The sequence below is a fragment of the Mya arenaria genome, chromosome 6 (assembly GCF_026914265.1).
Source record: "Mya arenaria isolate MELC-2E11 chromosome 6, ASM2691426v1".
In the NCBI taxonomy this organism is placed as follows: Eukaryota; Metazoa; Mollusca; class Bivalvia; order Myida; family Myidae; genus Mya; species Mya arenaria.
In genome coordinates this window covers 82,587,574-82,659,662 of record NC_069127.1, presented here as the reverse complement: position 1 = coordinate 82,659,662, position 72,089 = coordinate 82,587,574, and the positions used below count along the sequence as shown (strand labels likewise).

The following is a 72,089-nucleotide window of genomic DNA, read 5'->3' as shown; positions in this document are numbered from 1 at the left end:
AATAATTTTGAGGTATACGTGATAAAAAGTTATTTACCTTTTAATATTTAATTGTCAATTTCGGTTTTCTTTACCTAAAGTACGGTATATGAAAAGTTAACGCACTAATGTCCCCCTTGGCACATACTGCTGTATCTTTACGATATCTGAATGATGTTTGTAAACAAGTTGTTAGAGTGGTAATTTTTAATGTTAAATGTCGTCTCCACCCTATCCTGATGTTTTTCGTGAATCGTCTGCTCCTCTGTCATGCCAAGAAAAGCTATCTTTGTTAGAAGAGCGATGGGATGCTCAAGAACAAAGTTTCCAACTAGGTTTGTATTTGATTTCGCCCAGTAATAAAGCTGCCCAAACCTGAATACACCACACATACAACAGATACACAATTTTAAAATTGCTCGAAAGGTAGTCTCTATATTGAAGTAATGTGCATGCAGATGCAATTAAAATATTTGAGTCTCATATAAAACAATGTGTCATCCATCTTTATCCGTTTATTTAGTAGGACTACGCTTATCCCTCATTTAAGTGACTTCTTAATGTTGTGCACATAATTTATTCATGTCTAGAGTATTCAGTATATCTTCTTTTTTATGAAATTGGGAACAAATACAAATTTCAGAACTGTGGTGACATCGCTTGAGCATCTTGCTGACGACGGGGATACAAAGGCATCTGGTCATAAAACATCAGTCATGCAATTCAGCTTTATTGTGTCACTGGCAGCAGCAGAACACGTACTTTCTACCCTTGTTCCATTGTCGAGGCTTCTACAGGTACATCGTGTTTTAGGGGAGGTAGCGGTTTTAACCCCCAATCAGCCTACTCAGATTTCTGGTACATTTGTTACACTTTGCGGTCTGTGATTAAAAAAGTATTTGGTAATTCACCATGGAATTTTAAAAAAAATTTTTTTTAAGTGCTTCTGACTATTTTCTAGTATCATTAATTAAAAGCTACATATTAAGTAGGTAAGGGCATATATATATATATATTGTGTTTATTATATATAACTAAATTTGTGGTCCAATTTATTTGTCCACATGCCTTGTAATCTATTGAACAAGCTATGTCATATTTTCAATTGTTTTATCACAGGTGCAGAGAACAAATTTACCCGTTGAACAGTGCAGGGAATTTTTCGGAGGGGGTTCGATCAAGTTTGGACGTTGACGAGGCAACTTTTCTAAGGGAATGTGCAAGGTGGCGAACTTGGTGGACAGGCGCAACATTTGCAGATGGCTGCCCAGATGCTCCAGAGAAATTGTCTGATAGCCTCCATCTGGCTAGGCAAGAGTCATACCCAAGCATCAGAGTGTGCATGATGCTTCTAAGTGTGATGCCAGTGTCCATAGCAACCGCAGAGAGGTCATTCTCTACCATGCGTCGTGTAAATACACTATATCTGAGGAGCACCATGGGAACTGACTGTCTTAGTGGTCTCGGGTTAATAAATATATACCAGGAGAAAGAGATCAATGTCGAAGAAGTTGTTCATACATTGCAAATAGAAAGAGTCGCAGGCATTGGTTTTTAAAGTGTAGAGAGAAAATGACAAGGATTTTTTTCACCATGCTATCATGTATTTTCTTTTTTCACGAAAAGATAATTAATGTTTTAACTGTAATTTCTTTACTGTCTTGTTTTCATTATAAAGATCACTCAAAGTGGCTCTTCGAGCACCCCTAATTACAATTTTTTCCCCGTACCCCCACTGGCAGAAAGGGGAAACCCACTCCTCCAACCTCCCCCATATATGCATATATACCTCAAAATAGCCCAGGGATGCCTCTGCTTATGGCCCTTGAATTGTCATAACTTTGAACAAATTCGCCTTTCCTTTGTTCCCTTTACACATTAGATCCACAGAAATCAGCTATTTCTACAGACAAATACATCCCTGGATGTGCCCATCATATTTTTCACTTTTTTTTGCATTTACTTCCTTTCAAAATGGAAACATCATTCTGTGTAAACCAAGTCCCAGTGTATAGGCATTCATGATTGAAGAACAACTGAGCAAACAACTTTCAATCCTTCTTCTTAAATGAATTTTGAAAGAAATAGAACATTTGGCTGTTGTTGGGGGGGGGGGGGGTGAAATTTGAAAATAACGTTTGTGTTCCCTCAAAAGGAACCAGGGATTACCTGTCCTTCAAGTAATGATGGCGCCATGAACAAAACCTTGTGCAGACAATAACATTAAGTATTTATTAACCAAGCATGAACTTGGCGTCAGTTTTGGTGGGTATCGTGTTTTGATTGTGAGATCAATCGCATCCCTATTACTATAGATTTGCGAATTACATTAACAATATAGAAGTTGGAAGTCTTGTTTAGACAATAACTATTTATTATCCAACCATTTTGAAACTTGGTAACAGTGTTTGTGGGTATTATGTCTTATGTCAAGTTTGATTATAGGGTTAATCAGAAGAATAGCTGGTTTAATGTTTTGTGCATAACCAGATTTCTTTACAAATCTTAATGAAACTTTTTGAAACTGTTTGGGCTTCATGCTTCTGTAAAGTTTGACCTTGGGGTGAATTGCATTTTAAACTCCAGAGTTAAGCCGCTATTTAATTAAAACTAGACGCTGTCCAACTCATCGAAAAGGCCTTTGACACAGACACAATGCTCTTCCATGCATTTTCAGCACAAATAGCATGGAGGTGAACAATAAACAGATAATTATTATATTAATTATGACAAAGCATTTGGGTAAGGTTCTACTTGGTATTAAATATAAAATAGAGGTGCACCTCTACATTTATAATATAACGGTACTGAATTTATCAATGTATCAACAGTACTCTTTCAACTTTTGACCTTTAAATGTGACCTTGATCTCAGAGGTACTGACCTGGGTCTTGTGCACGACATGACGCCTCAACATGATGAAATTTCATGGCAAGTTTTCTTTTTTTAAATATTATAATGGATGGTCATGAAACAGCCTGGACAAGGTTGAGTCCAGACTCACAGATTTGCGAGTCCAGACGGACAGATTTGCAACACAATGACACACACGGAACCACCATTGTGACAACTATAGTAATTTATGTCTTCAGGAGTTCTTAAGTTCACAATTAGTCCTGATATTAGGATAGAGAGCTAATAATTTCAGACATTTGTGCAATAAGTAATAATAATGATTGCTTTTTGCTAAGATATTTGCATCAAAAACAGTAGAAAGTACCTTGAAATCAGGAATATGAATGACTCTGGAAACAGTTTTAAATGGGGTCTTAGCCTCCAAGCCCTGCTTTGGACATGGATATGTCATTCTCAACCACTCCAGCCATCAGTATTTTGCAGGATTGACAATATGATTGGTGAGAGCCCCTGGACATGACTTGTGCAGACAATAACATTCTAATTATTTATTATCCAATCATGATGAAATTTGGTGATAGTCTTTGTGGACCGGTCAAATTTGATTGTCGGGTAAATCACACCAGTACCTCCAGAGTAATGTCATTTTTTATGTTAAATGATATTTCGTTTATGCATAATGCAGACAATAATCAGCATTTATAAACTAATTAGGATGAAACTTATAGACAGTGTTTTAACTGTTTGTTGGCTTAATTCCTCAGTCAAGTTCAATCTTTGCACAAATTATTTCAGTAAATCTCTAGTAATTCCCTTTTTAAATCTAAAAATAGTAAGTTTATTTCTAGTACAGATAACTTCCCAGAAAGTATATGTTATCAAATTATGATGAAATGAATGATGGGCATAATGTCTTGGTCACTTTTCGTTGTGGAGCTAATTAACTTTGTAACTCCAAGAGTTATGCCTCTTTTACACTAAAAATTAGATTTGTACATTGTGGAGACAATCATAATGAAACTTGGTGACAGTGTATTTAGGCATATCTCCATGACCTTTACCTTTGACCCCAAAACTATGGAACTTATCATTGGTCAACAAAAACAAATATTTCCAAACAATATCAAACATCATGACCCTGACCTTTGACTCGGAAAACAATTGGATAGTCTAATGGTCAAGTGCATCATACCACTGAAGATTCATGGTCCTAGATTAAATGCATGCCTGTTTATTGTGTAAACACAATTTTCAAAACGCTGTTGGATATGACCTTCTAAATCAAACCAATACAGGGCATCTGTTGGTCAAGGCAACTTGCTAGTTATAAAAATCCATCCAACATCAAACCATACATTGATGTGTATCTGATTAAATTATTGTGCAGTCAAGTTAATAGTCTAAGGGCCATTCATTTGTCCCTCTTTAATGTGAACGTAAACTCTTGATAGAAGTCAGCAAAAGATATTTATATAGCTATGTTTAATCAAAGCTTAATAAAAAACAGATATAGACTGCTGACACACAGTCATTTCACTACTAACTTACATTACAACTTTATTTATATTTTCATTCAATAAGGTAGCTTTATAAAAAGGCTTGAAGTAAATCCATCTGAAGCAGCCACTATCCATCCAATGATGCTTGAAATTCACTCCATCATTTATTCATATACTAATAATAACAGTTCATTGCTTTCACTATATAACAGTTCCATGTTCTAATATTGGACTTTGTTAGGTTTATCTAGGGTTGAAACTTCTCCCCTTCGGTAACTAGCCTCTCGATTTTTCTGAAAAAGATCAGAATATTCCATGTCAAGACATAATTCAAGCACAATACAGACACCCTCACCACATAACATAAGAACGTATAATCAAATAACCTACATCACAAACATGATAACATAACATACAGCACAAACATGATAAAAAAACACATATCACAAACATGATAACATAACATACAACATAAACATGATCACATAACACATAGCACAAACATAATCACACCACAGACATGATACCACCACACATATCACAGACATGATATCACCACACACATCTCAGACATGATCACATCACAGACATGATAACACCACACACATCACAAACATGATCACATCACAGACATGATACTATCACAGACATGATACCATCACGGACATGATACCATCACGGACATGAGACCATCACGGACATGATACCATCACGGACATGATACCATCACGGACATGATACCATCACAGACATGATACCATCACATACATGATACCATCACATACATGATACCATCACAGACATGATACCATCACAGACATGATACCATCACAGACATGATACCATCACAGACATGATACTATCACAGACATGATACCATCACAGACATGATACTATCACAGACATGATACCATCACAGACACGATACTATCACAGACACGATACCATCACAGACATGATACTATCACCGACACGATACTATCACAGACATGATACTATCACCGACACGATACCATCACAGACATGATACCATCACCGACATGATACCATCACCGACATGATACCATCACAGACATGATACTATCACAGACATGATACCATCACATACATGATACCATCACGGATATGATACTATCACCGACATGATACCATCACAGATATGATACCATCACCGACATGATACCATCACAGATATGATACTATCACAGACATGATACCATCACAGACATGATACCATCACCGACATGATACCATCACAGACATGATACCATCACAGACATGATACTATCACAGACATGATACTATCACAGACATGATAAACTTTATAATTTCATGTACAGCATGGACATGATCACATAACACATAGCACAAACATGATAAAATCACATGTATACAGCATGGACATGATCAAATTACATACAGTATTTTACCTTAATATGATATATATATAAGTTGAAGCTAACACCTGGGCAACGGACAATAATTCTAAAACTGCCAAAGACAAAGTTTCAATAGAATCCCACCAGTAGTTTTACAGTTTATTCTCTTTACTGGAGTATGTGTTAGCACCCATAATAAAATATATGGTAAAGGGGAGACAATTTGGTAAGAATGGAAAAATATACCGGGGTATCAACAGTTATATTTGAAAAAAACACACATCATGTTAAATAAAATAACTATCTGAGCTGAAACAAGTACTGGTTCGATGCAGAAACCCTGATGACTGTATTTTCCATTAGTTACGAAATTGGGTTTAATGATAGGGCTAATTATAACGTAATAGAATGCATTTTTTACATTTCCAAGCCTGTTCCTCAATTATGGGAAAGCAGAAATGGTATACTTGACACACCTTCATCATACTGCTCTATGATTATGTTAAGTTTTATTGAAAACTTAATAAAAGCAACCAAGTTGAGGATGAGTAGGGATGCAAACGAATATTTGAATATTTGATCGAACGTTTGATATTCGAATGTCAAAATCGGTATTCGCAGTCTTTGTCGTAACTGGGTTCCCCGAAGCCCGGGACAAGTGAATACTGTTTCGGGCAAGTCAAAATTCCCAGGTGGTTGCCCGAATGGGCAAGTGCATTTTTCCGAAATTTAGATCCCTCTGTTCTCATAATTTCTTTAGCAACAATTCACAAATCCTGACTGATTGTTATTATTATATTGGAGTATTGGCTTTCGTACATTCACGCATGAATTGGTTATTTTGGGCAAGTAAAACTGTTTTTGGGCAAGTGGTTTTCTTCAATTACTTGCCCGAAAGGACAAGGGCTGAAAAAAATTAAGGCAAAGACTGTATTCGAATATTTGATGCTTTTTTGTTTGAAAAAATAACTTTTGCCTACAACTGTGTTGTTGTATATATTCGCTTGTCTTGTTTTTACAACAATTTATCCGTAATGACAGAGGCTTGAATGTCAGTGATGACACTATACACGCGTCACATGTTAATAAGGGACATATTGTGGGGACTATAAACAGTACCCTTAATTTTACGAAACCTGACTAATAGACAAGTGACATCAAACAAGTTTCAATTATTTTTGGTAAATCTTAATGACCATGCCAATAATTTATAAAGGATATACGGAATCAGCTACCAAAGTGGTCTCATGACTGCCAATTAAGCTGTGCAGTATAACTCGAATCGCAGTTATGATATGAATGACATTTGCTGGTTATGTGCTCTAAACTGTTTTCCGTGTTTTAATATTTATAACGCTCATGCTTTGAAATGTAACTGTATAGAATAGCGTTTTAGGACATTGTTGTACAATAGATGAGTCAAAATTCAGGTTTTTTTCCATATTTATATTCAGTAGAGATCAATCCCTTAACGAGGCTGCTTGACATACAGAACTACCTGTTACATCACGACATTCAACCGGGAATTTACGATCACAGCCTTGTTTACAAATAGGAATGCTGTTAAATTGAAATTAATTTGGGGTTTTGTTTGTTCAGAATATTTTGCCTTTTGTTGGATTTATTTTCTGTAAATGGGGAATTACAGAGGCTAATTTTGGGAAAAATCAGTGTCCGTCGCATAAACCGGTTATGAAAAAAGCCCGTGCTATATCTGTAGCGAATAATAATAGCATGGGTGAAAGTTTGAATTTTTCAAAATACTGAAAATAGGGTGTTTGCATAGGGAAATGCCATTTTTACAATACATTATATAGGATATTTATTTTCCAAAATACTGAATTCAGTATTAATACTGAAAACTTTCACCCATGTAATAGTTCTTTACTACATTTCTTAAATATTCATTTTGGTAATCAAATATTCAATCAAAAGAATTACCGAATATTCTAATATCAATTTTGCCATTCATTTCCATTCCTTTGTTAAGAGTTAACTGATGGACTAACAGACTAACAATGTGATTATTATAAAAAGATAACTATTATGTCTCCCTTCTTGGGCATAAAAAACAAATTATATACAAGTATGAAGTTTATATATACAACCAATGTGTTATAGTAAGAGAGACAGCAGCAGTTACCTACCCTTTGGTTGTGTACAAGATATGTGAGGAGGGTTACAGGTAGAATCAGGGTGAAGAACAGGTACTTTGTGCTCCTTATATTTGGTTTGAAGTTTTCCCCAATGGTGTGACGTGCCGAGAACCATCTCTGCAGAGCAGGGTCAAACTGAAAAGTTTACAAAAGTTAGGATTTATAGAGGGTGTTTTTTTTATAAATAAATTGTGAATGATTGTAAATTACAAATTTAAAGGCCGGATGCATGAACCCAAATATCTTACCGGACAGCCATTAAGCCTATTTGGCAGAGGAGGCGTGGTTAATCGAGTTTATGAGGTCTGCTCAGGTCAGCAGTTTTGAGTTGTAAACATTCACATGGCTTGTGGTGTTATATGATTCTGATAGCGGTAAGAAGAATTTGTTCATTGGTTTCTCATTTGAGAATTGATAAATTAGTTTCATATACCATGACAAATACTTCCGCCAATAATTGTGTTATAATAAGCCATTTGATAGTATATATCAGCCCAGTTAATGGATGTTTCCCCAGCATATGTCCATTAAAACCTCATGCTATGATAGTAAACCTATAGTAAACAGGAATCGGTAGTGATATTCGGTTGGCTGTTAGAGGGTCATGAACTTTCAAGATCTGTGAGTCAACATTGCTAGGAAATTTTAATTTGTTTGACAGTTATAAAAAAATAATATTTGAAACTAGTCTTTATAACTGTTTGAAACACTTGAAATTCACAAGATATGTTTATAATACATTAAATGAAAGATGTGAGAACTTTTAGCAATTCACATTTTGGTAATTATTTGTATATTTAAAAAAATGCACTGGCAGTCTGTATTGCAGACAGCTCTGCGAGGTAAAGTGAAATGGCCATTTTTCTGACTGTCTGCCTTTTATACTATTACACCAGCCTTTAACATCTATAGGTCTGTTTGTCATAACTGGAATATAGTTCAAACCTTCAAAAGTGTGTTTCATTGTTACTGTATATTAAAATTGTCAATAATCAAGTTTTAAAAAACTAGAAAACCTAAGTGAACTCGATTGAGTACAAAGCAAGGCTAACTGCAACATTCTTTCAGATGGAACTTTCAAGTTTATAGATCAAAATTCTTATTTTGACTGAATATTTGAGACAGAGTGAAGAATCATAGGTAATAAACACCTTTGAATATTTATTTTAGTTTCATTATTGTAACTTTTAACAATTTCCGAGTTACGACCAACTTACAAGCTCATGTAATTGATGGCCAAGATGATGAGGATGACACCAAGACTCCCGACACCAGTAGGTACTTTGTGGATGAATTTACATTGAAAGCATCCTCAAGTCAAAATGTTTATGGTTTGGTCAAAATGTCCCCATGTTGTTGTTTTTTAAATATTGTATTGTATTTGTTGTTTTCACTTTTGGACATAAGTAACTACTTGTGAGTTGGTGAGAAGCAGCCACTCAGTTTATATCTCAGTGAAAGAACGATTGATTTAAAGTCAGCAAGGCAAGAAACAATAAACATGAAATAAATGTAAACTCACAGATCTTTATAACCAACAATATTTTTAACAAAATGTATAGTTATAAAACATGTTTATAATGTTCAGCAACAAATCATAAAGACATATATATCATAAACAAGGATCATAAGCATAATAGAGAAGACGAAGACAGATATAATACATTCACATTTAACAAATAATACATGGTGACAGGTGATAAAATGATAACTTGCTAGGAAATGCTCCACCGCACTTCACGGAGCCCTGAAATCAATCTGAAGCACCTTCCAGTGGGGAACTTATTCAACCTGCTGGACAACAGGAATTTACCTGACCCCTAAATACAAAAGGATATTTGTGTAGTATTTAAAATATAACCAAACAAGGACGGAAATGATTCCCAAACGAACTTTTGTAACAAGATACCAGGCTACACCATGCTGGGTAGGAAAGAAATCAAATCTATTGACGCCTGACCTTGCCATCCTCATTCCTTACCATTCCATGACAGCATTATATTTTCAAACTGAGCAAAATTTACGCATATAAGTTTTATATTATGATCTGGGATTGAGTTCTATAGCACTGCTGGTCTGACTGACTGACACTTTCTCGCTCAGTTGCAATATTTCCTATGGTTCACGAAACCGAGTGACTTTATGTCAAAGGTAAACACTGTTTTCTTTGACATATATGCGTTTGGACAAAATATGATATAGAGTTTAATAAAAATGTTTTTTTACAATTCTTGATTTATAGTGTAGTGTGTGTGGGTAACTACCAGACGGCTGGTCAGGTTAGAGGCCTTACTTATGACCCACCAGTCATGGGTTTGAGCCCCACACTTGGCACAATTTTCGTCTAAAGGTTTACTTTAGTATCGTCCAAAAACAAATTTTAAAAATAATTCCTAGAATGCAAAACAATTCTCAGTGTACGGACGATGACAGTATCTGACTATGGCTGAAATTTGTAGAAATTAATCAGTATAGTACCGATACCGTGTAGCGGTGTCGAATTACGGAGGTTTCGTCAACTCTCCAGTTCGTCACACTTGTTCTATATAGTAAATTGCCAAGATGTTTCGTCACACCTATTAGCGGTTTCGTCAACTTAATTGTTTAGAACTATTTCACACATTTATGCAAAACCAATTAGATTAAACAGTTGATGACCCAATTAACCGCACGTGTCAGCGTGTGTGTGGGTTTTAATGTGATAGTGCTAATGAGACATCGGCGTGTGTTTGTACGTTTCTATCAGTTTGCCATCTTAGTGATGGATGTCAATAAGTCAGATTGCTTAAAAGCAATGTTCGATCTTGTTTTGTCACCAATCATGGCCTCTATAACCAACTGCGTACATTGCTCTAAAATAGTAACTGCTCGCATGCATGCGATCTCTTGCGACGTGTGTGAACGTTGGCAACATCGTAAATGCAATTCAGGGGTATCTGCGCAGCAGTACCAACTGATGGTAAAAAATGAGCTAAATCTGGCATGCCGATACGCCTGCTGTCTACAACGTTTGACATCAGAGCAGCCGACGAAGTAGCAGACGATGACGCTGACGAAGTAGCCGAAGAAGGAGCAGATGACGAAGCCAACACAGTAGTCGCCGCCGACGAAGTAGCCGGCGACACCATCAGCACCAACGCCGTTGATGGAATCCTGGAAGATCGGACGTTTGACATCTCGAACAGGAGCTTCGATCGACCCCATCATCCACTAGATGAGTAGCTACCGGACAGGCCCCTAGACAAAGAGGTTCCCACTGATTTACCGGTGACTTTCGAGGTCGTAGAGGGTGGCAGCAAGCGAGGTGGCCGGAAGCTCGTCAGTAGTGCCGGATACACATACACAGCTCGCCGTAACAAGGGTGGTCGCACTTACTGGACGTGCAGTATAAGAAGCAAGAAGATGACTTGCCCCGCAAGCGTCAAGCAATTATGGCGATATGTTCACTCCAAGCATCGTCGGTCATGTCCATCCGGCCGATCCCGGTGCCGCCAAGAAGATAAAGATATCTACGAAAGTGAAGGAAGCGGCTAGGGAGCGTGTCTTCGAGTCCGCAGCAAATATCGTCGAGCGAGTTATGAAGCAGATGACGACACCAGATGACTTCAGCCTACCAAAGCCTGGAAACTTGGCGCGAGCGGCAAACCATCACAGACGGCAACGCCCAGATGATCCAGCTGACCTTGAATTCCAGTTGGAGCGGGAATTCATCGGCGAGGAGTTTATCCTTGACGATATACGGGTCGACGGTCAGAGCCATATCATCTTCGCGACGCAGCAGCAGCTACACCACCTCCGACAGTCTAGGAGACCTTCAAGCTGGTGAAACATCCGTTTTATCAGCTCGCCACCATCCACTGCTTTGTAAAGAAGGGTGAGGACACAAAGCAGGTCCCACTTGTCTACGTACTGATGTCACGAAGAACTAAACACGACTACATAGAGGTGCTGAGAAGTCTGCTACGACACATAGGCCAGCCCTTGGTGGAGTGGTTCATGCTGGACTTCGAGGCCGCCACATGGCAGGCAATCCGAGAAGTTTTCAGCGAACATCTGCTGACCCGCATCCAACGTAAGAAGTATGCTTCAATTCATGGACGACTCTTCGACGCCTGGGACCACTATGAGGAGGACGAGCTCACCACCATCGTCCAACTACTTCGGACGATCAGCAACATTGCGGGACTGGGACCAACGACTCCTTCAGACGACGTACACGACGGTGACATGACAAATTAAAATCAGAATCTAACTCATGTCCATTTATTTTTCATTATTGACTTTGTCCCATATATGCCCATGAATTTCATAATCTGACTAAGTGTAAAATGCATAGTCATGTATGTCACATAAATAAATATATTGAGATTGTTGTGTAAATGATGTGTCAAATATTGTGTTTATTAAAGTTGCATAAATAACTGTTAACTTTTTAACTTTAAGATTGTTGAGTTAAAAATATGCTATCCTGTTTATATTTATTAAATAGTAAACACCAAGATTTCTTCACTTATTAACAATGCTATTTTAAATAAAAAATATGCAAAAACACGGTTTTGAGTAATAAACGATTTCACACACTACGCATGTCAACATACACATCAGAAGGTAAAATATTCAATAAAATGATCTAGTCTACTAAATTATTCCTTTCTTCCTAAATTGGTGTTTGCTCACACCTAATAAATTGGACATAATAGTTGCATTAATTGCTACTTATAATAAGGTTGACGAACTGTAAAAATATGTTGACGAAACAACTACCCATTTTGTACTATAAAATAAGGTAGACGAAATGGTAAGGTGACGAAACATCCGGTACCCGCGGTGTCAAACCCTAGCTTACTTAGTACTTACAACAGTGCCACCATAACCACCAGCTCTCGGGTCCTTTAATACTCGGAATTTCATTTTTCTCTCTTCAACCATTTGTTTCCGCTTTGCAAATACGCTCATATCTTTTTCGGATAAATCGAACATCTTTCGAGGATCCCATTTCTGGATATCCCCAGGCATTTTCAGTTATTTTTTTGCAAAAATGCGATATCCGAAAAAAAACCAAGGTCGCTGAATGTGTTTACATTGGTAAAGCTTGTTCCAAGGACAAAATTAACCCAAAGAAAATAATCTTGAACAAAGTGTATAAATCGGTGACCGCTTTTCACTACTATAGATCTCATTTTTTAAAAAAATAAATCTATTTGAACTTTCACAAAGTTCTATAATTCAAAATGTTTCATCTGTCTTATTTTGTAAATGTACGATAGATATGATTATTTTTCAGATGCATTTTAAACCATATCATTTATAGACTCAATTGAAAGGGCTTTTCCTATTTGTTCAAATAATTTTGAAATATATGCCTCTTTGGCGTGACGTTACTTATAACCTACATGTACTATAGTAATCCTGTCGAACCCACGACCGCCGGAACACTAGACTGGCGTGTAACCAACAGAGCTAGCCGGGCGGCTGGTTAATTCTTACACTCATACAGCATTTACATTGAAGCTGTTATACATATACAATGGTTATTTCATATATTGTTTGTTAAAGCTGCACTCTCACAGATTGAACGTTTTGACAACTTTTTTATTTTTTGTCTTGGAACGAGACAATTTTTGCGAGAATCCATGGAAACCAGTTATATAAGAATGCTGACAAAAAATAGATTTTAATATTTAAGTTAAAAATAATGTTTTAAGCATTTTTCCTAAACCGTTAGTAACGGTTAAAGCCATAAAACATTAATTTTCGAACGGAAATATGAAAATCTACGATCTGATTTTTTGTCTGCAAACTTATATCATTGGTAAAAAATTGCTCGTTCCAAGACAAAAAATAAAGAAGTTATAAAAATAGTATATCTGTGAGAGTGCAGCTTTTAAACACAGTCCGTTCAAATGCTCGCATGAGCTTATATTGTCTTGTTTATATCTAGCTGACTCAAAATAAAACTTATCTTATTAGCTTTTTTTTGGCCGAACAAGGCACTACCCTTGCCTTTTGCTTCTGACACCAGTAAAGCAAACCTGGGAGGAAAAGTGCACCCAATGTGGCGGTCGAACCCACGACCGCCGGAACACTAGCACGGCGCTCTAACAAACTGAACTAGCCGGGTGGCTAGTTCTGTACAAGCGTATATGTATGATGTTATATACTGCACTTGTATGACCACCGATGGAATTTGCTAATATCGTTTGGTAACCCTACTTGAAAAAAGCAACCAAACTATTTCCATGTATCAAAGATCTCCACTGCTAGTCTACAATGAATGTTTGGCTAAACTGGCATTCCCTTAGTTATAGAAAGTCGCGAGCTAATGTTACAAACTTTTAAAACGCATAGACAATTTAATAAGTGCAGTTTTGTTCAGAGTAACAACATGTAATTACTTCAAGCCTCAGCAGCAAAGGCGTAGAACCACATTCGCACTGCATCAGTTTTAATCCCGTGTTTTTAATACGTGGAATTAGTTGCCACAGGATGTTGTTCAGGCCAAGGATTTGGAAAACTCTAAGATCATATTTGATAGGCATGCACGGAAAAGACAATATGATTAATTAGACTCAAATAGTTGTTGTTAAGAGACAGTGTTACATGACCAAACAACATATACCACTTCACCATACTTTATGGGTTTTCACACGATATGTATTTGCTATTTTGAAATAAACTATAATTATAATATTTTAAATGTGCTTTTTTGTTGGAGAATTATTCCATATGTAAATTAATTAAAATACCAAATTGCCAAACTCTTATAAATTGCTCTTGTGTTATATTATCATATTTACCCAACTGTAGTTCCACCCCTGAAGTCCTGTGATCATACCTATTCATCCGAATCCATACTTTTTGTACTAACCTTTAATAAACGACTGTTTCTTTCCTTTAAATTGTATTTCATTATTTTTTAAATCAGCATATTTTAATTGTCTTTATACATTAATTTAGTATTTGAGATTCCCATAGTAAGTGCTAAATTGCAACATACAGTCTGATTTCTGTTTTACCATGTTCATTATTTGTTATATTCGTGGCACTTTCGATATACAACTAGAGACGACCAGTCGTAATTATAGTATTTATTATAATTATCTTTAGGAGTATGGTTTCAGTTAACTCTCGTGTACACACATTATTGAGATAGATATTTACTTTTAAGAAATCGCGTCAAGTTGTGCCATGTTTCACGAGAGCAGGAAGTTACGTTTATGGTTAAACGACGCTGACCTATTTTTATTAATCTGTCTTGATATTCTAGGTTGTTGGGCATAGTGCACAGACGGAATGTAATTCTGCTTAAAGCTACGTACAGTGGTTGTTTATTGTGCGTCTGTGTTTATCACAGCCACAGATGACTACCATTTAAAGTTCCACCATGTGACATACTTTTTGAGCTGAACGGGACACAATGTCTTACAGACAATGTTTACTAAATCAAAAGCCATAACTAAGCAGTGTCAAAAACCCACAAAGGTGCACACCGATGCATGCTTACCAATATTCTTCTGAAGTTTCATGACTCTAGGTGTAACACATGAACCTCTACAACATTACTGTATGTTACACAATATTGTGGCCATTTGTACAAAGTCAATGGCCATATTTATTCTCTGACCGAGTGGAATGCGAAATAAAATCACAGGTCCTTATCAACATTCCTTAGAAGTTTCATGAGGGTCGGTCTAACACGTTTGAAGGTACATGCAACCAAATATCTTAAAACAGAATATTTGTTAATGACCGATTGAATAACTATATTATCATTTTTCTTAAGTTTAAACCAGTATTTTAAAATACGTACGTATCTATCAATATGTAAGGGGTATCTACCCAATTCACCATATATATAGCAGCGTTGGAAGTTGTTTGTCTAACACCAAGTATAGCTTTGCAAAACCTCAAATGTATCCTCTCCAACAAAATCCTCACAATTGGAGAGGATACATTTGAGGCCTTTAAAGACCTAGTTAAAGGAATGTTTGGCATGATAATCCCCTGCTGTGCATCTCCTGCTAATCGCACAGTAGGGGTCAATTTTCTGTGTATTGGTTTATTGGCTCAGGACAATTTAGGGTCCATTTTTACAATAAAAGATCGAAAACTGCACAGCAGGATACTCAGATAGGAGATCTGACAAGCCAATTAGGCAATAAGATTAAGATCAATCAACAGAGGTTGTGTATTAATACACGTTTTTTTGTTGTTTTTGTTTTTTTCTGGGGAGGGGGGGGGGGGGGGGGGGGTCTTATAGAAGGCTTAAACTAGCAGGATACTCAGATCGGAGATCTGATAAGACAATTAGGCAATTAGATGAAGGTTTTTACACGGATCTATACATAGTTTTGTTTCTATACAGGGTTGTTGTTTTTTTTGTTTTTTTTTTTTTTTTGGGGGGGGGGGGGTCACTTCTAGAAGGATTAAACTAGGTCTTTAATGGACCTGGAGTCACTTATAGAAGGATTAAACTAGGTCTTAAATTGACCTGTATTAAAAAGAACCATCATGTTTGTACTCCCATGGATTATCCTAGATTTTATTTTCGTCTTTGGTAATAGTTCAGTGAAAATTCTCACCTGCATAATGAGGATTCGGCCAACCAGTGTAGGTAGTGCTCTTATTGATCAAGCTCTACATTTTGATGTACCGGAGACCGAAGTTTATTCTAAATTATCTTTCCTTCAGTTTTCCTTTGAGGTAAAAGCAGAAGATATTTTGCGAAGAAAACTTCGTCGAACTGCATTGGGAATATTTATTAGGTAATTATAACGAAATATCACCTGACAGGTACACTGGTTGTGATCATTTAATAAACTATTCTTCCGCTATGTTGAATTCATTCTGATGTATCCGTCCGTTGCCGCAGTCTAGGGTGATATTGGCTCCAGAAACTTACGTGTTTGGGGTTGTTTGGTGTATCTTACCAATATACAATACTTTCGATACATAATTGTTAAAGGTGTTGTTTAGTTATAGACAGTATTCCAGGTCTATATGTTTTATTATATGTACAAGAAGATAATGGTGGTGTATTATTCAAAATTATCACTGTAAATGTTCAACAAATGTTAGTCCAAATAATTGTACGTTGACGGATATTTTTTAGATTTTTGATATGGCAAATCCTTCACGTACAAATTGTTTAGTATCAAAAGTGGGTAGTTGTTCCGATCAGGATTCTGGGTTAAAGCATATAGCGTCTATAAAATATCATAAAAACAAGAAATATAACCAGATAATGTTATTTTATATTAGTTCCATACACAAAAAAATAAATATCCAACTTATAATTATGAGTTTGACGGCTTTTCTTCATTTCATTCTGTCAAAACATAACGATATATACATGAAGGGCACCTGCAAGGCTTTAGGGCACAGTTTTAAATCGCTCGGAACATTTCGGCCATGGCCGAAATGTTCCGATTGTATAACGAGGTCTATCACGAAGCTTTGTCGGAGGAGGCCGAGCTATTACGATTGTATCGAGTTGTTCCCCTTCGCATAATTGTTGTCTGTGTCAGTCAACTTTCGTTTTATTGGAAAGGTAAACAACTTGTTTTAATGAATTAAATGCTTGTTTAGTGCAAAATAACATTTCACTTACATGGTAAAGTATGAATATAACTCTTTATGATCAATTTCAACCATAAAATACTTCACTTAAAACAATTTCAATATTTTTAAAACACCCCCGTTTTTTGCACATTCCCGTTTAGACGTTAGGGATTGGAAGAATCCCGTATAACACGTCTATTATTTTAGACTACAACAAATGTATGTATGTACTATGTTAGTTAGCTACAATAATGAGCGATCAGGGATACTTTTTTTTATTATTTTGACTTTTCTTATGTATCCCTGAAACGCTACAACTCTCTACCATTTAACACTGGGTGAAAGAATATTTAGTAATATTATGCATCGATGTTGAATAATAATGACAAAATTGTTCAATATATACCTGACACTGATCTTAGTCCAAATAATTGTTAAGTTGGCGGATTTTTTTTTTACGATTTTGATATGGCAAATCCTTGATGTACAAATTATTTTGTTAGTGTGTAGTGGGTAGTTATTCCGATCAGGATTCCGGGTTAAAGCATATTGTGTCTATAATACAGATGAAACGATTAATCGCGATGTGGATTGAACCGTGATTTTTTGGCCTCGATTCGATTCGATCCGTAAGGTGTCAGTTTCGGTTCGATTTTTTATTGTCAAATAGCTCTCAATATAATTATTTACTTGTCGAAACAAACCATTCAAATTCCGATGTAAATTTCTAGTCAGCTGTCAAAATAAACGGTATCGGGAGTATTTTAATAGAGGCGCAACGATTGGCGGAATACTTCTGTTCCAGCCAATCGTATCGGGTGTAACTCACGACGCTACTATTGATCGTCAAGGCGCTTGCTGTTATCTGATTTGTATTGTGGCAAGCGTCTGCGTGTTCATTCTTGATTACGATGTCGGAACCGACTGTAAAATTACGAGCCGCTCCAAAAAAGTATCGTTCCAAAGTGTGGGAATACTTTGGATTCAGAGATGGAACGTCAGACGAAGATAATAAGCCGACGTGCAAAGTTTGCTACGCAGATATTCTGTGTAAATCTGGGAACACGACTAATATGTCCAATCACTTAAAACGAAAACACTGTATTGACATTTCGTCTGCTTCGAGCGCAACCTCTGGTCCGCAATCTACCCCGGTAGGCAAACCATCAGCAAATAAGTCATCCAATGCTAAAATACCAGACATGTTTAACATGAAACAAAAGCTATCTACTTCAAATGACCGCCACAAAGCACTGACTCAGGCAACGGCAGCATTCATACATGTAGCTATGGACATGAGACCTTTTAGCGTAGTTGAAAATAAGGGTTTTCAATACCTCATGAAGATTGCTGAGCCACGCTATTGCCTCCCTAGCCGGACTTTTTTTTGCCAACACTGTACTCCCAGGTATAAATAGTAGGGTAAAGAATAGGGTAATGAATGAGCTTAGATGCTGTGAATCATTAGCAATCACAACTGATTCTTGGACGTCAAGGGCAACTGTGAATTACTTGACTGTAACAGCTCACACAATCAGCACTGACTGGGAAATTTCTAGCTATACTTTGGAGACTCAGGCATTCTCAGAATCCCACACAGCAGAGAATCTGTCACTTTCTCTGGTTGACACTGTAAAACGTTGGAATTTGGAGCGTCATGGAAAAGGACCCACAGTTACAACGGATAATGCAATGAACATTGTCAAAGCTGTGAGGTTGTCAGAGCTGAAGCACATTCCTTGTTTTGCCCATACTCTCAATTTGGCAACACAGAAAGGGCTTGGAATCAAAGAGATGGACCGTTTGTTAGGAAGAGTTCGGCGAATAGTTGGGCTATTTCATCGCAGTACAACAGCAGCCGCAGTTCTGAGGTCATTGCAGTCTCAACTTGGTTTACCTACGCACAAACTTCTCATGGACGTTGCAACTAGATGGAATTCTAGTTTCCATATCAGTGTTCGACATTAACGGGGTCCCGGGATCCCGAGGACACCAATTTTTTGGGAGGGACACCTAAACTTCGAAGTCCGGTATTCCGTCGGGACCCTTAAATTTCAGACCATTAAAGGCTAAATATAAATAAATAAGTAGCATTTCATTAATTTATTACCTTAATTCGGGTCCCCTTAAATTTCTTGACAGTGCATGTCAAAATGATACTATAATTATTATTATCGGACACACCAAAGCGAAAGTATAGCTGACTGTTTGACTATAGTTACGTCATGAATCTATAAATAAACTGGTCATTTCACATGGCGCATGCAGGTTATCGCTTCCGTTTTGTTGTCTACATTTTCAACAAGGTCAGAGGTGACAGAGATTAATTATCGGTAAAATACTTATGTGGAATTGTTTTGCTTATGTGTCAGAACCACCCCAAAAAGATGCCAACACTGGTGATACCTTTATGGTACGACTTCGAGTATTTACAGTAACATTTACGGCACAAAAGACCGGCATCATACATTCAGCATTCTTTGTTAATTTGCATTCAACTTATCAGTATTCTTTGTTAATTTTAAAGACATATATTTTAATGCTATGATCAAATCATAATAGAAATAAAATTTGCTAAGTTTTATTCATTATCTACAGTCAATTTATAAAATTTTACGACTTTTTGGCGCGAAAATTAACATACACAATTTTTGGTCGTCTGCTCTTCCAGTATGCACTACAGCTGTTGGGCAGTCTGATTGATTTATCAGCAGCTCTACTAATATAAATGCGTATCTTCCGAAAATCTAAAAATAGTAACAATATCAAGTTTTTGTTTACATTGTATCCATCTTTGTTTTTGACTGAAAAATCTTTGTTTTTGACTGAAAACAGAAGGGACTTAGACATTCTACCGCTTTTGAACCCAATCTACCAACATAGAGACCCAAATATACCTCTCTCCCATTGCCAGAGGTTCACATGTCTGACAATATAGTGCTACTAAACTTGTCATTACATGCTGCTGAAAACATGAATGATATGGTGTATACTTGAATTACAAATTGAAAGGTAAAAGACACTGTATTTGTATGTTGAATTTAATATTAAAACAGGCTCAACAGTGAAAAAAATGTAAAAAGTGGAAGGGACTCCTAATTTCATGAAGGGACACCTGATTTCAAATGTTGGTGTCCCTTCGGGATCCCTTGGAAAATGGTTAGTGTCGACCCCTGCATATGATTGAGCGGTATCTAGAGCAGCAAGCAGCCATCTTTGCCACTTTACTGCACAAAAATGTCAAGAAAAACATTGCAGATGTAATCACTCTGTCTGATACAGACAATCAAAATCTCGAAGCAGCATTAAAAATCCTTGGACCAATCAACACGGCTACAATTCTGCTATGTTCAGACAGCAGCCCAACTGTATCACTGATACATCCCATGAACGAGATGCTTTTGGTCCAAATGAAGATTATGCGAGGAGACAATGCTTTCGTCAAAGCCGTCAAAGATGCCATTGTGAAAAATCTTCTGCCAAGGTATTTATCAGTTCTTTGTGAGTTATAATTTGGATGCAAAATCCCCCTTTTTGAATCAAACTAGAGATATCACATTTTCTAGTATGAAGCTTTATATTATATTATAATAATTATTATAATAATAAACTTCATACTAGAAAATGTATTTTGCAAGACAAATCTTTCTTTGAAAATTAATTGGGCTAATTTTTAAATAAGTTTGTATATTTTTTCAATAACAAACTGTGAAACATTCATAGCTTTAGCAAACAGTTGAAACTTATCAGACAGCACCTGCTGTCCTGTCTGATATGGGTTAACTGTGCTTGTTGGACTTCAATTCTAATGGGCAAAGTAAATTTTTACATACCTTTCTATATTTTTGCATTAAATGTAAGTTTTTACAGGTTAAATTGATCAATGAATAAAATAAATGCTTACACTAGTCATTTGTATATTTACAGGTACGCAGAGCCAGATCTACTTGACATGCTGCATGTAGCTGCTGCCCTAGATCCTAGGTTCAAATCTCTGCCATACATTCCGGAAGGAGACAGACATGACATCTCCAAGTCTATGAGCAAAAAGGCAATGGCCATTGCTGTAAGTATATGCAAGCTGTACGGTTACTAGCTTACTGTTATCAACTGTTTGATACCACAACAAAAATGCTGACCTAGCCCTAGGCAAGACATAAGGTCGGCCCTGGTCGGGTCAGCATTTATGCATTTGGTAGAATACCATCAGCATTATACAAAAATGTTTACCTAAGTCATACTACTAAGTCATGAAATAATGTATCCTACATATTACACATATTTGAAATAGTAGGGTTAAAATAATTTAATAAAAACATGAACAGTTTATCATTTATTTCAGAGTATGCAGAGTGATGTGAAAGTCAAAGATGAGCCAAGCAGTCCAGAGGACAGTTCAACTGGGACAGCTCAGCTGTAATGCCTGCCTTACCAGCTCTTGAAGCACTACGATGCCAACCCCTTGATCAGCCAGAAGAACCTGAAGAAGAACCAGCTATGAAGAAGCCCAGATTGTCACCGGAGCTAAAGCCCAGATTGTCACCAGAGCCAAATTCCTCTGAAAATGCTCTAGAGAGTTTGTTTGGTGATGTGTTTGTCACATGTGTTGAACCTGCAAAATCTCTAGACCAGAGGGTTGACAGTGAAATTGCAGACTATGAGAAGGAGCCTGTGGTATCCTTAAAGTCAGATCCACTCCAGTGGTGGAAAGAGAGAGCTGGTCACTATCCTATCCTCTCCAAGCTCGCCAGCAGCTATTTGGCCATCCCAGCAACATCTGTTGCTAGTGAATGGGTTTTCTCAACTGCTAGGGACATTGTGAATGCACAGAGGGGCACACTGAGCAGTGACAATGTGGGCATGCTAATTTTTTTGAAAAAAAATCTTAAGATTTCTGACCTAAATGAATAAAGTATTCAAATGTACCATTTTAATGCTTTATTCCTGTAGGTGAAGTGGTTGTTCAAAGAATGTGCCTCTGTCCATTCACTATGTCAGCACTTCATTTGCTTTTGTTACTTGCTGTTAATAAATCTTATGAATGAAAGATATACTGAAGAAAAAGGCTTTTTGATTCAATTTCCTGAGGCTTATTGAGTGACAATGTGGACATGTAATTGTTTTTAAAAAAGAATTTAAATATTTCAGATTTGAAGGTCTGAAGAATTCAAGTTCTTTTTCAAAAGTTGTTCCTGAATACATTCTGTTTAAGACTGTGACTAGGATACTCTCATTGCTCTAGCTTCTCACAAAAGTATGTTCACACTATTGTTTGTGCATTACTCGACTGATATTACAAAAACAAATAATGTTTACAACTTTGTCAATGCATTTTTTAAAATTGCAAACTTTAATTGAATAGAATCGAAAATAATCGAATCGTGCTAACAAAAATCGAAATCGAATCGATTTTTTTTTAATTGTTTCACCTCTAGTCTATAAAATATCATAAAAACAAGAGATATTACCAGATAATGTTATTTTATATTAGTTCCGTACACAAAAAATAAATATCCAACTCATAATGAGTTTGATGGGTTTTTCTTCATTTCATTCTGTCAAAACATAACAATATATACATGAAGGGCACCTGCAAGGCTTCTGTTCACAATTTTAGAACGATCGGAACATTTCGGCAATGGTCGAGTTGTTACGATTGTGTTTACGAGGTCTATCTCGAAGCTTGTTGGAGATGGTCCAGTTATTACAATTGGATTTCCCGTTGGCATAATCGTTGTCTGTGTCAGTCAACGATTTTGGCCAACTGCTCATTACAGCACGAAAATGCATATTGCAGATTCTATTTAAAACTGCATGTCAACGAGTTTGACTGCATTTCAAATGGGTCATTTAATTTTTCAATTTGCCATGTTGCTTTTGTTTTGTTTTCCTTGTTGTAGTGTATGCGTATGTTCAATGTTCACTAATGTAATATAATAAATAAGAAACACAAGTGTGCTCTAACTATTTATTATGAACTACACTAAGCAATGTACACCAACAGACTGACCAGGAATACTCAGCATGCAAAGAGATAAAGATATAAAGTATAGTCTGTTTCTATAATCTGCAACAGTTTTTTGTAAACAATTTCCTGGATGTTTAGAAAAGTCATGTTAAGCATTATGGGTATCGAATTTTCACTGGAAATATCGCTAAATAGAATAAGAAAGTGTTTATTTATATGGCCAAATACATGTGTAGTTTTACACTTTGACGTAAAAAGCATGAGGCTGACAATGGATATTCCTCAGCCATCAATGCGTATATCATCAAATAGATAACATCAATTCACTTTAGCAAATAAATTTTTGTATATTAAAATTATTTAAAAAATTATTTTAGAACTGTTATTAAAAACAATAGAAATAATGCAATGCTGAGAATATATAAGATATCAATTTGCTATGAAGTTTCATATCCAGCATAGCATCAAATATTCAATGTGGTCAAAATTTAATGTTACACTGGGTGTTAAAAAGGTCAGTAATTTAAGTAAACAAACACTTTTGGCAACTTTGAAAGCATCTCGGGGGGAGGGGTCATAAAAGAACATACATCAAGGATTAATCAATTTGCTGGATGACACAGTATATTCCTGCCAATTTCTGTGTATTATACACTGGAACATCAATTATCAGCTTTTTAATCTGGAAATTGGTATTTTTTATGATAAATTGATCACAGCAAATGAAATTATGAAATTTAGAAGTAATGGTACAAGTCCATCTTTGAAATGCATTTACAGATGAAATCAAATCATTTAATATTTTATCATTGACACCATTCATAAGATAATTCAACAATATGTAACAAAATTATTCCCATAAAAAAGATTTGGCCACAATTTATGTGAGTATTATATTAATCTAAAGGTCATACTGGATATAAATTTTCAATTTTTCAATATCCCCAAAAAAACCTATACAAATAAGGACTGCTTATCAGGAAGTTAGCTATTGACTGGGAGGTCTTATCTGGCAACTTGCATAATATTGTGCTTAACGGTGAAACAAAAATATTATTGAATTAGTGTTAAAACTGTTAAAATATCAGTCAACATGTGCCTTCTCACCTTTCCTGCATGGTTTAAATTCATTGTGATTCTGCTGAGTGGGAAAACTAGAGACTAGCCTGAAAAAGCCCTGAATAATATCAGATTGAATGTTTGGTGATCTTAACCGCAGATATAATATTTTTCGTTTTATTTACAAAGAAAGATGTGGTAGACTTTTTATCAGCTTTTATTATTAGAGCTGTTAGTCAGCTATGTTCCCAATGCGGAATGGTCAAATTTAGTCAAATATCATAGTCTTACTTTCTCTGTCTTTTTTAAGCATTCTTGTTAAATCCAGGGTAAACTTTTGATAATTTTTTATTTCAGTCATGTTCAGTCAAAACTACATTTCCCTGCAGGATGATTGACCATGAAAATCTACTCGCCCTGCACAAAAATTACTCGCTCTACATGTTCACAAAATAAATCAGGTACCACTGATTACACGTTGGCTAGCTTTGCAGCCACTCAAATTTACAATCAAAGCAATGGTTTCAAACATAAAACCATAGACAACAAGTTTGATCCCCTCAATTATCATAACAGTGTTCTTTTTCCTAGTCCTGCATAATTCATTGATGGAGAGGTCTGGAACCAGACCGGCTTATTATAGATTACAAAGTTTAATAGCGCTCTTATACATGTAATTAATTAAATAATAATAATAAATAAGTTAATTATTGATCATTTGTTTTCTTTGATTCCCTGAGCTTATAATAGAATAAAAAGTCTCCGCTTTCAATCATGTGAATTTGATAAAAAATAAACTTGCCCATCATGAGGTCACACATCCGGTTTAAATTTGACTGTTTACATCCGGAATGTTTTTCGCAATCATTGTTTTGAAAAATAGATCAATTAATATTTCTAACTGTGGTATCTTATTGCCCAGGCAGACTAGATTTAATTTTTACTCACCTTGATATTCATGCACAAAATCGAGCAGGCAAGTTGATTTGAAATATGTTTTTAACCTGATTTTTCCTTGAAAATTAATGGGTTATAACCCATTAATTTTCAAGGAAAAATCAGGTTAAAAACATATTTCAAATGAATGGCGAAAAACGGACTGGCGGCTTGTTAACAATTCTGCGTTCAAGTTATTATTCCATGTCATAAAGTCAATATATTTTTTTTCCCAATTGCTATAAAAACATTGTCAGAACGCTTGTCCAGGGAGTGGATGTGACTGACCTGGCAGCGAAAGGATTCTGGGGGTTGTTTTAGCATACATGCCATATCTCCTGGTGGGGGGAAAAATTGCCCGGAATTTCGATCCATTCCCCGGAATAAAAATAAATAAATTTTTTAGTAAGATTTTACATCAGGCAATAATAACAAAGTGAAACCACAGTATGTGAGTGAAACTAAATGTAAACAAATAACTCCGAAAGAGAGAAATAAATCACAATGAATATTTTAAAAAAGGTTTGAAAAATGCCAAAAGGAAACTTTTACAACATTGGAAGTATTTAATTTATTTGTAGTAATAATCAAAGGCAAAGAAATATTACTATTTTGGAAAAGGATGAAATTAATAATATTTTTTCCATTCTCTTATTGTCTGAACGACATCATACCTGATAGTATTAAGCAGAATTTTTTAAAAGACTTTGGAGGAAGGTAAACCAATTTAATTGTCTCGAAAACATATTTTTCCAATGACATATTTTGTTTTGTGAGTGCATTGCAGTCTGACATGACAGTGTATCATAATAATATGATAAATCATGATCTATAAAATAATTCTGTAAATATTCAAAAAGTTAAAGGCTTTCATAGCAATAAATATATTTTTTCGTACTTGCGTCTAAATTTATATTGAAATTTTGCCAACTTACTGAATTGTCTTCAGAAATATGTCATGTATGGTTTAGACATGTCCATTTAGAAGATAATAATAATCAATATTAACAACAAATAAAGCCACAACCAAAACCAAAAGCAACTAGTTAATTTGTTTTAATCAGTTAAAAAGATAAATACAAAGAATATCCTTTTATTTTAGTTTTTGGTCCTTGGAGTCATTAGATCTGCGGAAATTGGCAGTCAAATCACACCCCTGATGTCTAAATTTTGTCTTGAACATTTTCGAATATAGGTCACCTCAGATCAAAAGTCACTAAGTTAAATCTTAAGAAGATTTATTCCATGTCATTAAGTCAAAAGTTTTTTATTCGATTGTTATGAAACTTTGTCTGAAATACTTGTCTTCATGTTGTCTTGAACATTTGTGAATATGGGTCACCTATGGTCTAAAACTAGGTCACTAGATCTAATCTTAGAGAGTTTTTATTCCATGTCATTTAGTCAACAGCTTTTATTCAATGAATATGAAACTTTGTCAAAATATTTGTCTACATATTGACTTGAACATTTATGAATATGGGTCACCTCAGATAAAAAAATAGGTCACTAGGTCAAATCATAGGAAGTTTTTTTTCAATGTCATAAGGTCAATAGTTTTTATCCAATTGTGAATATGGGTCACCTTGGGTTAAAAACTAGATCACTAGGTCAAATATTTGAAACTGCTTTCCCCATGTCATAAATTTACCAGATTTTATCAATTAAATCTTGTTCTGAAAATTTGTCTGCATTGTATCTTATATGGATATTGTGAGTATGAGTCTTCTTGAGATAAAAACTAAGTCATTCGGTCAAGTGTTTGGTAATATTTTTCCCTATTCTAGATTTAAATTAAAAAAATATTTAACTTTTTAAAAGCATTATGTGTATGAAATCATAGATGATAAAGTTTGTTATCTGTGGTCTCGGGGACTTATTTTTTAGGAAAAGCTGACATATATATATAAAATGTTCTTTTTTCCTCACACAAATGGAAAAGTTTCTGTTGTTCGTCATGAAATTTGATCAGGTTATTTGTATAATCATATCTCTGATAAGTATAAATATGGGTCTTCTTGGATAAAAGACTAGGTCACTAGCTCAAGTCTTTGGTTTGCAAAATTGCTTCTTCAACTAAAACATCTGGCTTCAATGCGGCAAAGCCACTTAGGTATCTTGTTGTTGACTTCCACTATTGGGAGCTTTTTTCTTGTTTCTTAAAACATTTTATTGTAAGAAGTGTGAATAAAAGGCTAGTATCAGTATTCATAAGACAACATTAAGTAATCAATCCCTTACTTACATGTAAGTCAAAATCAAATAAAACTATTTCTGTCTGTGCTTTCAACATTAAAGTAGGACTCGTGTTTATGTTGAAATTGAATGAAATGAATAATTTATGACATTTTTAAGTAATTGATCACATTAATGTTAAAGATATATCAATGTTAAAGATATATCAGCAGTTATGAAATGATGGAGATGGTGTATCCAGGGATACCAGCCCAGTGTCTGGCAAATAGTACTATAATGATGTCTATGTTGTCAATTAGTCAATCAAATTTGAGCATTCAGCATTTTGCTTACATGATAAAACTTGTATGGTCAAATGATAATAATCATAAATGATGGCAATTCTTGTCCTATTTGTCTGTGTTAGTGCATGTGATTTATGCACTATCTCGCAAGCAGAGTCTTAAAGGGCCTGTACACCAGATTGGCACCAAAAAAAGTTTTTTTTGTAACGAATCTCAGGACAATTATTTAATAAAATGTTTTACTCTTTGATATCAGAATTGTAAAAAGAATACCAAAATGTAAAAAAAAAAATAGAGTCGGAGACCGGGTTTGAACCGGTGTCGCCAAAATTGCAGTACAGTGTTGTATCCACTGTGCTACGAAGGCTTACCCTACGCGGTTGAAATATTTAAGCTATATACCTAACTTGGTAATATCACGTGATAACATCGACTAGACAATCACCCATCAGGAATGAACTCTACTAGGTAGACATACCTAGTAATCTTTTTTAATGGAAAAAACTGCAAAAAATAAATTAATTGTAAACTATGTGGTACTTAAGTTAGTAAGTTTCAATGCATTGTATACATCAATACCAAGTTTATGTCAGTTTTAGACAATTTTCTTTTTTGTTTCGCTTTTCATCATAAGGAGTACAGCCCCCTTAACCTCCTATTTTCTTTTTGTTTATTTCAGAAAGTATCAGATGTAGATTCCAATACAAAGTGGACACAAAATGACGTCTCCCAAAGGCTTTTCTGAAGTGCAAAGTAAGTCTCTAGGCTAACCATCTCTTAAACAAAAGGAGAGTGGAAGTGGTTTGTCGGTGCAGGTGTCAGCCTCAAGCCATGGGGGTTGTGGGACACAATGTTGTCACAATCGAGCTGAAATATGTTATATTTTTGGTTTCCTGCTGATTTGATGGGATGTTACTACTTGTGTATCTCAAGCCTCAATGACTCAAGAAGTAGGCAAGCAAGGTAAATGAAACTAGTTTTGTGGATAGGTCTTTAGGAGATTATGCACACCATTTGTTTTTGCTATATGGCAACAAAATACAAACTTTTGACTGGAATTTGCAATAACATAAAAAGTATATGCTAGATTAATGAGACTTAGTTTATAAACAGCCATTGGGATACTAGGCATGTCATTTTTTATGAGAAAAATTGTAGTTGCTCTGGCAATGAAAATACCACTTTTTGACTAGGTCTTGGCATAACTCAAAAAGTTAAAAATCTAGATACATGAAAGGTTAATGAAGGGTTATCAGCGGATAATGCATGTCATTCATTAGAGCTAGGATGTCAGTGAAATTGATTGTATAGCATGCCCACATGGAGACATACTTACAAATTGCATTTGGGGTATGCAAGGTCAAGGTCACTTTTACTAAAAATAAAGAAAACAGTTCTGTTCAACTTGATAAAGATCCATGCCCCTACATTGAAGGTCAAGGTCAAAGCAACCTTCTGAACTTATTGTGGTCTGTTGGTCCGTCCTGTTTTTGTCCACTCCATATCTTTCTCATTCATAGGGGATTTTAAAATTATTTGGCAGAAGTGACCACCATAGTATGTAAACATGTCACCCTTAAGACCAGTGTCCCTACATTGGAAGTTAGATCTCAGCAACTTTCTGAATAGAACTAAATATGTATTGCTATATATGCAGGGATAGTAATCACATTCTGTAATAGCTCAAGTTGTTTTAACTGAAATTAGACATGAAATTACCTATTTTGCAGTCTTTCAATAGACCAAAACGTGATTAGATACTATTTTAGGTATAGTTTTGTATTTACTTTTTCTGTACATTTTATATGCTTTCAATTGATACAATTGACCCAGCGTCCAAAATCCACATATTTGATTATCGGATATCTTTATGAGGTGAGATTCTTTCATGGATTCATCGATTTCCAGGATTTTGTTCATTATTTTACACTTAACAAATATCACCGATAGGTTAAAATGCAATCTAGGGCTCTTTAATGCTTCACGCTCAGGCCTCAGTTTCTCAAAACTTTTTAAGTCCCTTATAACAGGATTAAGCTAATCGCACTATTTTTCTTTGTCTTTATATCAACTTCAATCAGAGTTATTGGACTTTAAAGCGACAGTCCGCAAAAGTAACCGTATTTCAAAAGTTTTTAATAAGTTCCACATTGTTTCAGACCGACTCAACCGCAATTATTTTTTAAAAAATCGCTTTAATAACTTAGATTTAACAAATTGAAAATTGCCGAAAGTTGCTATTTTTAGACGGCAAAAGAGAAAGTAGGTCTACGGTTTTTCCGACTACTCTTGGGGGCGATACTATTTCCCGGTCCCGGTCTCATCCGGTCCCGGTCTCCTCCGGTCTCTGTTTTATAGTAGCTATCGGGTGTGATCAAAAAGGTGTTAATGACCGCGGGGGGTAATAGGATTACAAAAGATTACAGTTGATTAAAACATTAGATATTTGATGATAATTATGTCACTATTTATTTCAAATTTTATATCAATAAAACATAAAATAAATTTAGGCAAAGATAAAAACATGAAATATGCACATGTACTGAAATTAATGTCATGAATAACAAACACATTGAGTGTGTGTTTTTTTCATATTAAATTCAGTTATAAGTATACTATTGATAATAGTAATACAAAAAATAACAATGCTTGACTACATGTAAATCAGATATGAGTCGGATATGCAAACATGGAATTTTTCAATTGTAATCATTTATGCTTAAAATTTTTTATGTCGGGGTAAACATAAAAGGAAGAACAATAACATAAAATAACATAATTTAAAAGGTGCAATTCTAAGTTACTTCACACTCTAGCCGTCCTCAATCTTTTATGCAAAAAACATGAGCATTTGTACTGCATCGCATCTTTCTCTACACCTTTAACACGAATTGCATAAATAGTGTATAACAAATTGCATAAATTAAGACATAATGTTTATATATTTTATACCATTTTGTTACATATAAAAACAAATAAGATTGTCAAAATCGTGTTATAAACATCAGCAACACAATCCGTTGCCTGGGGCCATAAGTTATGAACCGGGAATTATGAGACCGGATGAGACCGGATTTTACGAGGAGAGACCGGGAAATAGTATCGCCCTGCGCATGCGCAAGAACTTTGGAATCCCACTGTTTTTTCTATTTATATAACCGTTAACTCTCGGGGGCCGATAGTTAAGAAGAGATATTGAAAATGACACGAAAAACTCATTTCTAGGTCGATTTGAACCAAATTTTTTTTGGATTCGTCAGTCAGGAATGCTTATCAACACATAGATGAATTTTATTTTTTTTTCATGGCTAATTTGCCCGATTTGCGGACTGTCCCTTTAAATAGAAATTAATGTTATGGTCATCACACTAAACCATATTTTATTGACCAAGATCACATTTAAGTATGTGTTTTGTCTAATTGTAATAATGGACTTAAGCCTATTTAGCTGAAGAAGTTTTGAGAAATTGGGGCCTGGAGCTTAAATCTGCACTCTCAGATATTGAACATTTTGACAACTTTTTTATTTTTTGTTTTGGAACGAGCCAATTTTTGCGAAAATCCATGGAAACGAGTTATATAAGACTGCTGACAAAAAAAATATCGTAGGTTTTTATGATTAAGTTCAAAAATTGATGTTTTATGCATTTTTCTTAAACCGTTACTGTAATGCACAAAACATTAATTTTCTAACAGAAATATGCAAATCTGCGATCTGATCTTTTGTCAGCAGACTTATATCAGTCGTTTGCAAATATTAACGCAAAAATTTGCTCATTACAAGACAAAAAAATAAAAAGTTGTCAAAATGGTAAATCTGTGAGAGTGCAGCTTTAAAGAGTACTTCCTCCCTGTGATCTCCACCAAGGCCTTGACCCGCCAAGGGGCCCAACTCATCTCCATGGAAACCTGGCGTGAATGTTGGCCATTCTCACCTCTGATTTATCCATGTATTCAGAATTTGTATAAATACTTTGGATTTTGATGGAAATAGAATGGTAAATTCAATGTACATTTTTTCTGAGAAAATTTGTTTTCGCTAAAATCAAGGTTTCGTTTGGTATCATGTTTTTCTACTCGCACGTTCTATCTAATTAAAAGTCAACTTGGGGATCTTAAATTGGAAGTAACTATGTTTATTTAAAGTTACTACCGCTTTGTGATTTCAAGTTAAAGAAAATAATTAAGAAAGACTCTTCTTAATGTGACTCTGTTATTAGGTTAGAAGAAAGTGTGTACACTTAACTTGGTTAATTCTCTGATAAATTTATTACTCGACAGCTTCCTTATATTGATTGCTGTCAGACAAAATACAATAGCTTGAAACTATCGAATTTTCCCCATCTATACTTTTACAATTGGAAATGACTGCTTGTTGAAGCTCTAATGTTTTATTGTGAGCATTAAAACAACTTTATCTTTGCCACAGTGGAAATTGGAAAATTGTGGCATGTTTTTGCTGTTACTGCGTTGTTAATGTAAATGTACAGCCATCCTTCTATGACAAAATAACTGTAACCATAGAAATATCGAGAACACTGCTTATTACAATGCACTCATTTTTGATTAACCAAATGTTATGCAATATCCATTGAAAATCATTATTATAACATAAATGTAAATTGCGTGTTTATCTGAAATAAAAATGTAAGTTCATGAGGACTCATTTTTGGCAGTTAATTTCCAAAAAACAAAAACCAATTCTGATGTTTGAAACATACGTCTGACATCGTTGAATTTTTCTATCGAAAAAAATTGGCAAAAGTCCCATGTTCATGTTTTAAATCTGTTTTACCCTGCATATGCATACGAGTGCATCCTAGTAATATTGTCTTGAGCATAACTTATCATTATTTGTTGAGGTATTGACTTACTTCGAGCTTCATATACAGCTAGATCTCATTGAGGGGAAGTCAGTGCACAGGAACCATAACTCTGAATGCAGTATTTTTCTAGTAATTGCCCTTTATTGATGTTTGTACTTATTTTTTGTCCAGAGCACAAGACAAGTGCAGTGCACAAGAACCATTTCTCTGGGTGCAGAAGTTTGAGGGGTATATATATTGGAGTAGCCCTACAGTGGTCGTCTGTCCGTTGCAATATTTCTTGTCACAACTTGAAAACCACAGGATTATATTTAGTTATTAAATTAAAGTTCATACAATGGTAAACCAGAATGAGAGGAAGTGCAGTGTACAAGAACCATAACTCTATTTCAGCTAATTACAGAGTAATTGCCCTTTGTTAATTTTCCTTGTCCAGAGCATAACTTTAAAACCATTGGATGGAGTTTGATTAAACTTCATACAATGGTAAAGCACAATGAAAGGAAAGGCAGCAGACAAGAACAATAAATCTTTTTTAGCTAATTACAGAGAAATTACCCTTTGTTACTTTTCCTTGTCTGAAGCATGATTTGAAAACTTCATACAATATGTATTATTGCACTATGTAATAGTTCGATAACATGAAGTAAATTCTTAATAAATAATAATGGGTGGATTGAGCGTTTGGAAAATGTCTATTGTTGTGTATTTAAGTGTACAATGGATTCTTATATTCAATGGTTACAATTAAGTGTTCTTCATAGAATATTATAAAAATGATTGGGCAATTGTAAGAAATTTGTTCTTGTAACTTCACTTTTCAGATTTTAAGTTTTTGTACAAAAGAATAAAACAATGTACCATATGAACAATTATATTGTTTTTACATAAAAAAATCCTGTAATTATGGCCAAGTTTTGGCCTCTATCAAAGAAATAGTTTGCATGTCCTGTGTCATTGCAGCAATCAGGGGTAATCGTCTCTCCTATGACTGCTCTAGTTTTTTTGCCCTTTGTTCATTTATGTTTGTCCGGAGCGTAACTTAAAAGGTCTTTGAGGTATTTTGACTTCAAACTTCATTTACAGATAGATCTAATTGAGCATTGCAGTGCACAGGAACCATAACTCTGTGCGCAGTATTTTTTCTGCTATTTCCCTTTGTGAAAGTGACACTCTTATTCAAAATCAATACATACACATGTTAAACAAACATAAATTTTAAGTGATACACCCTCAAATACTTACCAAATAATGCACCAATAGAAAATATTAATTACTACTAACAATATAATAACCGTGTATTTGATAGCTAAAAATGCAAAATTATTAAATGATTGGTGAATGCTAAAAGATTCACTGAGATCTACTATGGTCTCATAAGGTAGCAATACCATGTTTTCTGCATATTTCTTACAAAGTAAACTCGGTATCCTCCATAAGATCTATTGTTGACATTTTTTCATCCTTTTGCTATATTAAAACAATTGTATTAAATTTGTTAAATATTATTTTTGAGTAATTGTGCATCTTTAATTTTTGTTGTAAGGCGAAATGATAGTGTTCTTAATTTAGTAGAAGATATGCCAGTCTGTGACTGTACTTGTATTTATAGTAAATATCAAGTTTTTGCAATAGTTTGGGTGAATTAAAACACAATTGAGCACATCTATATTATATAAGGCTCATATTTGATCATAACATAGATTTCAAACACCATTTTTATGATATCTAATTTGCAAATTTACTGGGCTGAAAATGATCCTTAGTGTATCAACCTTTGTGTTGTGAATGCGGATTTCGAAATTACTGCTCACAATAATTATTGTTTCCAATTATAATTTGGGTCATTGTTGGTGTTTTGTGGAAGCCTTGATGTTGTTATCGAAGGCATTGTTGTTAAGATCGCTATGAATTTCCAAAATGGGAAATCGGGAAATCCTATTGTCAAAACTATTAAAAGAAATTTATGTGAAAGCAAATTATTCATGTTTCATACATATAATACACTATGTTACAGCTGATGATCTTGATTGTTCTATAGGAAATACAATGTTTGTTGACTTAATGGATATTGTGTCAAACAGATTTGGAAAATGTAATTAGTGTTGGGGCGAATGGACATTTTTTTGCCATGTCAAACAAAAAAAAACGTTACTAATAAAAAACATAACCAATAAAAATCACTAGATCACGATGCAAAAGCTTAATTATTGGCAAAATTAACTTAGAAACCACTCAAAGAAAAAACATTGGATGAAGCTCACATCAAACTTGTTATACACATGTAAAAAAAAAAATGCCAGTACATACATATGTAGCAAGTCTCATAGCCGGCTTATAAATTATTTGAAGGTCAGGTTATGACCATTCATCAACTAAGAGAAATGGATAGTCCTGGGATTGGTTTATAAAGCTGATTCTAGCTTGATTTTCATTAACCCAGCCAGATTTCTGATAAGCCTCCAAAAAATAAAATAATTTATTGGTTCCAGGTGAAACGTTTAACTGGGAGGAGTACTTAAAGGAGAGCGGAGGGGAACCTGCTCCAGAGACATGCTTCAAGCAGGTATGTACTGTATTTTTCCTAATAAGCATGTATGTTGTAATATACACACGGGAATTGTCAAGGGTATTTATTTTACTGAGTTGAGGGAAATCTGAAGGCAGCTAGTTTCTGAAACTGCAGGTATGTACTACATATGCCCTTATAGATGTGCATGCCTGTATAGATAACCAGGGTGTCTTTCTGGGATATTTTGAAGACAGGGCAGTCAGCCCTCGAGTTATTTTTATTCTTGGCCTGTATTCACATGCATGTTCTTTGATGTTTAGAATTATATGAACGTTGTCAACCCTATTGTATCAATGAATCTAAGATGTCAAATCAGACATGTCCAAATTGAAGGTTCCATTTATTTCAAGTTATTTTATGTCAGCACAGTAATAAATTGCCTGTTACATTTAATATTCAGCAACAAGTCAATAGCTATCACTTTGGTAGTTGGTTATTGTACACAGGCAGTATGTTGGGGATTAATGAAATGTTAGAAAATCCTGGGGAAATTTATCCATCAGTCTAAAACCAATACTTGCAAAACTGACATGTCGACAGACATCGGTGTATAATCTAGAATTTATTGTAATTTGCTTAGAAAGAAATGGGCACTTTTGGCTGTATATTATTTGAATCTCATCTGCAATTAAGCGTTGATCACATTTTTATGCCCCCTTTTGAAAAAAGTGGGGTATATTGTTTTGCACATGTCGGTCGGTCGGTCTGTCTGTCTGTCTGTCTGTCGGTCGGTCGGAATACCAAATGGTTTCCGATCAATAACTTGAGAGCGCTTTGACCTAGGGACCTCATACTTGGTAGGTGTATTGGTCATGACCAGCAGATGAACCCTATTGATTTTGAGGTCAGTGGGTCAAAGGTCAAGGTCAGTGTGACCTTTACATGAAAAACGGTTTCCGATCAATAACTTGAGAACGCTTTGACCCAGGGACCTCATACTTGGTAGGTGTATTGGTCATGACCAGCAGATGAACCCTATTGATTTTGAGGTCAGTGGGTCAAAGGTCAAGGTCAGTGTGACCTTTACATGAAAAACGGTTTCCGATCAATAACTTGAGAACGCTTTGACCCAGGAACCTCATACTTGGTAGGTGTATTGGTCATGACCAGCAGATGAACCCTATTGATTTTGAGGTCAGTGGGTCAAAGGTCAAGGTCAGTGTGACCTTAACATGAAAAACGGTTTCCGATCAATAACTTGAGAACGCTTTGACCCAGGGACCTCATACTAGGTAGGCTTATTGGTCATGACCAGCAGATGAACCCTATTGATTTTGAGGTCAGTGGGTCAAAGGTCAAGGTCAGTGTGACCTTTACATGAAAAACGGTTTCCGATCAATAACTTGAGAATGCTTTGACCCAGGAACCTCATACTTGGTAGGTGTATTGGTCATGACCAGCAGATGAACCCTATTGATTTTGAGGTCAGTGGGTCAAAGGTCAAGGTCAGTGTGACCTTAACATGAAAAACGGTTTCCGATCAATAACTTGAGAACGCTTTGACCCAGGGACCTCATACTAGGTAGGCTTATTGGTCATGACCAGCAGATGAACCCTATTGATTTTGAGGTCAGTGGGTCAAAGGTCAAGGTCAGTGTGACCTTTACATGAAAAACGGTTTCCGATCAATAACTTGAGAACGCTTTGACCCAGGAACCTCATACTTGGTAGGTGTATTGGTCATGACCAGCAGATGAACCCTATTGATTTTGAGGTCAGTGGGTCAAAGGTCAAGGTCAGTGTGACCTTAACATGAAAAACGGTTTCCGATCAATAACTTGTTTCTTGCATTTATGCTGTATGAACGCAGAAGAGCTAGAATGCAAATGATTTGCTCGCATGCCCATCTGCGATCATACAGTATAAATGCAAGAACAAATAAGCAGTATCTTCTGCATTTTTTTCGGGTATTTGTTCTTAACAGTAGTGTAATCGACAACATATTTTTCATACAAAAATAGCTGATATTGGTAATGTTGTATATCATTGGTTAAATGGTGTCACACTAATCCCACAGAACGCAATATTGAAGTAAACAATGATGTCATGTCTCCTTGTGTGTTACACAATATGAATGTCAACTTTTATCTATACTTAGGACTAGGCGAATGTAAATATCAATGTTTGAACATTACAATTGTTAACCATATCATTTTGCAGCATGTTATATTGATATATAACTAATCATGTATCATGTATTTTAGATGTTCTGTTTTTTTCAATGACTAAAATTAACTAAAAGTATTGTGATAGCCTTTGAGTTGCTGGCAGAGGCGTCGTGTAAAAACAATAGATTTGGTTATAACTCAAAAGCCATGAAGATATTTATTGTAATACACACATGTAAAATAGGCTGACAACTCTGGCTTCGATAATTGTGCAGTAATGCACCTTCTTTTCTCTTGAAAATAATTGATGAGGGTTTGCGTTCGGTCATGTTATTAGATTGTATTAACAAACATTTAACCTACAGTTCATTAGACACGGCATGAAACATAAACTGTGATTATTAAATCTATTTTTGTATATCAGGCCTCGACGCCACCGGAAAACACATTTGAGCCCAGTCAGAAGATAGAAGCTGCAGACCCCAGAAACTTGACATCTACATGTGTTGCCACGGTGATAGGCGCAGTGGGTCCCCGCCTGAGACTGAGGCTGGATGGTAGTGACAACTCTAATGACTTCTGGAGGCTGACAGACAGTGGAGACATTCATCCCATAGGTTTTAGTGAGAAGAATGGCGGACTGCTTCAACCTCCACTTGGTATTCATACTTCAAAGTCTAATGAAGACCATTTGATAGGCATTTTAAAGTCAAGTTTTAATTTTCAAAACCTTGATCTCAAAGCAACATATCCACCTGCTGTCATTGAAAATATGTATTATTATTTTTATACCTCTTTGGTTACCTCTGTCTCCTCTCAACGTTGAGTTTTACACACCTATCAGCTCTATAAACAGGGTATGATATAATTATAATTGCCTTACTTAGGGAAAGCACTTAATCCCTGCTTTGTCTGTGTGTCTGACCGTCCCGTTATTTATGTTCAGGCTATTTCCAAGGAACTACCGTCTTAAATTCAATTTTAATGAAACTTTCTGGGAAGCCTTACTTAAAAGAGGATAATTGGTATATTGTCAGAAATTTCTGGTTCAATGTTTCCACAGATTTTGGCCCCTTTAATTTCTATTTTTGAGTAACTACCAGCTTAAATTCAATGAAACTTAATGGAAATCTTTTGTTCAAAATGAGATGCACATTCCTGCTCCATGACTTTTATGCTCCTCAAAGGGTCTGTCACACCAATGGCAGAAGAAAAAATACTGATGGGATTTCAATGAAAGTTGACACTTAGATACAGGGCTATATGCACAAGTACATTATGGCTTCAGTCATTGTTGAATTGTCAATCACCCCCTTTTACTTGAACAGTATGCATTATAAGGAAGCTGCTTTTCTGGTCTATAACTCAAAAAATAATAAAGGGATTTAAAGTGACACAAACCTTTAACTACTTACTAAATAATGCATTTTATGGAAAATATTAACTCATGATAACAAGATTGTAACCAGGTATTTAATAGCAGAAAGCGCGAACATATTAAGTGATTGGTGAATGCCAAAATAATTACTGTGGTCTTCTATAGTCTCATTAGATAGAAATACTGTGTTTTATGCTCATTTTTATCAAATTGAACTCGCTATCCTTAACAAGAATCATTGGCTTTGACATTTATTCACCCTTTTTGGAAAATTAAAACAATATTATTAATTGTGGTAAATCTTATTTGGGAGTAAGAGTGCATCTTTAAATGAAACTTGGAAAATAGATGGATAACAATGAGATGAAATGAAGTGTGCAAGGGATTTTAGCTTACCTTACCAATTTGCTGAATTACCTCCACTTTACTGTATTTTTAACTTAAGTATTGTCTGGAGTACAAATTCTTTGAGGATTCGTTGATTGTCCTCAAACTTCATATACAGATAGATCTGATTGAAGAATCATGACTCAGTCTTTTGTTATTTCAAAGATGAAATCCTTTGTTGATTTTAATTCTTAAAGCTGCATTCTCATAGATATACATTTTTTACAACTTTTTTTTTTTTTTTGTCTTGGAAAGAGCAAATTTTTGCATAAATATCTGCAAACCAAAGATATAAGTTTACTGACAAAAAATCAGGTCGTACAGTTTCATATTTCCATTAGAAAATTAGTGTTTTATGTCTTTACTAACGGTTTAAGAAAAATGCATTAAATATCAATTTTTGAACATAAATATAAAAATCTGCGATCTAAGTGTTTGCCAGCAGTCTTATATTACTGGTTTACATGGATTCTTGCAAAAATTGGCTCGTTCCAAGACAAAAAATAAAAAAGTTGTCAAAACGTTAAACCTGTGAGAGTGCAGCTTTAATGTTTATTTTTAATCTTAATTTTGTTCGGATTTCTTCCCATGGCTTCCCCTGCATTAGCTTCAAACACTTTAAATTATTGTGGACTAATTTGGGCGAGAGATATCGCAGTCTGTGACTGCTTCTTATCCAATTTTCACTTCCTTTCGAGTATGCTCTTTTATTCTGTAAATTATGTGTCGATGTCTGCCATCCGCTCCATAGCATTATAATGAATAACTGCTACTTTAATAAACATCTTGATAATATTTTGCAATTTCCTGCTGAAGAAATACCCTGTCAGGAAGCAAACATCGTTTCCAACGAAAGCTTTGTCTATCAGTAATTTCCATGAGTGCATTTAAATGAGATATAATTATTATGTTTGTCTTCTGTGAGCTTTTTTACATGATTTTAATTCTGATGTTAGAAAAAAATATCACCTTGACTAATGGTCATTTGCCTTGGTTTATCACTGTCAGCCATCAACATATTGAATAGATTTGTACAGGAGTTTAGCAAGTTTAAAATATGTACCTGGATTTAAATTTTATTGTTTAAATGACCATAACCTCATGTTTATACACATATTTCAGGATTTCGAATGAACCCTTCCTCATGGCCAAGCTTCATGCAGAAGACTCTGAATGGGGCTGTGTGTGCTCCCAGCAGCTGCTTTAAACAGGTATGTTTTTCTTACATTTGCAGCTTAAAGACGATATTTTAAGGACAAAATCTTTAGTGTTTTACATATCCATATCTTTCTTCATGAAAATGCACATCATTTTACCTACGCAAACTAAGTTTGAAGATAAATTGGAGTCGACAATCTGTTGGTAGGTTGGTCTGTTTGCAAACTACTGCCACAGTTTGAGAGGTATCACCCTTACACTTGGTACACATTACCTCCATGATTGGAAGTAGTGCCAGGCATATTTCTCATGACTTGCTGCCATTATGTCCTAGAGTAATGTGCCCTTGAATATGATTTTTCACAGGGACCCAGGGAAACATTAACTGATAAAATAAATTTCAACATGAAATATAAGTTGTCTCCCTTGAAAACTAACCCTTTCAAAATAAATTTGGCTTATTTAGCAGAGTACAAAATATGTATTATTTTTAGTTCACCTTAGCACAAAGTGCTCAAGGTGAGCTATTGTGATCGTCCAATGTCTATCTTCTCAGATTTCTCAGATTACCCACAGCCCAGACCCATGATGTTTGGTTTGCAGCCTCCGGTAGTGGTCTTTTCACAGTGGCTTGATGACAAAGGCTCATTAAAGTCACAATAAAAAAATTCAACTAGCCAAAATTATATTTTATACATACTTGAACATGTATATCATCAATATAATACATTGCCATAAACATAAAATGAGATTTGAAAAAAAAAAATACCCTATACTGTAATATGAAACAAGTGAAGAATGTTCGCCCGGCGAAAATGTAAACAAAGACCAATTCTCGTCGAAAATGATAACTTCCAACTAAGCTACAAACAAAATACCTGGCTCATATATGCAGCGACCAGTTATGTGCAGGTTAACACCGGTATCCTTGTCGAGAGAAACAGTATACGACGAAAATGTTTCAAAATGCGAATTATCACAAGCGCTAGGAAGACATTGTGCTGCCAAAATGACGTAGTATCCGGCTCGCCGTCATCGATTAGCCAAAGCGACCGAAGGACGGGAACCACGGGAACACACAACACTTTTACATAGACTATCGTTACTTTACCTCAAAAGGTTCTCCTGTCAAATATTCAACCTGTCGTATAGTTTGCATTTTCTCAATTTAGTACGCTGTTTGTATCATGATTATTACGTTATCGTAAAAAACAACAAAATAGCATACAACAAGCGTTTTTCACAACGTCCTTCAATTCCTCAGAGACACCGAGCCCCGGGCTCTCCTCGCTTTCATTCTCAACTGGCAGGCTCAGCCAAACACACAAAAAATAATCCGTATTAATTGCAATAAAATTGCAGACAACACAGTGAGAAACGAGCGTGCCAGTTGAGAATGAAAGCGAAATATAATTTTGGCTAGTTGAATTTTTTTATTGTGACTTTAATGAGCCTTTGTCATCAAGCCACTGTGGGTCTTTTACCAATATTGTTCAAATTATGTCCCTGGGGTGAAAAATGGCCCTGCCCCAGGGGTCACAAGTTTTCTATGGACTTTGATAGTATAGTCTTTGGAGATCTTCTTCTCTGAAACCGCAAGGGCTAGGGGCTTAAGAATGTGTAATAGTTTGCATATATTAACAGTTAACACATTTTTAAAACCTGATATGAAGGGAGAAGTTCAGGTTGTGATCTCATTGGAACTTATTGCATAATTATTCTTTGAATTAAAAAGTACAACCATCTACAGGAGTGAGAACACAGATATACGTTACTAAATTAATTCAATGAGGTTTTCTCACTTCTGGCTCTGCACAGCTCCAAAACATATGAGGAGTGAAGTTAGCTAAATAGGCGACATATACCTAGTTAGTAGCATTGTCTAAATATGTGAATAATTTGTAATATTCTCATTGTTTAACATTTGTATGGAATTGGTACATTATCATCTACAAATGTGTTAATATTTGACATTTTTTCACTGCATTCTATATATGCTATTAGTGGTATTAAGTTTTTTTTCCTCTTGATTTTTCACTATTTTTTTGCCTGCGTCATAACTATGATAGCGTCCTATACACAGTGTATTATGGTAGCTTTTTGAATAATGAGAGATTTGTCTAGGCTGACGTAATATTACAATGAAGCGGTTGACAACGATTGTACTCTCACCAACCAGTCTGTAAATGTCTTTTTATAGTCACAAACTGGTTGCTGATGGTGGAACATGGATTGTCAACTGGTCGCATGACTATTCTCCAACATTTCGCTTGCTAAATTTACATAACATTTTCACGTCACCAGAAGTTGTCATTGTTAGCTGCAAATCCTGTTCATTGGAGGATGGGAGTTGGTCATAAGCTATGTGTGACTTTGGCGTAAACAAGAGTATATAACTCTAACATTATAAACATGATTTGTTCAGGACATATATTGATGATAAAAGATTTATCTTTAGGAGCCCCTTGGACCTAGGAGAAATGAGTTCAAGCCCAGCATGAAACTGGAGGCTGTAGACAGGAAGAACCCGATGTTGATATGTCCCGCCACAATAGGGGCCATAAATGGGGACCAAGTACATGTTAGGTAGGTAAAAGGGGCAACAAATTGAGGAGAAAATGCATGTCAGGAAAGGAACATTGGGGTCATAAAAATGGGGTCCAAGTTCCTGTCAGGTATGGAAAATTTGGGCCGTTAATGGGGACCAGGTACATGGCAGTTAAGAAAAGTAAGGGTCATAAAAATGGAGACCAGGTACAGGTCAGGTATTGAAAAGAGGGGTCATAAAAATAGAGACCAGGTACAGGTCAGGTATAAAAATGGGGACCAAGGACATGTCAGGTAAGAAAACATAATACATTCCATAGTTTTGATAATAGAACCCATGAAGAAATAAAACTTCAACTTACAGAATCTATTTATAAAGAAGTATTTTAACACCTAAACATTTATTAGATTTTGCGTTTGGCTTTATTAACTTAATTAAAAATCCAGTTCAGCAAGAAACCTCAGCAAACTGTTAAGCTCTGACCTAATTTCAGGTTTGATGGTTGGAAGGGCGCCTTTGACTACTGGTGCAAGTATGATGACAGGGACATATTCCCTTGTGGTTGGTGTGCTAAAAACGGCCATCCCCTGCAGCCACCGGGCCAGAAAGGTTCTGGTGAGTCAATTAGAAAAATAAAAATTCTAAATATAAATTTGAGATTTGTTTAATAGAACGAGCTATATACAACAAATTGCGAAATAAAATGGGTATTTAAGTTGTGATTGATTACATTTGTCAAATTATATGTCATTATTATTAAGACATAAAATCATTATAGTTCTGTCTAGGAGGTGGGGTGGGTGTGTGTGTGTGTGTGGGGGGGGGGTGTTTGGAGAGGTGTATGTTTAGTTAACGATGCCACTGGCCTATCTATGGGCCTTGGTCCAAATGAGAGTATCGGTCCTGGCATAGTGCACAGACATAATGTAACCCTTGTTAGAACTACCCTTATTCTTTACCATGCACCAGGAAACCTAGTTTCAGTGTTGAAGCGGAGGATTAAATCTGCAAGTTCTGATTGGAAGACAAGTTTCACTAGACCACTGATATGCCTCAAGGATCTCAGGAAGTTAATTTGTTTTCCTCTCTTTAATCCTCCATGTCTGTCTATTTTATGTCAAAAATGTAAATTTATACCTCCGTTTGTGTTGACAGGCGCAGTAACCAAGCCCGGGCGTGGCAGATTGTCTGACAGCAGCACGCAGGGCCTGAACCCAACCAGTCGAAACTCAACCCCCAGTAGACAGAAGAGCCCCTCCCCTGCCCCAACCCCCACAAGTCCCAGGGTGAAGGAGGAGCATTTATCCCCGAGGGAGGCATCAGTTGTCACAGTTACTGAACCTGACACCAGCTCCCCCTCACCACCTGCTGGTTTGTTATGTTGCTGTTTTAATATTTTGGTCATGGTAGAAGTAGATAATCGGACAAATTTCATAATCGATAAAGAATCGAAATGGACAAGTATAATCGGTCATCAAATAGGAAACAATAGAAAGTGTATCCCAAAACCTGATATTGGTAGGAAAACTTCATTTATGTTTATTGCAACAACTTAAAATAATTTGTATATATTTCATAATTGGCCAGATGTTTATATTAAAGGATTAGATGGAAAAAAGGATCGATATCTTTGTACATTCAAAGCACATATTTTGATACATGGTAAATGATTTTTTACACAATATCATGTATTGTATGTTTTTTTAAATAAAATAATAAGTTAAATGAAGATCTGTTTTTGATCATCTTATCAATTATTGATGTTTGCAGACGATTTTTCAATCATCATTCTCTGTAATTCATGGTGTAATTCCATTTTTTATAGTTAATTAAGTAAAATGATTTGTATAAAAAAATACAAATATTATTTCTCGATTGAACATATCAATATGTGGGTTGAATTTGAGTTTTTGTCTGTATTTATTAATTTTAGTCAACTTTGGAGTCTGAAGTGGCGGATATTAGTCAATTGAAACATTGCTGATTTTGCGTTAATATCTGCAAACCAATGATAAAAGATAGCTTAAAAAAGATCAGATCGCAGATTTTCATATTTCTGTTTGAAAATTTATGTTTTATGGACTAACAGTTTAAGAAAAATGCATATAACATTAATATCTGAACTTAAATATAAAAATTAGTGATTTTTAGCTCTACTGGCCAAAGGCCAGAAGAGCTTATGCGATGGTAATGTGTACGTAGTATGTGCATCCGTGCGGTCGTGCGTTCGTGCGTCTGTAAACAATTGCTTGTGAACACGATACAGTCTTCAGTTTTGATTGTATCTCGATGAAACTTGTACAGTATATAGATATCCATTAGAGCTCGGTTCCTTTCGAAAACCAGCCAGATCCGTCCATAAATGCCTAGATTATGGGCCATGAAAGTTTTAAAGAAATGCTTTGTATTTTTAGGCAGGTCTGCATGAGCGAATTCTATTTTTAGCCAAGTTTACATGTACATGTAAATTCAAGTCTAGAGTTAAGGGAGACAATTTGCAAGTCTAGGATTTTGAGAGACAATTTGCCTTTTGCTTCTGCAGTTGGTTTTGTGAATTACTCTGCCTTGTTCTTGTTGAAAGCCCAAAGGCCATTTTTTAGCTTTAAGTTCTGTAGTTTGCACATTCATCTTAACTAAATTGGTTTTGAATGTTTAAGTTATGCACCTGGTGTCATTACTGGCCACACCCAGGGTTCACAGGTTTGGTAAACATAAATCTGGAAAGGTTTGAAAATCTTTTTGTGTGTTCGTGCATCCATCTCAGCACAATTGATTGTGAATGTTTGTTCAAATTGATCAATGTTGTCCTAGGATGCCCTTGACTTTGACCTTTTGACCAACTTTTTTTAACTTTTAAAACTACAGAAATTTTTACTATGAGTACAGTTTTGAAAGCATTTTTTTTTTTTGTCAGATGACTTTTACTTGGCACATATTAAAAATAGTTCATGCAACTAATCTGCTTACAATACTTTCTGGGCTCAGATGTTGAACGTGCTACGTTTTCAGGTAACCCAAACACAAAACATAAAGTATATGTCTGTTGCCTTTTACCCATACATACATGCTCTGGATTGATATGACCACAAAAGCCATGCCAGTAGAGCATAGGCCCTTTTGGGCCTCTTGTTTTTTGTCAGCAGTCTTATGTAACTGGTTTACATGTATTTTTGGCTCGTTCCAAGAATTTTTTTATAAAAGGTTTAATCTGTGAGAGTGCAGCTTTAAGACTATTGTTAAGTACTAAATTCCAAATGAAAACAAATACCTCTCTTGTTTTAATGTCTTGAAAGTTTGATTAATTATATACTGAGATCAATATTCCCAAAGATGCGTATTTTCCATGTTAAATGCAGTGTGCATGTACTAAAGCGTAGGAAGTTCTCTCGTTTCATGTAAATGCTTTCACCTTGTAGTGTGTGTGTACATCAACCATGGTTGTAACTGTGGTCCATACCTGAACCAACAGCGGATCCTCCAGCTGCCGTCCCAGTATGGCCCTGGAGTAATCAACCGTGTCCTCTACGACATCCTCAAGGGATGCATGGAGTGCGCATTTACCGAGAAGGTCGTGTATAACCTCATACCAGAAGGGCACGGCAGGGTAGTCATTTCAGGTAAATTAAAGAGTAAAAACAACATATATATTTTATAAAGCCTGGTACAATTTCTCCCTATTTGAATTTATTTTTTTCTGAAATTATCCTTGAAATATATAAATTAGAGTTACTATTAGTAAAACATCCACACTTTTGTTAAATTTTTCCTTAATTTTGTATTGATCTTTTCAAAATGATCAGCATAGATTTAATGCCATTACAAAGTGACTTTCTTGTGTACAGTAAAACTGCGATCGCTCGAGGTCGCCAGGGACCGAGCCAAAACCTCGAGGGAACCGATGTTTCGAACATCCCGATTTTCAATTTTCCAGTTTTATATGAAATATCTTTCAGTGTATTTTAAGTTTGAAGTCGTCAAACAGACTGTTTACTAAGACACCGATTATGTGTTGCGTTGTGGAAATCGCTAATATGTTCAAAGGTTGACGTAAACTAAATGTAAAACGCAAAAGAAAAAACAATAAATGAATAAATAGAAATGTTTATTTTAACAAAAAAGCACATTTTCGTAACAAGCAACATTTGAATGACAGTACATATTGTGGCATTAGTCAGATTTAAGTTTCGCTTGCGAAAATGTAAACAACTAGCAATTGTTTATTTATTTTGGAACACGCGGTCGGGAAAAAGTGTGAAATTATGTCCTCGAGGGAGCCATATGGTTTTGTGCACGATTTGTGTGCTTGGGACCGAGGATATTGGTCGACTGCTCGACATAATTAGGATTCGATGCAGCGTGGGTATATTTTATATGAAAATAGAAGGAAAAACGTTCGGGACCAAGCTCCGACCTCGAGGGAACGCCGGTTCTCGAACGACCGCTTGTTTGAGGAACGCAGTTTCACTGTATCAGTAAAAAATAATATGCATTGCACATAAATAAGTCATATCTTATTTAAGCTTAAAAAACTAAAGCTATAAATTATATGTGCCCTGCCACAACCTGTAAGCTGAAGAGAAGCCCATATCAACCAGAGCTTGAAGTTTGGTCACGCTATTATTTGACAAATCAAACGATATTTAGAAAAGAATCTTTAACCTTAACAGCTAGTCATGGTCACAAGACGTACACTAAGCGTGTGATAGGCGTGGAGACAGGGGACGAGTTCTGGGGTCTGCTGGACAGATTGTTTGAGGATCTCGGCTGTTGCCAGAACCTGTTCTCCACTAAACCACTCAACAATGTTTGCCAGAAGTGTTCCAGAGTAAGATCTGGTGAGTTATTTACAAGTTACATTAGGGTGACGTTAGTTAAGGTATAGTGGTCCGCCTCCAAACAAAGACATCGTTGATTCAAGCCAAACCAGGGACCCTTTCTTTAATGACATCAGTACTGGGTTCTACTTAGGGAACAGACTCAAACAAGATTCATATTAGTTATATTTACATTCACACTTTTTCTGTACAATAAAATTTGTGCTCATTTTGCATGAACCGGTTGACTTTTCATGACCACTGGAATTTCGTAAGAAAGACCTGAGTCATGCACATGTAAAACATGAATAAAAAATCTCAAGTGAAGTAATATATCAGGGAAAAAGGATTAATTCAAATGTTATTCAGTGAGAAACCTTTTTTTCTCCACAACATCACTGTGACCTCCTCAAGGTCATTGTGACCTTGAGCTTTGACATACTGATCTCAAAATCTGTAGTGGTCATCCAGCTAATCATGACCAACTGGCATACCAAGAAAGGAGTTCCTGGAGTGAAGCCTAACAAACATATCCTTTCAAATGCATTTATATTCTGATGAACGCAACATTTGAGAATTGTTGTTTGATTTTGCAGTTTGTCAATGATGTTAATGCTTTGAACATCACTACTCTTACACTGACCAGATGTTTTATACTCAGCAGTACTAAAACATTGAAATCATACTTGGTGTAACATTTATGCTTACTGTACACTAGTTTTGAGATGTATCTTTTTGATTAACCAAAACATAAGTGATAATTTTGTACATAAAATATTTCCATGAATTACATGTGTCATCTGTTGTATAGATTCTGAGGGCCAGCAGTCAGCAGATAACAGATCCAATAAGTCCAACAAATCCAACCCAAAACGCCGCTGGTCAACAGAATCAGCAGAGAGTTTACGCAACACGACTCATCCAAAACCTGTCAAGGTGCGACGCTCATACGAGGCTGAGGCGAGTTCGACGACTGTGGATCCTCGTGCACACAGGCCGGCAAACCCAGCTGATTGGTCAATTGATGAGGTTGTCCGACACATTTGTGATACTGACCCAGCTCTCGCCCCACATGCTGTGCTTTTTAGGAAGCATGTAAGTAATCAAACTCCACAGAGAGGTTACTTTGTCTACAGTATTCACTCAGTGCCACCAAGCATGTCACATGATGATGATCAAACTCCACACAGAGGTTACTTCCCCTTGTCTACAGTATTCACTCAGTGACACCAAGCATGTCATATGATGATGATCAAACTCCACACAGAGGTTACTTCCCTTTGTCTACAGTAATCACTGCCACCAAGCATGTCATATGATGATGACCAAACTCCACACAGAGGTTACTTCCCCTTGTCTACATTTAACACTGCCACCAAGCATGTCACATGATGATGATCAAACTCCACACAGAGGTTACTTCCCCTTGTCTACATTTATCACTGCCACCAAGCATGTCATATGATGATGATCAAACTCCACACAGAGGTTACTTCCCCTTGTCTACATTTATCACTGCCACCAAGCATGTCACATGATGATGATCAAACTCCACACAGAGGTTACTTCCCTTTGTCTACATTTATCACTGCCACCAAGCATGTCACATGATGATGATCAAACTCCACACAGAGGTTACTTCCCCTTGTCTACAGTAATCACTGCCACCAAGCATGTCACATGATGATGATCAAACTCCACACAGAGGTTACTTTCCTTTGTCTACAGTAATCACTGCCACCAAGCATGTCACGTGATGATGATCAAACTCCACACAGAGGTTACTTCCCTTTGTCTACAGTAATCACTGCCACCAAGCATGTCACATGATGATGATCAAACTCCACACAGAGGTTACTTTCCTTTGTCTACAGTAATCACTGCCACCAAGCATGTCACGTGATGATGATCAAACTCCACACAGAGGTTACTTCCCTTTGTCTACAGTAATCACTGCCACCAAGCATTTCACATGATGATGATCAAACTCCACACAGAGGTTACTTCCCTTTGTCTACATTTATCACTGCCACCAAGCATGTCACATGATGATGATCAAACTCCACACAGAGGTTACTTCCCCTTGTCTACATTTATCACTGCAACCAAGCATGTCACATGATGATGATCAAACTCCACACAGAGGTTACTTCCCCTTGTCTACATTTATCACTGCCACCAAGCATGTCCCATGATGATGATCAAACTCCACACAGAGGTTACTTCCCCTTGTCTACAGTAATCACTGCCACCAAGCATGTCATATGATGATGATCAAACTCCACACAGAGGTTACTTCCCTTTGTCTACATTTATCACTGACACCAAACATGTCACATGATGATGATCAAACTCCACACAGAGGTTACTTCCCCTTGTCTACAGTAATCACTGCCACCAAGCATGTCACATGATGATGATCAAACTCCACACAGAGGTTACTTCCCTTTTTCTACAGTATTCACTCAGTGCCACCAAGCATGTCACATGATGATGATCAAACTCCACACAGAGGTTACTTCCCCTTGTCTACATTTATCACTGCCACCAAGCATGTCACATGATGATGATCAAACTCCACACAGAGGTTACTTCCCCTTGTCTACAGTAATCACTGCCACCAAGCATGTCACATGATGATGATCAAACTCCACACAGAGGTTACTTCCCCTTGTCTACAGTAATCACTGCCACCAAGCATGTCACATGATGCTGATCAAACTCCACACAGAGGTTACTTCCCCTTGTCTACAGTATTCACTGCCACCAAGCATGTCATATGATGATGATCAAACTCCACACAGAGGTTACTTCCCTTTGTCTACAGTTATCACTGCCACCAAGCATGTCACGTGATGATGATCAAACTCCACACAGAGGTTACTTCCCCTTGTCTACAGTAATCACTGCCACCAAGCATGTCACATGATGATGATCAAACTCCACACAGAGGTTACTTCCCTTTGTCTACAGTAATCACTGCCACCAAGCATGTCACATGATGATGATCAAACTCCACACAGAGGTTACTTCCCCTTGTCTACAGTATTCACTGCCACCAAGCATGTCATATGATGATGATCAAACTCCACACAGAGGTTACTTCCCTTTGTCTACAGTAATCACTGCCACCAAGCATGTCACATGATGATGATCAAACTCCACACAGAGGTTACTTCCCTTTGTCTACATTTATCACTGCCACCAAGCATGTCACATGATGATGATCAAACTCCACACAGAGGTTACTTCCCTTTGTCTACATTAATCACTGCCACCAAGCATGTCACATGATGATGATCAAACTCCACACAGAGGTTACTTCCCTTTGTCTACAGTAATCACTGCCACCAAGCATGTCATATGATGATGATCAAACTCCACACAGAGGTTACTTCCCCTTGTCTACAGTAATCACTGCCACCAAGCATGTCACATGATGATGATCAAACTCCACACAGAGGTTACTTCCCTTTGTCTACAGTAATCACTGCCACCAAGCATGTCATATGATGATGATCAAACTCCACACAGAGGTTACTTCCCTTTGTCTACAGTAATCACTGCCACCAAGCATGTCACATGATTATGATACAAATCATGGGGTGACAATCAAAATGTTTAAATTTTCTTTCTTTCGGTTTTTAACCAGGATTTTAACAAGGTGGAAATGATTAGAATGAGGATGTCTTAGGGCAGGTGTTAAATATTGGTGTAGGCGTCACAAGTTTAGTTAGGATTAAAGGATAGTAGTTAAACTTGATGTGCTAGTAGCTTATGTGAAGCTCTAGCTTGAGATTGCTTTTTAGGGGGTTGTGTTCAAGGCCAAGGTTACTTAAAATAGAGAAATAGTTTCCGCCCAATGACTTTAATTTAAATACATGAAAAGTGAATAAACTTGGTGTGTAGGTAGCTTATGTGAAACTCTAGCTTTGGATTGCTTTTAAGGGGATTTGGTTCAAGATCAAGGTTACTTAAAATAGAGAAATGGTTTCTGCCCAATGACTTTAATTTAAATATATGAAAAGTGAATAAACTTGTTGTGTAGGTTGCTTATGTGAAGACCTAGCTTGGGATTTATATAAAGGGTGGAGGTGTCTAGGTCAACAATACAAGTTTTGTGTGTAAAGATAGAAAAATGGTTCCGACCAAATACTTTACTATCAGGAACTACATGAATATGCAATGGAGTATGGCTTTTGACCAACAGACTTGCATATAACACTGTACAAAAATCAATACACTATATACTTGACATATAAAACACTGCTACAATTTCCTTATTCACAGGAAATTGATGGGAAGGCGCTGCTGCTGTTAAACAGCGATATGATGATGAAGTACATGGGGCTGAAGCTGGGACCTGTCCTCAAACTGTGTAACCTAATTGACAGGCTTAGACAGCGTGCCAGATGAAGAGAACCACTTCAAACAAAGCTGCCAATGAGACATTTCTAAACTGAATACATGATCTGTGTCATAATCCAGATGGACCCAGCTTAAACAGTGGGCCAATCAAAAGATGCCAGAAACAGCCTAGTTTTGTTTTGTTGTTTCATATCAAGAGGCAGTGCTTTGCAAAATTGTTTGATCATTGTATAAAAATTGTTTGATCATTGTATAAAAACATGCTTATTACAGGAGGGCAATATACATGTAGATAATATTATTATAGGGCTAGGGTAGGGGAACTGTTTGTCATGGTGATTTGTTGGATACATTTGTTTTCCTCCTATTTCTTGTCTGTTAATGTGTTTATGGTTTAAGATCTGATCTTGGATTCAGAAACAATGAGCTGCTGGTTCTACTTATTGAAAGGTCCTTACTTATTGAAAGGTCCTCTTTTGCAAGGCCAAAAATAGGGTCAGAGGGCAAGATTTGTTTTAGGTAATGGAATGTCTTAGTACCATTTTCACCCTTAAAACTTTTGCCATTTTGCATCGGGCAACATTTAATTAGGGTGATGTTTAAAATCAGTATGTTTATGCATCTTTCCTGTGCAATAGAATATAGAAAAGATGTAATGAAAAGGAGAAAAATAGTAGGCAGGAAAAATTGTTCTGGCAGCCAAAAAAAAGTAGGGTTGGGTACAAGAAATTAGGATCAGGCGGTGAAAATGGGAAAAAAATATAAAATGTTGTGCCGAATGCTGTTGTTAAAACTTGTTGGTACCCTATCCAAATGTAATTCATGTAGTTGTGGACAAGTGGAGAAATGATTTAAGTGTTGAACTGTTCTGATAATCACTGTTGTACATATATATGTACACAGAACTTTAACCTATACTAGCTCAAAGATAATGAAATGTGGCAGCCATTTTGTGATATTCGAACAAATACTTGGGGTTTTGAGCCAGTCCTGCAAATTGAAGCCTTTGGTGGATTGTTCTGAACTTTGTTGAAATGTGAAATATGTGATGATGTGCTCAAAAATTTAAAATAAAAACAAGTACAGCTGAAACAGTTGTCTCAAATCTTGTTAGAAATACAGCAGATCACAAGTGTATTGGTTAATCTTTAGGCCCCAATTTCTCGAAACTTCTTAAGTTCCTTATAACAGGATTAAGCTAATCTCACAATTTTTGTTTTTCAATAATTTGCGTAATATTTTTTAATTTTTTTTAAGAGTTTTAATACTTAAGATAGGAATGATCTTTATTATAATCACAATTAACCATTTTTCAGCTATCAAAAATCAATTTAAGTATGTATCTTGGCTAATTGAAATAAGCTACTTAAGCCTGTTTAGCTTAAGAAGTTTCGAGAAATTGAGGCCAGAGCATTAATGATTTGAAAGTTAAAAACGAAGACATTAACAACATTGTTGACTTAAACAAAGTTCTGAAATATCGGCCCATAGTCAATGGAATATCGGCCCATAGTCAATGAAATATCGGCCCATAGTCAATGAAATATCGGCCCATAGTCAATGAAATATCGGCCCATAGTCAATGGAAAATAGCAAACACCTTTGAGTTGTCATTTTTTGAAGAAAACAATTTTTAATTAATCTATTTTCATCTGAGTTTCACTAAATGTAATTGTATGAGTTTTTCTGATATCTTTATATCTGTACCACTTAAATACACTTTTATTTCATCTGAAATTCTATACAGTTGTATGAAAAAACATTTCCTTATGCGAGATTGTGAAACTTTTTTGTAAAACAGTTTAAACCAGTCAAAAAGGGTTTCATAATTTACAGAGAAAGTTGATATTAGAGGAACTTAAAAAGTTTTTGCAAATCTGCAAGTTTTGTAATTTGAAATATCTTTTATTTGATTGTATCTAGCTAGTATATAGTTTTGCATCTGCAGTTTTGCAGTATAATTTTAAATTTAATTTTATAGCAATTGCAAGTGTTTAATGAAATTTTATGGATGTATTTATATATATATGAAATTTCTGGCACCAATATCACAAAAAAAAACCCGGCAAATCTCAATCTCGACTTATTTTACCATATATTTACCATAGAATGATTAAAAATCTTGCATGTTTTATACTTTTTTAAAATAAATTTTCTCATGTTATGTTTAAAAAAAAGATTTTGTCAATATTTCAAAGAAAACTTATTCTAGTGCAAAAAATATACTTTGAGTTATTATTAAAAAGAAATAAATTTTACTCAAGCACCTTTTTTAGGCTGTAGAATATTTCTCCTTGGAATTAAGGCCGTAGGTTTTGATCAACGTATTCATGATAGAATGCGGTATTAAAAGGTGAAAAAAAACATATATTATTTTCAATAACTTTTGATGCTATGTGGTAAAACTATTTGAGTGTGAGACTGAGATTTTACTTAAAGGGACACTCTTAGTCAAATCAATACATACACATCAATTTTGACTGATAAACTTTAAAGTACTTACTAAATAATGCATTTATGGAATATATTAATTACTGATAACAAGATTTTAACCGTGTATTTAATAGCAGAAAGCGCAAAAATATTAAATGATTGGTGAATGCTTAAAGATTTACCGGTACTGTTGTCTACCCATAGTAAGTTAGAACTACAGTGTTTTATGCTCATTTCTTTCAAATTAAACTTGGTATACTTCATAAGAACCATTGTTTTCGACATTTATTCATCTTTTTTGAATATAAAAAAATATTATTAATTGTGGTAAATCTTGTTTGGGAGTAAGAGTGCATCTTTTTAAGCATGCTCGTGATATTGGGGCCTTGTTAAAATCCATGCATGTTTGATTCCTTGTAGAAGACTGTACTCTGTTATGTTTGGCTCTTGTTGTTGATATTAGTCGTTTTTGGTGTTTGAAATAGTCAATTGTATCAATCAAACGAAATAACTGTACACTGATGGTCTTACTTAGTCAAGATATTCTGTAAATATAAGAACTGGTTGTTACTTGTAAAGAATGGTAAATATTGTAATGTGTATACAATCGAACCCCGCTGGCTCAAACTCCCAGGAACTGGCAAAAATACCTCGAGCCTCAGAGAATTCCATACACCTGAGAATGCTTATCAGCAGTATAGAGAAATCTGTCCTTTACATCCAGTTCTAGTCAATGAGGAAATCGAGCCCAATGAGTTCGAGTCAACAGGGTTCGACTGTAGAAGCATTCATCTGCTGTATTTGCTTTGTATTTATATGTGTCCTTTATGTTTGGTGCATCCTACACGGTCTGTATTTTGTGTATACAAGTTGCAGTCTGTTAGAACTGAAGTCTTTTGTCATAATGCTTTTTTTTAGTATCAAAATTGTGTCTCTGATAGTTACATGACAATTGGCCAGTTGTTCAGAACATTGATAACAGTTTCATGGATAAATTTGTGATGTCCAGTATTCTTGCAAGGTTACAGACAACTGATTAATTTATCAATAATGCTGTTAACAATGTTATTAACTTTAGGAAGTTCTGAACAATCGTCCCATTATTTGTCGGCCTATTATTGAACTATCTTTTCTTGTTCCCAGTTTTGAATAAGGCTTTTTGGACCTATGTTTATTTTTTTGGCCAAGAATTTCTGTAAGACATTTATTTTTTTATTTTATCAAAAAACAATATACATGTATTATTATAAACTTCAAACCCGGAGTCGTAATCTTGCATAGCAAAAACACTTGTATTAGGGTTTGAGCAAGAAAAGCCAAAATGACCAAAAAATTGAAAACTTCATACAGTTACATAGTACCTGCATGATATATCAAACCCATGTCCATTATGTTATAGTTACTCTCAACTTAAACTCCAAACCACCAGGTGGTTAGTTTGTTAGACATACCAGATATTGAATATCTTCTGACTACAGTCATGAATCATGTTCATCAATGTTTTTGTATCTGTACGAGAACAGTCACTCCTATGTGCTACAGTGTATCTGTACGAGAACAGTCACTCCTGTGTGCTACAGTGTATCTGTACGAGAACAGTCACTCCTATGTACTACATTGGATCTGTACGAGAACAGTCACTCCTGTGTGCTACAGTGTATCTGTACGAGAACAGTCACTCCTGTGTGCTACAGTGTATCTGTACGAGAACAGTCACTCCTGTGTACTACATTGGATCTGTACGAGAACAGTCACTCCTGTGTGCTACAGTGTATCTGTACGAGAACAGTCACTCCTATGTGCTACAGTGTATCTGTACGAGAACAGTCACTCCTATGTGCTACAGTGTATCTGTACGAGAACAGTCACTCCTATGTGCTACAGTGTATCTGTACGAGAACAGTCACTCCTTTGTGCTACAGTGTATCTGTACGAGAACAGTCACTCCTATGTGCTACAGTGTATCTGTACGAGAACAGTCACTCCTGTGTGCTACAGTGTATCTGTACGAGAACAGTCACTCCTATGTGCTACAGTGTATCTGTACGAGAACAGTCACTCCTATGTGCTACAGTGTATCTGTACGAGAACAGTAACTCCTATGTGCTACAGTGTATCTGTACGAGAACAGTCACTCCTGTGTGCTACAGTGTATCTGTACGAGAACAGTCACTCCTGTGTGCTACAGTGTATCTGTACGAGAACAGTCACTCCTGTGTGCTACAGTGTATCTGTACGAGAACAGTCACTCCTGTGTGCTACAGTGTATCTGTACGAGAACAGTCACTCCTATGTGCTACAGTGTATCTGTACGAGAACAGTCACTCCTGTGTGCTACAGTGTATCTGTACGAGAACAGTCACTCCTGTGTGCTACAGTGTATCTGTACGAGAACAGTCACTCCTGTGTGCTACAGTGTATCTGTACGAGAACAGTCACTCCTGTGTGCTACAGTGTATCTGTACGAGAACAGTCACTCCTGTGTACTACATTGGATCTGTACGAGAACAGTCACTCCTGTGTACTACAGTGTATCTGTACGAGAACAGTCACGCCTGTGTACTACAGCCATTGTTATGTTTGTACATACATTCTCTGTTATACCATTCTGCCATGTTTAGCGTGTATTATGCCTGTGTGTTCATTACAATTTTTCATTATTCTTGGTAGAGGTCTTTTTTGTTATTTCTACCTTGTGTGTATTTTGGAGAGAAAGGGTTGGGGGTAGGCTTGGTGTCATAGAACCGTATGAAACTTGGTACACATGTAAGAAATTGTTGCTAGAGGCAATAATCACATGTACATCACAAAGCCCAATATTCTGGCTTCAATAATTATTAAGTCTATAATGTGCCTTGTTTGACAGAAAAAAGAGACGAGCGTTTGCGTTCGCTCTGTGGCGCTCTTGTTTGAACTATACTGGACCCTAATAACATATTTTTGTCTATGTTAAAACTATTCTGGAGAAGGTTATAATTTATGCAATCAATACTGCGTCACCTTGATGTAATAACTCAATATCTGCTTATATTTCTATATTCAGTTAGTGTGTTATTGAAATAAGGTGACAAGTTTCACTGTCTGTGTATGTTAACAATTTTGTTTTGTCTTTGTCCAAAAAATGTTGTGCTAGCATAATATAATAGAGATCTTATTTTAAACACATCTACATGCTCTTGTTTTAAGCAAAAGTCTTTCAAAGACATGAGTTATAGCATATTTTGAAATCTGTTTAGCATATCAAAACACAAGAAACACGCTAGACTGAGTTTTATTATAAGTTATCTTAACAATAAGGTTTAATTTTTTAATAAGTAATGCATTTGATTGTAATAATAAACACCCATTTTAGAAATAAAATTGCACAATGGGACATAAATAATACACCTTTTTATAAAAAAAATACGGATCTTTCTCATCTTTATAAATAGTGTCAATGTATCTGGATGGCTCATTCTGCATACATGAAGTGTTAAAGAAAGAAATATATGACATTTTCCTATTACAATGTTCATGTTTTTGAATTTCTCTTCATACATGTACACATGAGTGTTGAACATAATGTATTTGTTACTGTTGACGTGTATACATGCTGTTGTTACTGTTAAAACTGACCATCTGCCTTCTCATCTGCTCTTTGAAGCCTGCCATACTGTGCATATACACAATAAACTCTCGAGAAATGACCTCTGGTGCTCACTTGTGATTTCTTTCCAATTTTCTTGACTTTGTTCAGGCAGAATCCCCAACATTTGCTGATATTTGTGTAATTTGTTAGTTGTATTGTGATTTAGTGTGTATTTGTTTTGTGATGTAGTGTGAAGTTGTTTTGTGATGTAGTGTGTAGTTGTATTGTGAGGTAGTGTGAAGTGTTTTGTGATGTAGTGTAGTTGTTTTGTGATGTAGTGTGTAGTTGTTTTGTGAGGTAGTGTAGTTGTTTTGTGAGGTAGTGTAGTTGTATTGTGAGATAGTGTGTAGTTGTTTTGTGATGTAGTGTGAAGTTGTATTGTGATGTAGTGTGTAGTTGTTTTGTGATGTAGTGTGTAGCTGTATTGTGATGTAGTGTGTAGTTGTTATGTGAGGTAGTGTGTAGTTGTTTTGTGAGGTAGTGTAGTTGTATTTTGATGTAGTGTGTAGTTGTTTTGTGATGTAGTGTGTAGTTGTTATGTGAGGTAGTGTGTAGTTGTTTTGTGATGTAGTGTGTAGTTGTTATGTGAGGTAGTGTGTAGCTGTTTTGTGAGGTAGTGTGTAGTTGTTATGTGAGGTAGTGTGTAGTTGTTATGTGAGGTAGTGTGTAGCTGTTTTGTGATGTAGTGTGTAGTTGTTATGTGATGTAGTGTGTAGTTGTTTTGTGAGGTAGTGTGTAGTTGTTATGTGAGGTAGTGTGTAGTTGTTTTGTGAGGTAGTGTAGTTGTATTTTGATGTAGTGTGTAGTTGTTTTGTGATGTAGTGTGTAGTTGTTTTGTGATGTAGCGTGTAGTTGTATTGTGATGTAGTGTGTAGTTGTTATGTGAGGTAGTGTGTAGTTGTTTTGTGAGGTAGTGTAGCTGTATTGTGATGTAGTGTGTAGTTGTTACGTGAGGTAGTGTGTAGCTGTATTGTGATGTAGTGTAGTTGTTTTGTGATGTAGTGTAGTTGTATTGTTATGTAGTGTTGTTGTTTTGTGATGTAGTGTAGCTGTATTGTGATGTAGTGTAGTTGTTTTGTGATGTAGTGTAGCTGTATTGTGATGTAGTGTGAAGTTGTTTTGTGATGTAGTGTGGTTGTTTTGTGATATAGTGTGTAGCTGTATTGTGATGTAGTGTGAAGTTGTTTTGTGATGTAGTGTGTAGTTGTTTTGTGAGGTAGTGTGTAGTGGTTTTGTGAGGTAGTGTAGTTGTATTGTGAGGTAGTGTGAAGTTGTTTTGTGATGTAGTGTGTAGTTGTTTTATGAGGTAGTGTGTAGTTGTTTTGTGAGGTAGTGTAGTTGTATTTTGATGTAGTGTGTAGTTGTTTTGTGATGTAGTGTGTAGCTGTATTGTGATGTAGTGTGTAGTTGTTATGTGAGGTAGTGTGTTGCTGTATTGTGATGTAGTGTGTAGTTGTTATGTGAGGTAGTGTGTAGCTGTATTGTGATGTAATGTGAAGTTGTTTTGTGAGGTAGTGTGAAGTTGTTTTGTGATGTAGTTGTTTTGGGATGTAGTGTAGTTGTTTTGTGATGTAGTGTGAAGTTGTATTGTTAGGTAGTGTAGCTGTATTGTGATGTAGTGTATAGTTGTTTTGTGATGTAGTGTAGTTGTTTTGTGATGTAGTGCAGCTGTTTTGTGATGTAGTGAAGATGTATTGTGATGAAGTGTGTAGCTGTATTATGATGTAGTGTGAAGTTGTTTTGTGATATAGTGTGTAATTGTATTGTGATGTAGTGTGTAGTTGTTTTATGATGTAGTGTAGCTGTATTGTGATGTAGTGTGAAGTTGTTTTATGATGTATTGTGTAGCTGTTTTGTGATGTAGTGTAGTTGTTTTGTGATGTAGTGTGGTTGTATTGTGATGTAGTGTGTAGTTGTATTGTGATGTAGTGTGTAGTTATTTTGTGATGTAGTGTAGTTGTTTTGTGATGTAGTGTGTAGCTGTATTGTGATGTAGTGTGTGGTTGTATTGTGATGTAGTGTGAAGTTGTATTGTGATGTAGGTTGTAGCTGTATTGTGATGTAGTGTGTAGCTGTATTGCGATGTAGTGTAGTTGTATTGTGATGTAGTGTGTAGTTGTTTTGTGATGTAGTGTAGCTGTATTGTGATGTAGTGTGTAGTTGTTTTGTGATGTAGTGTAGTTGTTTTGTGATGTAGTGTGTAGTTGTATAATGATGTATTGTGAAGTTGTATTGTGATGTAATGTGTAGTTGTATTGTGATGTAATGTGTAGTTGTTTTGTGATATAGTGTGTAGCTGTATTGAGATGTAGTGTGTAGTTGTTTTGGAATGTAGTGTAGTTGTTTTGTGATGTAGTGTGTAGTTGTTTTGTGAGGTAGTGTGTAGTTGTTTTGGAATGTAGTGTAGTTGTTTTGTGATGTAGTGTGTAGTTGTTTTGTGAGGTAGTGTGTAGTTGTTTTGGGATGTAGTGTAGTTGTTTTGGGATGTAGTGTGAAGTTGTATTGTTATGTAGTGTGAAGTTGTATTGTTATGTAGTGTGTAGCTGTATTGTGATGTAGTGTGAAGTTGTTTTGTGATGTAGTTTTGTGATGTAGTGTGTAGTTATATTGTGATGTAGTGAAGTTGTTTTGTGATGTAGTGTGTAGCTATATTGTGATGTAGTGTGAAGTTGTTTTGGGATGTAGTGTGTAGTTGTATTGTGATGTAGTGTGTAGGTGTATTGTGATGTAGTGTGTAGTTGTATTGTGATGTAGTGTGTAGCTGGACTGTGATGTAGTGTGAAGTTGTATTGTGATGTAGTTTGTATTTGTTTTGTGATGTAGTGTGGTTGTATTGTGATGTAGTGTGGTTGTATTGTGATGTAGTGTGTAGTTGTATTGTGATGTAGTGTGTAGCTGTATTGTGATGTAGTGTGTAGTTGTTTTGTGAGGTAGTGTGTAGTAGTTTTGTGATGTAGTGTGTAGTTGTATTGTGATGTAGTTGTTTTGTGATGTAGTGTGTAGTTGTTTTGTGATGTAGTGTGAAGTTGTTTTGTGATGTAGTGTAGCTGTTTTGTGATGAAGTGTAGTTGTTTTGTGATGTTGTGTAGTTGTTTTGGGATGTAGTGTGTAGTTGTTTTGTGATGAAGTGTAGTTGTTTTGTAATGTAGTGTAGTTGTTTTGTGATGTAGTGTAGCTGTATTGTGATGTAGTGTTTAGTGAGGTAGTGTGTAGTTGTTTTGTGATGTTTTGTGATGTAGTGTAGCTGTTTTGTGATGAAGTGTAGTTGTTTTGTGATGTAGTGTAGTTGTTTTGTGATGTAGTGTAGCTGTTTTGTGATGTAGTGTAGTTGTATTGTGATGTAGTGTGTAGTTGTTTTGTGATGTAGTGTAGTTGTTTTGTGATGTAGTGAAGTTGTTTTGTGATGTAGTGTAGCTGTATTGTGATGTAGTGTAGTTGTTTTGTGATGTAGTGAAGTTGTTTTGTGATGTAGTGTAGTTTTTTTGTGATGTAGTGTAGTTTTGTGATGTAGTGAAGTTGTTTTGTGATGTACTGAAGTTGTTTTGTGATGTAGTGTAGCTGTATTGTGATGTAGTGTTTAGTGAGGTAGTGTGTAGTTGTTTTGTGATGTAGTGTAGTTGTTTTGTGATGTAGTGAAGTTGTTTTGTGATGTAGTGAAGTTGTTTTGTGATGTAGTGTAGTTGTTTTGTGATGTAGTGTAGTTGTTTTGTGATGTAGTGTAGCTGCATTGTGATGTAGTGTTTAGTTGTTTAGTGAGGTAGTGTGTAGTTGTTTTGTGATGTAGTGTGTAGTTGTTTAGTGAGGTAGTGTAGTTGTTTTGTGATGTAGTGTGGTTGTTTTGTGATGTAGTGTGGTTGTTTTGTGATGTAGTGTAGTTGTTTTGTGATGTAGTGTTTAGTTGTTTAGTGAGGTAGTGTGTAGTTGTTTTGTGATGTAGTGTGTAGTTTTTTAGTAATGTAGTGTGTAGTTGTTTTGTGATGTAGTGTGTAGTTGTTTTGTGATGTAGTGTGTAGTGAGGTAGTGTAGCTGTTTAGTGAGGTAGTGTAGTTGTTTTGTGATGTAGTGTAGTTGTTTTGTGATGTAGTGTAGTTGTTTTGTGATGTAGTGTAGCTGTTTTGTGATGTAGTGTAGTTGTTTTGTGATGTAGTGTGTAGCTGTATTGTGATGTAGTGTGAAGTTGTTTTGTGATGTAGTGTGAAGTTGTTTTGTGATGTAGTGTGCAGTTGTTTTGGGATGTAGTGTAGTTGTTTGGTGAGGTAGTGTGTAGTTATATTGTGATGTAGTGTGTCTTCTCTGTTTGACCTTTGTCTCTGCCTTGATTAACCTGAGGGACGTTTCAATGAAGGATTATAGTCGTTACTTCAATTATCTTAAATCTGTATAAACGTCACATAAGGCAAAACACCGATTTCTGTTATTTTCTCATCTTCTTGTTCATTTTCAATGTTGACTATAGTTCAGTTCACACAACTATAAAATAATGAAACTATGGCAATAAGATCATTTCAATTTACGACTAAAATCGACCTTGAGGTCCCCCGGATCTAGGTTGAATTCTAGGCTTCTGGGATCCTCCCCGCAGTTTTCATGGCGTGAATATATAAGTTGAAAACACTTCATGTCGGCGTTAACGAGGGTTCCAACTTTCAACTGCAACAATACACGTGGCGCAGTGTGCTTGTAATGTGGAAATATGAGCAACTACTTCAAACCGATGAAGTGAGGGGAGATAATCCGATCCCATTCACGGCCCTTCTGTCGGAGTCTGTATTAAGACTTGGCCAGTTGTCCAGTCTCCTCCCTTTGACTAACACTCGATCATTTTTTTTAAAATCCAAAAATCCATTCGGAGCTCCTCGGCCATTTTTATCGAAAACAACCTCGGGTGTATGCCGGTTCATCAGTTGAAGTAGTTCGTAAATTTTTGAATTATATCATTAATTAAACGTAGTGTTTTAGAGTTGTATTTATTGATATAAGTTTAAATTGATTGTCATTGAAGTGCATTATTGCAAACATAATGAAGATTTCCAAGAGTTAAGAGTTAAGTCATAAATTTTAAGAAAATAAAATAACTACGCGATCCACTTGCAGCGGACTTAAACGTACCGCTTTTTGAGTATGTAGACCGTCCAAATACATCCGAGGTTGTTTTCGATCAAAATGGCCGAGGAGTTCCGAATGCCAAAAATCAGTTTGGGGTAATGTCGCAATGTTTTCAAATGTTTTATTCAAAACAGGATCTGATACCCCTCTTACTTAAAAACCGAAAGCTTTATCATGTTTCATTAGAAAAAAAATGACGAAGTGTTTACGCCATGTCTCCATGAATTATTTAAAAAGAAAACGCGAAAGAAATGCCATCTGGTTTAACCACAGCAGCTCTGAAATGACAATTACAGGTGTTATCCTCAGGTAAGGTGTTAAAAACTTGATACATTCTAAAAGTATTGTTTTTCTAGTTTCCAAGTAAAATAGCTTAAATCGTTTCAAACCTTCTGCTAACCAAAGACTCAACTAGCTGGCTCCCGAAACATAATTTACTGTACTGTATGTTTAACCATTTCCCGTACTTCCGAGCGTTTAATTTCCAAGCGGCATACGGGATTTTTCCAAGGGATGTACTTGACAGAACCGTTAAAAATACGCCGGATCGCTATCACTAAAATAAAGATGTAAAGATACCCGATACACACGCATCCGAAAGTCTTATCTGCCCTTTCTCCCCATGTTCTTCCTACGCTATCAATTTTACATCTATCAAACAAATTCTACAGTCAAGCCAACTAATAAACCTGTTGATACAGCCATCATGACCGCAGTGATACTATCACGAGTTGACTTGAAAATATATCTAGAAATAATCAGAAATTTACCTCAATAATCTCCGCCGATTGGCTTATCGGACTCTATCGAGCTCTCGCCTTTTACTTCCGCTCGAAGATTAGCCTTTTCACTTAATTTCGTTCTGATTTCTGCATTTCTACATGAAGCATCATTCGATTTTATTTGATTTAAAAAAGAAATCATACATGTAGATGGATTCTTATGTTGTTCTCGCAAACTGATACGGACGCCTAACACATCCATTTTTCTTCGACCTGCTATTACATTTCTCAAAATGCAAGAACCCGGAGTGTTGCTGGTTCGTCCTATTTTCCTAATGACACCGTTTCAATGGAATATTTTGGAAAACATTGTTTACTTTGAAGTGTGGTCAAAACATGTATTTAGTGTAATGATAAATACGTACAATAAATAATACTCTTTACCAACGTTCTACGAATGCAGATAGTTTGCTTTGGTTTTGGGACAAGAAATGTATATATGTATAAAGTACATTGACCCCAGACATGATTGTACTTTAAAATCATGATGTACAAATCAGTTAGGTGCCAAATGCCAATCATTGTAACTTTGGAAAATATAGAGGTTTAGTTTTCCATCAGACAAAATCAGGTTTAATTATAAATCTTTTGTGTCAAAGAAAATATGCCTTCCTTTGAGGTTCAAGCCATTTAATTACTGTTATCACTTGTGCTCTTTCGCACGTATTCTACAAGTAGTTTATATTACATATTTGCATGCTGTATTTCATGTCAAAGTTGCTTTTCTCGACTTTTCAAGGACAGTAATTTGGGAAGAGAGCTGACAATTCAGACGCCAAATTTTACAATATATATGCAAATTGCATTTGAGCAAAGCTAACTGACTCTCTTCCACTAAATACTCGCGATTTATTTACTTTTATTGTAACAAAAATTAAATAACAATATCATTTTACTCGTTTATTTCACTTCTGTTCCCCTGATTCTTTTATGTAACTGAAACCTAAAGGCTGGGTGAGGTAAGAAACTTCGCGCTTTGTGATGAATGAATTATTGTAACGGAAGAAAGGAGATTAAAACGGGGTGGCATTGCATTATGAAATTTGCGAAAAGAGCAATAACGTAAGTTAATTTAAATTTTTATCAATTGTAACAGAATTGCCTGGCGTGGAGCCTCCGAAACAGCTGTCAGCCCAACAATGGCTGTTTGTCATCCTAGCTAATTGTATATTTCATTAGAATTTACTATGTCTTACAAATGGTTTGAATTTCAACCACTCTGGTTAACTTTGTTCCTGTCGTTGCAAGGAGGGCCGACGAGACATCATAAATCATAAACCCCGACGGCGTGCCCCATCACGAAAATATAACTAGCTGGTATCCCCCGAAGACGTCGCGGCGCGTGCTCCAGTTCCAAGATGTCTTTAGTATCAAGTTTTGTTTTGTAATTATTATACTCAATGCTGTATGTCACGTCCTTTAGTGTCATGGGTTATTGAAAACCACAGAGCCTTTTCAATAGTGTGAAGGTGAAGATAGTTGTTAAAAGTACAAAGAGTATAATATATAGCATAATCCCCGCCTCCATATCTAGTTTCTGTCCTCAACCTAAATCTGGTCAAGTGCCGAAGGTGCGCGGGTGCAAAAGGGTTCAAGCATTGCTCATACATATTAACCTCTGTACTAACAGTGTCTACTTATATTTAATGCATACCATCAGTTCTAAATCATGAGAATAAGTACCCGTTCACTTACTGTACACATTAGTTTGTAGAAACCTACGTAGTATTTGTTTGAATGGATATAGGTATTTGGACATACATTTGTATTGTAAAAAATAATTTGTATAAATTAATCTTCTGAAAACTTTTATTGCATTTCAACAGCTGCGCGTGCTTACATATCACCCAACTTTGCCAGCTGCTCTTGTGCTTACCTACCAGCTAACTGTGTCACCTGCTTTGTGTCTACATGCCAGCCAACTATTTCACATGCTCGTGTGATTACAAACCAGTGAACTTTGCCAACTGCTCTTGTGCTTACATACCACCCAACTGTGTCACCGGTTCTAGGGAATCCAATGTATTCCACCAACTGTGTCCCATGATATTGTGCTTACATACCGCCAACTGTGTCACATGATATTGCGCTTACATACCGCCAACTGTGTCACATGATATTGCGCTTACATACCGCCAACTGTGTCACATGATATTGCGCTTACATACCGCCAACTGTGTCACATGATATTGCGCTTACATACCGCCAACTGTGTCACATGACATTGTGCTTACATACCGCCAACTGTGTCACATGATATTGTGCTTACATATCGCCAACTGTGTCACATTATATTATGCTTACACTGCTCTTGTGCTTTCACACCACCAATTGTGTCACGTGCTCTTGTACCTTCATATTATCTTTGGACGCCGACTTAGTAGTAATCGCCCGTTTAGAATACTGTTTAGACAAAATGTTGATTGTAATTCTTACCAGAGTACATTTGTTGCTAAAAAATATGTATCATATGTGTATCCTGCATGATTATGGTTATCGTATTGGGCTGTCTTGTAATGGACCAGCAAGCTACCTGTTTATCGCAAGAAATGTATGATCACCCTAGTATTTTCACAGACAATCACAGTCAATTCATACACACCCTGCTCAATACATTTGCATACATTTGCGAATCATCTCTCTGGTTTCATTCAGTATTCCTGACCTATAACTCACTCAAAAATGCCTTATATATTTTAACACAGGCTTTCAGACAATAAGAGCTTCAGGTTTCCTTCAAGTGAGGTGGCTTATTGTCGCTTCCCATGGGCATTTTGGGAATGACGATTTCAGGAAAGAATTACGAAGCAAGTCGATCATTATAATAGCTACATATACAAAAAAAATCTCACATTTCTTTGGGAAAATGTTAACTTTCATAATGATGATAACAAAAAAGAAAACTTTAATCTCATAAGAGTCATCACCTTTCAACGGTGATACATTTTCTCACATGTTATAATTAATGTTAATTTGATATTGAGTATTCCATGAAATTGACAAGCTATATCTTAACAAAATTTCAATATGAATAAAAAATAAATTAGATTGTGCGTTTTTTTTTCTTTGTTAATTTCCCTGTCAAACATATCAAAGCAAAAATATCGAAAAAAAACACTGTATTCACTGTATTTGTTTATGCAAACAGAGGGGGTCTAATTCGCGTAAGAAGTAAAGCCCAGTTATTAATTTGACTAAAAGCGCATGAAATGACCACAGATTCAATTAAACGACTACCGGACAAACGCAGGGAAGCCTCAATCAGCACACCTGTAATTATGCAAGACACCTGTGTTCATCTCCAGAAGTTAATCTAGCAATTGCTGATCATTTCACATCGACAAAATGTTCACTTTTCCGCCTCATAAAAGAAGTCATGGCACGGAACATTGCCAGTGACAGTGATACGACAAACATGGCAAAACGCTGCTCCTCCTTCGAGATAACTCTATTTTGCGGATTAGTTTAGCTCTCCTGCTAACTAGTGCAGACCACCCAAATTAGGGGATGTCACTTGTTTATAGCCCTATATTTAAGCATTGTTTAAGAACAGATGAAAATAGGGCAACTTATCTAGTGACAAATCAATTGTTTTTATAGTGTGCCGTGTTACCTACCATACATGATAATTTTGATGTGACACGGTTTCAAACTTCCTGAACCAACAAGTACACTCATTCATAATGTTGTTGTTGTTTTATTCAATATTCTCAAACTGTATATAATCAATACGTTTTAGTGAACACCATTAAACCAGTGATCATATTTCAACTCAAAACCACCGGTCCAATGCTGGTTCTTTTACCGATAGTTCATAAACGGTAGAAAAATATTCTGAAATCGCAAGACAAGCAGAAAAATTAATATATACTGATGGCTCTGTACTTAACTGTGAAGACATCGGATGAAAGTGTCTGGTTTAAAATTTGGTAATAAATCATGCCTATAATGCGATTTTATTGAGAAGATCATCTTATCGTTTGTCAATAGAAACGGTTCTCGGATAAAACATTGTCGCAAGACTAAGGAACTAGTACAGGTGGATATAAACTAGGCAAGAAGTCGGCCAGGAACCGGTAAAAAGGGTAGGCTAGGAACCAGTCAAGAAGTCGGGAACCAGTCAAGACGACGGATATGAACCAGTAAAGAAGTGAGTTAGAAGTCGGATAAGAACGATGTATAATAGGAACCTGTAAAGAAGTCGGCAAGGAACCAGTTAAGAAGTCGGTTTGTAACCAGTGAAGAAGTCGGAAAGTAACCAGTACATCAAGTCGACTACGAAATAGTAAAGAGTCGGATAGGAAGAAAGTCGGCTATGAACCAGTAAAAAGTCGGATAGGAACAAAGTCGGCTAGGAACCAGTAAAAAGTCGGATAGGAACAAAGTCGACTAGGAACCAGTAAGTAAGTCGGATAGGAACAAAGTCGGTTAGGAACCAGTAAGTAAGTCGGATAAGAAGAAAGTCGGCTATGAACCAGTAAAAAGTCGGATAGGAACAAAGTCGGTTATGAATCAGTAAAAAGTCGGATAGGAACAAAGTCGGTTAGGAACCAGTAAATAAGTCAGATAGGAAGAAAGTTAGCTAGGAACCAGTAAATAAGTCGGATAGGAACAAAGTCGGTTAGGAACCAGTAAATAAGTCGGATAGGAACAAAGTTAGCTAGGAACCAGTAAGTTAGTCGGATAGGAACAAAGTCGGATAGGAACAAAGTCGGTTAGGAACCAGTAAATAAGTTAGCAAGTAGTCAGTAAAGAAGTCGGGTAGAAAACAGTAAAGAAGTCGGGTAGGAAACAGTAAAGAAGTCGGGTAGGAAACAGTAAAGAAGTCGGAAAGGAATAAGGAAAGAAGTCGGCTAGAAATCATTCAAAAAAGGGCTAGGAACCAGTAAAGAAGCCGGTTAGAAACCAATCAAGAAGTCGGCTAGAAACCCGGAAAGAAGTCCGCCATGAGAACTTTCTGTTGGATCTAAAAAAACATAAGATGAATAACTGATAAATTACCACAACTATTATTTTCACTGATTGTTTTAAAGACAAGCCAGTGGTTTGATCTGATTTCGTCCAATTAAGTAGCAACGGAAATAAGATAACAGAATAGAAAAACCAGAGCAAAACTTTCATATATTAATGATATTAAAAATTGAATGCTTTTCCTAAGTGAGAGAACAGATCTAATATACAAGTATCTTTGTAATATGTTCTGGTTGCAATCGTTCGTAATCTCAACATTTTATTAAATACAAAAGTCAAAATTGTGAATTGGACATTCATAGCTTACCAGTATAGATCTACTAATGTAATCTGATATTGTAATAGTTCCATCGCGAGACTCTCTGCCGTTGTGATCTCTTTTCGCTCTAGTGACCATTATGCTTCATGGTGGTGTTAGATGTTGTTTAATGCTTTTGTTCTTTGTACAGTAGTAGAACATCCTATACCTCCATCTTGCAGTCATAAAAATAGTACTTACATGTTTCATAGTGTATTTGACATTTAATTAATGAAGGTATTATTATTTTGAACTGTATAGATATGTGTTATGAATTTATATCTTTGTCCCCGCCAAGATATTTGAATTTTAATTACCTTTTTACATATTTTTAAATCTTGTTGAATATGAAAATATAAGGAATAAAGGTCGGAACTTAGCAAAGAACCTCGACCAATCCGCAGTTCTCGAGTTATCGCGTGTTCGAGTTATCGCAATTTTACTGTTTATACAAGTATGAGGTAAAAACCGATTCATTAGTATAACCCTTAAAGCCCTCTTGAGGTTGTCCGGTTAACGTAGTGGTAAGCGCACCCGGGCTCGATTCCCGTGAGTTTTGCTGGTGGTCACCAAGCCGGACAATTGGGATTTCTCAAGTTTTCCACATACAACAAGACCAGGCTTTTGCGCCAACAAGAGTGGCTTAGCTAGAGTTAATATAACTTTCTTCACAATGGCTGTAAAATAAAAATAAAAGGTTTAAACTATACGCTGACCATTCCAAGGATGTTACACGAACATCAGTTAATAATATATTTAAATGCAGACACTATTAAATCATCTTTGTTGTATTGTGGCTTTTTAGTTCCGTGTTAAGAATATGGGACGCCTATATCCGTGTGCTTCTAACATATTTAAATACATGTTTATCTCGTATTGTCTGTCTACAGAGCTACAAAGGTGTATATATACATATATTATATATCCTCGTATTCCTTGTCATGCTGTTGAGATGTACATGACTTTTTTTAACAAACTTTTGTTATGATTATGTTTACAATTTTCCGCCAATAATGAATCCACAAAATATATTTAAATGTTAAATGTTAAAACACAGGTGAAAACATGTATGACAATGCGACTGAATGGCTTGTCGGACAAGAACAAAACATGGGTATGTTGTCAGGAGGAAAGATCTTGCCAACGGAGGGATGGGACCAAACATTCTAGATGGTCGAGATACATGGAAAGCTGTACTCGCTTTTTACGAAACTTGCAAAAGAGTCTTTACTTGCTATATAGCCACAAACTGGATTGAATTTCAGGCTATCTTGATCATTCGCTAAAATGTTCTATTGTCACAGAACCCAGAGAGAAATGAAATACATTTATCGCCATATACGATCACGCTAAACAGTTTCACATCATGCGATTTCACTCTGAAAAAGTAACAAAATGTTTTATCAGCAAACTGGAATGCTTGGCGGTTTAAAAGGAGTGAAAGAGCAACAGTATATCAACAGTGCATCTGATATACGCGCCCAGCGAAGATGTAAACTTGAGCAAGCCTGATAAACAAAAGAAATGAAAATTTGATGTGAGATAGGACCTGTTTTGGAACAATGTAAGTGACAAATTGAGGGTTCCAGCCGATTGTTTGATACTTAAGACACGGAGAAACGAGTGTGTGAGGGGCGGCCCTGGTTCATGTTTCCGCGCCCTCATTTACCGGCCTACATTCGACCGTTGGTGTTGTGTTAGTGTTTAGTTGAGCGCTCTAGAGAAAAAATAGCTCAAACATCAAACAACGTGAGCTTTTCTGAAGTGTTACAAATCTATATGCAATTTAAGGCAGAGAAATCACACATTTCCCGATTGACGCAAACGTAGGTGTAACTTGTAACCGGGTGATAACAAAGCCGCTAACTGCATTGTGACCTATAGGAGGGGCATCCTTGTACGCATTAAGCGGACATTTTATCATTGAGTTTTCGATCCGTGGTCTAGTGGTATCACACTTGACAGTCATTCCAGGAGTCGCAGGTTCGGTTTCCCGCCGCACCACTAAAAATAATACTAATCGTCTTCCGGGAGGGACTTTAAATGGGAGTCCCATGTGAAAGTGCTAAACACTGATTCACGTTAAAAAAATCAAACTAGCTCTGACCAGGATTACATTCTATCTGTGCACTTTGCTCCTAAAACTTAAAATAAAATGACTAACAAACAAATCGTAGCACTCGCCGAATGGGCCTTGCCCGTGTGCGAGTATAAATAAATAAGCTTACACACACACTTAGGCGCGTAGCTGCCTATACGCAAGTACGCGGCCGAATTCACATTTTTCTGACAAAAAAAATATTGCAGTATGCGTACTTGACTACATGATCCTAAAACTGTCCATTTTCCGGTACTAAATAAAACACCCCAGAACGCCCAGATTGCACCATGGTTTTTCAAAATTGTCCAGGGGACATGTCCCCGCCCCCCAGCACAATAATGAATTCACATGAATAGAGAGCTAACTACGCTCCTGACACTTGAGTGTACGATATATCAGGAAATACAGTTAAATTTGCAGCGAAAAAAATTAATTGAATGTTTTACATACAAAAACAAACCAACATTGCCTAAAATGAATTCATAAAAGTGCTACTCAAACATTTATTGGCAATTTAAATAGTCCAATACATGTTCTTGGTTAAATGCTCCCGTATGGTTTCACGTGAGGTTTTTTTCCTGATATTTGATTTCCTGTTCGATGACACTTATCTGCTAAAGCTGCAGCGGTAACAGTATAAAAAATCCACGTGTCAAAGGCAAATCAAAGTTTTTGATATGTCAGACTTGTTCGTGTCAGCTCTGGTACGGAAAGCATTAAAAAAATGAAATTAGTTTT

At 36.0% G+C, this 72,089-nt stretch overlaps 1 protein-coding gene and 1 pseudogene across 2 annotated transcripts; both read left to right on the top strand.

Annotated features, from left to right (window-relative positions):
- The first annotated feature begins 10,851 nt into the window (after positions 1–10,851).
- LOC128238098 (uncharacterized) lies at positions 10,852–12,108 on the top strand (annotated as a pseudogene).
- Positions 12,109–16,572: 4,464 nt separating this feature from the next.
- On the top strand, positions 16,573–58,152 carry LOC128238424 (sex comb on midleg-like protein 2). 2 transcript variants are annotated; one of them, XM_052954339.1, is made up of 12 exons: positions 16,573–16,634; positions 28,553–28,626; positions 35,192–35,265; positions 37,804–38,038; positions 40,267–40,355; positions 42,761–42,888; positions 43,344–43,465; positions 44,006–44,221; positions 46,267–46,467; positions 47,518–47,685; positions 48,476–48,759; positions 51,955–58,152. In XM_052954339.1, exons 2-12 carry the CDS (start codon positions 28,593–28,595, stop codon positions 52,078–52,080), a joined length of 1,677 nt encoding a protein of 558 aa, XP_052810299.1. In that variant the 5' UTR covers positions 16,573–16,634; positions 28,553–28,592; the 3' UTR covers positions 52,081–58,152. The 2 variants fall into 2 exon arrangements, with proteins under 2 accessions (XP_052810299.1, XP_052810300.1); XM_052954340.1 differs by lacking the exon at positions 16,573–16,634 and adding an exon at positions 24,883–24,918.
- The last annotated feature ends 13,937 nt before the right edge of the window (positions 58,153–72,089 follow it).

What these genes read in the sequence shown, in the direction of transcription:
- LOC128238424 (XM_052954339.1), top strand. Translation starts at nt 28,593, where the DNA reads ATGACGTCTCCCAAAGGCTTTTCTGAAGTGCAAA. An exon ending in GGGGACCAAGTACATGTTAG is followed by an intron (nt 42,889 to 43,343) that starts GTAGGTAAAAGG and finishes ACCTAATTTCAG; the next exon opens with GTTTGATGGTTGGAAGGGCG. An exon ending in CTGTGCTTTTTAGGAAGCAT is followed by an intron (nt 48,760 to 51,954) that starts GTAAGTAATCAA and finishes CCTTATTCACAG; the next exon opens with GAAATTGATGGGAAGGCGCT.